General features: G+C 63.9%; 2 protein-coding genes across 2 annotated transcripts in view; both read left to right on the forward strand.

The window, feature by feature from the left end:
* Positions 1–808: 808 nt before the first annotated feature.
* On the forward strand, positions 809–51,179 carry LOC148592291 (DNA polymerase delta catalytic subunit-like; the record flags this gene model as incomplete). Its single annotated transcript, XM_088535259.1, is given in 27 exon segments — positions 809–941; positions 2,358–2,475; positions 4,373–4,513; positions 5,470–5,561; positions 5,563–5,599; positions 7,058–7,226; positions 10,914–10,983; positions 10,985–11,141; positions 15,559–15,725; positions 17,895–17,999; positions 21,052–21,192; positions 22,350–22,460; positions 23,352–23,543; positions 24,663–24,751; positions 24,832–24,948; positions 26,809–26,922; positions 30,315–30,462; positions 31,724–31,819; positions 33,301–33,438; positions 40,802–40,977; positions 43,837–43,989; positions 44,956–45,058; positions 46,182–46,314; positions 47,514–47,633; positions 48,529–48,581; positions 48,965–49,062; positions 51,062–51,179. Coding segments are annotated over 27 exon segments (3,268 nt in total), but the record flags the coding sequence as incomplete, so codon positions are not given.
* Positions 51,180–52,666: 1,487 nt separating this feature from the next.
* Positions 52,667–71,382, forward strand: part of PRMT1 (protein arginine methyltransferase 1) — an 18,876-nt gene continuing 160 nt past the window's right edge. The window contains exons 1-10 of the mRNA XM_088535257.1: positions 52,667–52,707; positions 54,136–54,189; positions 57,343–57,441; positions 59,526–59,681; positions 61,803–61,866; positions 63,501–63,643; positions 64,217–64,304; positions 65,704–65,819; positions 67,700–67,850; positions 69,319–69,440. Of these exons, the coding sequence (XP_088391383.1) occupies positions 52,678–52,707; positions 54,136–54,189; positions 57,343–57,441; positions 59,526–59,681; positions 61,803–61,866; positions 63,501–63,643; positions 64,217–64,304; positions 65,704–65,819; positions 67,700–67,850; positions 69,319–69,440 (1,023 nt within the window). The 5' untranslated portion in view covers positions 52,667–52,677. The remainder of the gene's footprint in view (positions 52,708–54,135; positions 54,190–57,342; positions 57,442–59,525; positions 59,682–61,802; positions 61,867–63,500; positions 63,644–64,216; positions 64,305–65,703; positions 65,820–67,699; positions 67,851–69,318; positions 69,441–71,382) is intronic.

Here is a 71,382-nt window from a genome sequence, read left to right on the forward strand (position 1 = left end):
CAGCCCCGGAAGCTCCGCCCCTCTCCCCGGCGGGCGGTTGGCGGGAGAGAAGCGCGCGGAGGAGACGGGTGAGGGGGGGGGAGCGGGAACGGGGGGGTCGGGGGGGGGTCGGGGGGGTCCTGAAATAACGGGGGGGTCCGGGGGGGCCTGAGGTAACGGGGGGGCCCATTTTAGGGGGGTCCCGGTTGTTTGGGGTCTCCGTGTGTCCCCCTCCCCCCAGGATGGAGGCTCCGGGGGGTCCCCGTTTTAGGGGGGTCCCTGTTCTGGGGGGGTCCCGGTTATTTGGGGGAGGTCCCTGATCTGGGGGGGGTCTCCGTTCCGGGGGGGTCCCGGTTCTTGAGGGGAGGTCCTGGTTCTTTGGGGGGTCCCGGTTCTTTGGGGGGGGTCTCCATTTTGTCCCCCCCCCCCCCCCCCAGGATGGAGGCTCCGGGGGGGTCCCTGTTCTGGGGGGTGGTCCCAGTTATTTGGGGGGGGGGGCGCAGTTATTTGGGGGGGGGGTCCCTGTTCTTTGGGGGGGTCTCCATTTTGTCCCCCCCCCCCAGGATGGAGGCTCCGGGGGGGGTCCCTGTTCCGAGGGGGGGTCCCGGTTATTCGGGGGGGTCTCCATGTTGCCCCCCCCCCCAGGATGGAGGCTCCGGGGGGGTCCCCGGTTCTTTGGGGGGGTCTCCATGTCCGTCCGTCCCCCCCAGGATGGAGGCTCCGGTGGGGGGTCTCTGTTCCGGGGGGGTCCCTGTTCTGGGGGGGGTCCCGGTTCTTCGTGGGGGGGTCCCGGTTATTCGGGGGGGTCTCCATGTTGCCCCCCCCCCAGGATGGAGGCCCCGCGGCGCCGGGGGGGTCCGGGGGGGCCGCCCGGCCCCTCCCCCTTCGAGGAGGAGCTGGCCCAGCTGGAGGAGCTGGAGGAGGAGCTGGGGGGGGGGACAGCCCCCCGCCCCCCGACCTCGGTGCGGGGGGGCAAGGGGGGGCAGGGGGGGCTATAGGGTGGGGGGGGCATGGGGCAGGAGGGGGGACATGGGGGGCTATAGGGTGGGGGGCTATAGGGTGGGGGGGTCATGGGGCGGGGGGGGCTTGGGGGGGCATGGGGGGCTATAGGGTGGGGGGGTCATGGGGCAGGAGGGGGGACATGGAGGGCTATAGGGTGGGGGGGTCATGGGGCGGGGGGGGCCATGGGGGGCTATAGGGTGGGGGGGTCATGGGGCGGGGGGGGCCATGGGGGGGTCATGGGGGGGCATGGGGGGCTATAGGGCGGGGGGGTCATGGGCAGGAGGGGGACATGGGGGGTCATGGGGCAGGAGGGGGGTCATGGGGGGGTCATGGGGCAGGAGGGGGGACATGGGGGGCTATAGGGTGGGGGGTCATGGGGCAGGAGGGGGGTCATGGGGGTCATGGGGGGCTATAGGGTGGGGGGCTATAGGGTGGGGGGGTCATGGGGCAGGAGGGGGGTCATGGGGGTCATGGGGCAAGACGGGGGTCATGGGGGGGTCATGGGGCAAGAGGGGGGTCATGGGGGCTATAGGGCGGGGGGTCATGGGGCAGGAGGGGGGTCATGGGGGGGCCATGGGGGGTCATGGGGCAGAAGGGGAGTTATGGGGGGGCTATAGGGTGGGGGGGTCATGGGGGGTCTTGGGGGGCTATAGGACGGGAGGTTCATTATGGGGGTCATTATGGGCAGGGGGTTATAGGGTGGGGACATGGGGGGGTCATGGGGCAGAAAGGAGGTTATGGGGGGCTATAGGGTGGGGGGGCCATGGGGCAGGAGGGGGGTCATGGGGGGGTCATGGGGCAGAAGGGGAGTTATGGGGGGTCATGGGCTGGGGGGGGGGTTGCTGGGGGGTCCCGGTTCGGGGGGTCCCGGTTTGGGGGGGTTGCTGGGGAGGGGTCATGGGGGTCCTGGGGGGGTCGCTGGGGGGGGGGGGTCATTGGGGTGTCCCCGTTTGGGGGGGTCTCTGGGGGGGGGTCCCAGTTCGGGAGGTCCCGGTTCGGGGGGGGTCGTTGGGGGGGGGTCCCGGTTCGAGGGGGTCATGGGGGGGGTCTCTGGGGGGTCCCGTTTTGGGGGGTTCCCGGTTCGGGGGGGTCGCTGGGGGGGTCATTGGGGTGTCCCTGTTTGGGGGGGTCGCTGGGGCGGTCCCGGTTCAGGGGGGGTCCCCGTTCAGGGGCGTCATGGGGGGGGTCTCTGGGGTGTCCCCGTTCGGGGGGGTCGCTGGGGGGGTCCCGGTTTGGGGGGTCCCCGTTCGGGGTGTCCCCGTTTCGGGGAGTCGCTGGGGGGTCCCGGTTGGGGGTGTCCCCGTTCGGGGGGGTCGCTGGGCCCGGCCGCTCCCCGGACGCCTGGGCCCCCCCCCCCCCCTCCCCCCCCCCCGCAGAGCCCCCCCCCCGCGGGGCTCCAGGTCAACCCCAAGTGGCGCCGCCCGGCGCCCCCCCCCCTGGACCCGGCCACGGAGCCGCTGCGGTTCCTGCAGCTGGAGCTGGATCACTACGAGGGTGCGGGAACGCCGGGAACGCCGGGAACAGCCGGAGACCCCCGGGGACACCCGGAACCCTAGAGACCCCCAGGGCCCCTGGGAACCTTTGGGAACCTCTGGGAACACCTGGGGAACACCAGGAACACCTGGGAAACTCCGGGAACACCTGGAACACCTGGAGACCCCTGGGAACACCTGGGACACCCCGGAACACCTGGGAACAATTGGAGACCCCCGGGAACACCTGGGAACACCTGGAGACCTCTGGGAACCCTGGGAAACCCCGGGAACACCTGGAGACCCCTGGGAACACCTGGGACACCCGGGAACACCTGGGAACAATTGGAGACCCCCGGGAACACCTGGGAACCCCTGGGAACCCCCGGAACCCCTAGAGACCCCCAGGGCCCCTGGGAACCTTTGGGAACCTCTGGGAACACCTGGGGAACACCAGGAACACCTGGGAACACCTGGAGACCCCCTGGGAACCCCTGGGAATACCTGGGAACCCTGGGAACACCTGGAGACCCCTGGGAACCCCTGGGAAAATCCGGGAACACCTGGGAACACCTGGAGACCCCCCGGGAACCCCCAGGAACACCTGGGAACCCTGGGAACACCTGGAGACCCCTGGGAACCCCTGGGAACCCTGGGAACCCCGGGAAACTCTGGAAGCCTCCGGGAACCCCGGGAACACCCGGAGCCCCTGGAGACCCCTGGAGACCCCCAGGGCCCCTGGGAACCTTTGGGAACCTCTGGGAACACCTGGAGACCCTTGGGAACATCTGAGAACCCCCGGAACCCCTGGAGACCCCTGGGGACCCCTTGGAACCCCTGGAGACCCCTCCGAAACCCCAGGAACCCCGGGAACACCTGGAGATCCCCGAGAACCCCCGGGAACCTCAAGGGAACCCCTGGGAACACCTGGAAAGCCCTGGAGACCCCTGAGCCCCTCAGGAGACCCCCGGGAACCTCTGGGAACAGCTGGGACACCCGGGAACCCCTGGAGACTCCCAGGAACCCCAGAGACCCCTCCAGGACCCCCCCGGAGCCCCCCAGGAAACCCCGGGACCCCAGAGACCCCCCCGGACACCCAGGACCCCAGGTCCCCTCTCCCGGTGTCCCCAGGGTCCCCCCGTGTCCCTCCACGGCCCCCATCTGGTGTCCCCAGGGTCCCTGGTGCACCGCCATGTCCCCAAGGTCCCCTGTCCCCATGGACCCAAGGTCCCCTGTCCCCAAGGTCCCCATGTCCCTGTGCTTGTGTCCCCCTGTCCCTGTGTTCATGTCCCCATGTCCCTGTGCTCATGTCCCCTGTCCCCAGGGTCCCCCCTGCCCGGCCGTGTCCCCATGTCCCCATGTCCCTGTGCTTGTGTCCCCCTGTCCCTGTGTTCATGTCCCCGTGTCCCTGTGCTCATGTCCCCGTGTCCCCTGTCCGCAGGGTCCCTGCTGCCCGGCTGTGTCCCCATGTCCCTGTGCTCATGTCCCCATGTCCTTGTGCTCATGTCCCCATGTCCCTGTGCTTGTGTCTCCCTGTCCCTGTGTTCATGTCCCCATGTCCCTGTCCCCGTGTCCCCATGTCCCCGTGCTCATGTCCCCATGTCCCCATGTCCCCGTGCTCTTGTCCCCTGTCCGCAGGGTCCCCTTTTCCGGCCATGTTCCCATGTCCTTGTGCTCATGTCCCCATGTCCCCATGTCCCCATGCTCATGTCCCCATGTCCCCGTGTCCCTGTGCTCATGTCCCCATGTCCCCTGTCCGCAGGGTCCCCGCTGCCCGGCCGTGTCCCCCTGTCCCTGTGTTCATGTCCCCATGTCCCCATGTCCCCATGTCCCCATGTCCCCATGTCCCCATGTCCCTGTCCCCGTGTCCCCATGTCCCCATGTCCCCGTGCTCATGTCCCCATGTCCCCTGTCCGCAGGGTCCCCGCTGCCCGGGATGCCGGGGGCCACCGAGGGCCCTGTCCCCATCATCCGCATGTTCGGTGTCACCGAGGGCGGTCACAGCGTCTGCTGCCACGTGCACGGCTTTGTCCCCTACTTCTACGTCCCCGCGCCCGAAGGTGAGGCCACCGTGTCCCCAATGTCCCTCTGTGTGTCCCCCTGTCCCCCCATGTCCTCCTGTCCCTTCTGTGGCCCCCCATGTCCTCCCATGTCCTCCCATGTCCCCCTGTGTCCCCATGTTCCCCTGTACCCCCATGTTCCCCTGTACCTCTTGTCCCCCCAATGTCCCCATGTCTCCCCTCATGTTCCAATGTCCCCCATGTCCCCAATATCCCCGTGTCCCCATGTCCCTGTCCCCAATATCCCCAAGTCCCCAGTGTCCCCCCGAAGTCCCCGGTGTCCCCATGTCCCCCATGTCCCCCATGTCCCCCATGTCCCCAATGTCCCCATGTCCCCGTCCCCATGTCCCCAGTGTCCCCCATGTCCCCCCGTGTCCCCTCACTGTCCCCATGTCCCCCATGTCCCCGTGTCCCCCCATGTCCCCAATGTCCCCTCACTGTCCCCATGTCCCCAATGTCCCCTCGCTGTCCCCAATGTCCCCTCGCTGTCCCCGTGTCCCCCCATGTCCCCCATGTCCCCTCACTGTCCCCATGTCCCCCATGTCCCCCATGTCCCCCATGTCCCCAATGTCCCCTCGTTGTCCCCATGTCCCCCATGTCCCCTCACTGTCCCCATGTCCCCCATGTCCCATGTCCCCAATGTCCCCTCACTGTCCCCATGTCCCCCATGTCCCCGTGTCCCCCCATGTCCCCCATGTCCCCTCACTGTCCCCATGTCCCCCATGTCCCCCATGTCCCCATGTCCCCTCACTGTCCCATTGTCCCCATTGTCCCCTCACTGTCCCCCATGTCCCCTCACTGTCTCCAATGTCCCCATGTCCCCATGTCCCCTCGCTGTCCCCATGTCCCCGTGTCCCCCCATGTCCCCTCACTGTCCCCATGTCCCCCATGTCCCCCATGTCCCCTCGCTGTCCCCGTGTCCCCCCATGTCCCCCCATTGTCCCCATTGTCCCCAGGTTTCGAGCCGTCCCAGCTGGCCGAGCTGCAGCGGGAGTTGGAGGCCGCTCTGCAGCGGGAGGCGCGGGGGGGGGGCGCGGGGGGGGCCCCCCCGCCTCGTCCTGGCCCTGGAGATGTGTCACAAGCAGAGTGAGTGTCACCGCGTCACCGCGTGTCACCGCGTCACTGCGTGTCACCGTGTCACCGTGTGGCACCGTGTCACCGCGCGTCACCGTGTGGCACCGTGTCACTGCGCGTCACCGTGTCACCACGCGTCACTGTGTCACCACGTCACCGCGTGTCACCACGTCACCGCACGTCACCGTGTGGCACCGTGTCACCGTGTGGCACCGTGTCACCATGCGTCACCGTGTCACCGCATCACCATGTGTCACCGTGTGTTACCGTGTGGCACCGCGACACCGTGTCACCGTGTGGTACCGCGTCACTGCATGTCACCGTGTGTCATCACGACACTGTGTGTCACCGCGTGGTACCATGTGTCACTGTGTGGTACTGCGTGGCACCGTGTGGCACTGTGTCACCGTGTGTCATCGCGTGGTACCGCGTGGTACCGCATCACCGCGTCACCATGTGGCACCGTGTGGTACCGTGTCACCGCGTGGTACCGTGTCACCGTGTCACTGCGTGTCCCTGTGTGTCACCGCGTCACCACGTGGCACCGTGTGGCACCGCGACACCGCGTCACCGTGTCACTGCGTGTCACCGTGTGGCACCGCGTCACCATGTGGCACCGTGTGGCACCGCGACACCGCGTCACCGCGTGTCACTGTGTCACTGCGTGTCACTGCGTGTAACCGTGTCACCGCGTCACCGCGCGTCACTGTGTGGCACCGCGTCACCGTGTGTCACTGTGTGGCACCGCGACACCGTGTCACCGCGTGGTACCACGTCACCGTGTGCCACCGTGTGTCATCGCGACACCGTGTGTCACCGCATGGTACCGCGTGGCACCGTGTGGCACTGTGTCACCGTGTGTCACCGCATGGTACCGTGTCACCGCGTCACTGCGTGTCCCTGTGTGTCACCGCGTCACCACCGTGTCACCGCGTGGCACCGCGTCACTGCATGTCCCTATGCATCCCCGCATACGCCCCCAGGCATGCTGGGCTCCCATGTCCCCTCATTGTCCCCATGTCCCCTCATTGTCCCCATGTCCCCATTGTCCCCATGTCCCCTCATTGTCCCCATTGTCTCCATTGTCCCCAGGCATGCTGGGCTCCCACGTCCCCTCATTGTCCCCATGTCCCCGCGGTGTCCCCTCATTGTCCCCATTGTCCCCAGGCATGCTGGGCTCCCAGGGCCCCTCATTGTCCCCGTGTCCCCTCATTGTCCCCATTGTCCCCATTGTCCCCAGGCATGCTGGGCTCCCATGTCCCCTCATTGTCCCCATGTCCCCTCACTGTCCCCATGTCCCCTCACTGTCCCCATTGTCCCCATTGTCTCCAGGCATGCTGGGCTCCCATGTCCCCATTGTCCCCATTGTCCCCTCATTGTCCCCTCATTGTCCCCATTGTCCCCATTGTCCCCTTACTGTCCCCATTGTCCCCATGTCCCCATTGTCCCCATTGTCCCCATTGTCCCCAGGCATGCTGGGCTACCAGGGCTCGTCGCTGTCCCCGTTCGTGCGGGTCCTCCTGGCCCTCCCCCGCCTCGTGGCCCCCGCGCGGCGGCTCCTGGAGCGGGGGCTGCGCTGGGGGGGGCTGGGGGTGCGACCGGCCCCCCCGTTCGAGGCCAACGTGGACTTCGAGATCAGGTGGGGACCCCCCCGGGAACACCCCCCCCGTGGGGACCCCCCGGGAAACACCCCCCCCCCGGGAACACCCCCCCAACGTGGGGACACCCCCGGAAACACCCCCCCCCCCGGGAAACAACCCCCCCCCGGGAACTGCCCCCCGAGAAACACCCCCCCGGAAACCTCCCCCCCCATGGGGAATCCCCCTGGGAAACACCCCCCCCCAACGTGGGGACCCCCCCCAGGAAACACCCCCCCCCGCATGGGGAACCCCCCTGGAAACACCCACCCCATGGGGACCCCCCCCCGGGAAACACCCCCCTCGTGGGGACCCCCCCCCCCCGGAAACACCCCCCCTAGGAAACACCCCCCCCGTGGGGACCCCCCGGGAAACACCCCCCCATGGGGACCCCTCCCCGGAAACACACCCCCCAACGTGGGGACCCCCCCCGGAAACACCCCCCCCCCCGGGAAACACCCCCCCCACCGTGGGGACCCCCCCCGGGAAACACCCCCCCAACGTGGGGACCCCCCCGGGAAACACCCCCCCCAACGTGGACCCTCCCCCCCGGGAAACACCCCCCCCCCCCAATGTGGGGACCCCCTGGGAAACACCCCCCCGTGGGGACCCCCCCCGGGAAACATCCCCCCCAACGTGGGGACCCCCCCCGGGAAACACCCCCCTCGTGGGGACCCCCCCCCGGGAAACACCCCCCCCAACGTGGGGACCCCCCTCCCCGGGAAACACCCCCCAACGTGGGGACCCCCCCGGGAGACTCCCCCCGAGAGACCCCCCCCCCCCCGTGGGGAAACCCCCCAGGGAATCCCCCCTCCGAGACCCCCTCCGGGAATCCCCCCTCCGGGAACCCCCTGCAGGGAAACCCCCTGTGGGGAACCCCCCGGGAAACCCCCCAGGGAATCCCCCTCCTCTGGGAACCCCCCCGGGAAACCCCCCCTGTGGGGAAACCCCCCTGGGAACCCCCTGGGGAGCCTCCCAGGGAGCCCCCCCCCAGGAACCCCCCCTTGAACCCCCCTGCAGGGAACCCCCCCCTCAGGGATCCCCCCCGGGGAACCCCCCCCCACCCCCGAGGAATCCCCCCTGGGGAAATCCCCTGGGGAACTCCCCCCCACCCAGGGAACCCCCCCCCGGGAATTCCCCCCCCTTCCAGGGACCCCTCCCCCAGGGAAATGCCCCCCTCCCCAGGGAAACTGACCCCCCCCGAGGGGACATAGACCCCCCCCCCATCCTGACCCCCGTGTCCCCCCCTCCATGTGTCCCCCCACATCCCCCCATGGCCCAACTAACCCCAACCAGGTCCCCCTTTACCCCCCCATGTCCCCCATATCCCCCCATGTCCCCATATCCCCCCATGTCCCCATATCCCCCCGTGTCCCCCGCGGTGACGCGTGTCCCCCTGTCCCCAGGTTCATGGTGGACGGGGACAACCCCCATGTCCCCCCATATCCCCCCATGTCCCCTGCGGTGACGCGTGTCCCCCTGTCCCCCTGTCCCCAGGTTCATGGTGGACGGGGACATCCCCAATGTCCCCCTTGTCCCCAATGTCCCCCATATCCCCCAAAGTCCCCCAATGTCCCCATGTCCCCCCATGTCCCTGTGTCCCCCGCGGTGACGCGTTTCCCCGTGTCCCCCTGTCCCCAGGTTCATGGTGGACGGGGACATCCCCCATGTCCCCCCATATACCCCCATGTCCCCCATATCCCCCCATGTCCCCATGTCCCCCACGGTGACGCGTGTCCCCCTGTCCCCAGGTTCATGGTGGACGGGGACATCCCCAATGTCCCCCTTGTCCCCAATGTCCCCCATATTCCCCCAAGTCCCCCAATGTCCCCATATCCCCCCGTGTCCCCATGTCCCCTGCGGTGACACATGTCCCCGTGTCCCCCTGTCCCCAGGTTCATGGTGGACGGGGACATCCCCAATGTCCCCCTTGTCCCCAATGTCCCCCGTATTCCCCAAAGTCCCCCAATGTCCCCATATCCCCCCGTGTCCCCATGTCCCCTGCGGTGACACGTGTCCCCGTGTCCCCCTGTCCCCAGGTTCATGGTGGACGGGGACATCCCCCATATCCCCCCATATCGCCCCATGTCCCCCGTGGTGACGCGTGTCCCCCTGTCCCCAGGTTCATGGTGGACGGGGACATCCCCCATGTCCCCCTTGTCCCCAATGTCCCCATATTCCCCCAAGTCCCCCAATGTCCCCATATCCCCCCGTGTCCCCATGTCCCCCGCGGTGACACATGTCCCCCTGTCCCCCTGTCCCCAAGTTCATGGTGGACAGGGACATCCCCCATGTCCCCATGTCCCCGCGGTGATGCGTGTCCCCGTGTCCCCCTGTCCCCAGGTTCATGGTGGACGGGGACATCCCCCATATCCTCCCATGTCCCCCATGTCCCCATATCCCCCCATATCCGCCCGTGTCCGCCGCGGTGATGCGTGTCCCCGTGTCCCCCTGTCCCCAGCTTCATGGTGGACGGGGACATCCCCAATGTCCCCCATATTCCCCAAAGTCCCCCAATGTCCCCATGTCCCCCCGTGTCCCCATGTCCCCCGTGGTGACGCGTGTCCCCGTGTCCCCCTGTCCCCAGGTTCATGGTGGACAGGGACATCCCCCATGTCCCCATGTCCCCCGCGGTGACACATGTCCCCGTGTCCCCAAGTTCATGGTGGACGGGGACATCCCCCATGTCCCCATGTCCCCCGTGGTGACGCGTGTCCCCCTGTCCCCAGCTTCATGGTGGACAGGGACATCCCCAATGTCCCCCTTGTCCCCAATGTCCCCCATATTCCCCAAAGTCCCCCAATGTCCCCATATCCCCCCGTGTCCCCATGTCCCCCGCGGTGACGCGTGTCCCCGTGTCCCCCTGTCCCAGCTTCATGGTGGACAGGGACATCCCCCCATGTCCCCATGTCCCCCGCGGTGACGCGTGTCCCCGTGTCCCCAGGTTCATGGTGGACGGGGACATCCCCCATGTCCCCTCATATCCCCCATGTCCCCATATCCCCCCATATCCCCCCATGTCCCCCATGTCCCCATATCCCCCCATATCCCCCCGTGTCCCCTGCGGTGACGCGTGTCCCCCTGTCCCCCTGTCCCCAGGTTCATGGTGGACGGGGACATCCCCCATGTCCCCCTTGTCCCCAATGTCCCCCATATTCCCCCAAGTCCCCCAATGTCCCCATGTCCCCCCATGTCCCTGTGTCCCCCGCGGTGACGCGTGTCCCTGTGTCCCCAGGTTCATGGTGGACGGGGACATCCCCCATGTCCCCCTTGTCCCCAATGTCCCCCATATTCCCCCAAGTCCCCCAATGTCCCCATATCCCCCGTGTCCCCATGTCCCCCATGTCCTCTCATGTCCCCATATCCCCCCGTGGTCCCCATGTCCACCGCGGTGACACATGTCCCCGTGTCCCCCTGTCCCCAGGTTCATGGTGGACGGGGACATCCCCCATGTCCCCCCATATCCCCCATGTCCCCCATGTCCTCTCATGTCCCCATATCCCCCCGTGTCCCCGTGTCCCCCGCGGTGACACATGTCCCCGTGTCCCCCTGTCCCCAGGTTCATGGTGGACGGGGACATCCCCCATATCCCCCCATATCCCCCCCATGTCCCCATATCCCCCCATGTCCCCATATCCCCCCATATCCCCCCGTGTCGCCCACGGTGACACATGTCCCCCTGTCCCCAGGTTCATGGTGGACGGGGACATCGTTGGCTGCAGTTGGGTGGAGCTGCCCCCCGGGCGGTACCGGCTGCGGGGGGGGGCAGGAACGGGGCCCCCCCCCCCTCACCCTGTGCCAGCTGGAGACGGACGTGGCCTGGGGGGGACTCAAGAGCCACCGACCCGAGGGGACCTGGCTGCGCCTGGCACCGCTGAGGGTGCTGAGCATGGACATCGAGTGTGCGGGGCGCAAAGGTGGGACATGGGGACATGGGGACACCTTGGGGACACCTTGGGGACATGGGACACCTTGGGGACATGGGGACACCTTGGGGACACCTTGGGGACACCTTGGGGACACCTTGGGGACCTGGCTGCGCCTGGCACCGCTGAGGGTGCTGAGCATGGACATCGAGTGTGCGGGGCGCAAAGGTGGGACATGGGGACACCTTGGGGACATGGGGACACCTTGGGGACATGGGGACACCTTGGGGACACCTTGGGGACACCTTGGGGACACCTTGGGGACCTGGCTGCGCCTGGCACCGCTGAGGGTGCTGAGCATGGACATCGAGTGTGCGGGGCGCAAAGGTGGGACATGGGGACACCTTGGGGACACCTTGGGGACACCTTGGGGACACCTTGGGGACACCTCGGGGACACCTTGGGGACACCTTGGGGACCTGGCTGCGCCTGGCACCGCTGCGGGTGCTGAGCATGGACATCGAGTGTGCGGGGCGCAAAGGTGGGACAGGGGACATGGGGACACCTTGGGGACACCTTGGGGACATGGGGACACCTTGGGGACATGGGGACACCTTGGGGACACCTTGGGGACATGGGGACACCTTGAGGACATGGGGACACCTTGGGGACCTGGCTGCGGCTGGCACCGCTGCGAGTGCTGAGCATGGACATCGAGTGTGCGGGGCGCAAAGGTGGGACATGGGGACATGGGGACACCTTGGGGACACCTTGGGGACCTGGGGACACCTTGGGGACACCTTGGGGACACCTTGGGGACACCTTGGGGACCTGGCTGCGCCTGGCACCGCTGAGGGTGCTGAGCATGGACATCGAGTGTGCGGGGCGCAAAGGTGGGACAGGGGACATGGGGACACCTTGGGGACACCTTGGGGACATGGGGACACCTTGGGGACCTGGCTGCGCCTGGCACCGCTGAGGGTGCTCAGCATGGACATCGAGTGTGCGGGGCGCAAAGGTGGGACATGGGGACACCTTGGGGACATGGGGACACCTTGGGGACACCTTGGGGACACCTTGGGGACACCTTGGGGACATGGGGACACCTTGGGGACATGGGGACACCTTGGGGACACCTTGGGGACCTGGCTGCGCCTGGCACCGCTGAGAGTGCTGAGCATGGACATCGAGTGTGCGGGGCGCAAAGGTGGGACATGGGGACACCTTGGGGACATGGGGACACCTTGGGGACACCTTGGGGACACCTTGGGGACCTGGCTGCGCCTGGCACCGCTGAGAGTGCTGAGCATGGACATCGAGTGTGCGGGGCGCAAAGGTGGGACCGGGGACACCTTGGGGACACCTTGGGGACACCTTGGGGACCTGGCTGCGCCTGGCACCGCTGCGAGTGCTGAGCATGGACATCGAGTGTGCGGGGCGCAAAGGTGGGACATGGGGACACCTTGGGGACACCTTGGGGACATGGGGACACCTTGGGGACATGGGGACACCTTGGGGACACCTTGGGGACACCTTGGGGACATGGGGACACCTTGGGGACCTGGCTGCGCCTGGCACCGCTGCGAGTGCTGAGCATGGACATCGAGTGTGCGGGGCGCAAAGGTGGGACATGGGGACATGGGGACACCTTGGGGACATGGGGACACCTTGGGGACACCTTGGGGACACCTTGGGGACATGGGGACACCTCGGGGACACCTTGGGGACATGGGGACACCTTGGGGACACCTTGGGGACACCTTGGGGACACCTTGGGGACCTGGCTGCGCCTGGCACCGCTGCGAGTGCTGAGCATGGACATCGAGTGTGCGGGGCGCAAAGGTGGGACCTGGGGACACCTTGGGGACACCTTGGGGACACCTTGGGGACACCTTGGGGACACCTTGGGGACACCATGGGGACACCTTGGGGACCTGGCTGCGCCTGGCACCGCTGCGAGTGCTGAGCATGGACATCGAGTGTGCGGGGCGCAAAGGTGGGACATGGGGACACCTTGGGGACACCTTGGGGACACCTTGGGGACACCTTGGGGACACCTTGGGGACATGGGGACACCTTGGGGACCTGGCTGCGCCTGGCACCGCTGCGAGTGCTGAGCATGGACATCGAGTGTGCGGGGCGCAAAGGTGGGACATGGGGACACCTTGGGGACACCTTGGGGACACCTTGGGGGCATGGGGACACCTTGGGGACACCTTGGGGACACCTTGGGGACCTGGCTGCGCCTGGCACCGCTGCGAGTGCTGAGCATGGACATCGAGTGTGCGGGGCGCAAAGGTGGGACATGGGGACATGGGGACACCTTGGGGACACCTTGGGGACCTGGGGACACCTTGGGGACACCTTGGGGACACCTTGGGGACACCTTGGGGACCTGGCTGCGCCTGGCACCGCTGAGGGTGCTGAGCATGGACATCGAGTGTGCGGGGCGCAAAGGTGGGACATGGGGACATGGGGACACCTTGGGGACACCTTGGGGACACCTTGGGGACACCTTGGGGACCTGGCCGCGCCTGGCACCGCTGAGGGTGCTGAGCATGGACATCGAGTGTGCGGGGCGCAAAGGTGGGACAGGGGACATGGGGACACCTTGGGGACACCTTGGGGACATGGGGACACCTTGGGGACCTGGCTGCGCCTGGCACCGCTGCGAGTGCTGAGCATGGACATCGAGTGTGCGGGGCGCAAAGGTGGGACATGGGGACATGGGGACACCTTGGGGACACCTTGGGGACACCTTGGGGACATGGGGACACCTTGGGGACCTGGCTGCGCCTGGCACCGCTGCGAGTGCTGAGCATGGACATCGAGTGTGCGGGGCGCAAAGGTGGGACAGGGGACATGGGGACACCTCGGGGACACCTTGGGGACATGGGGACACCTTGGGGACATGGGGACACCTTGGGGACACCTTGGGGACCTGGGGACACCTTGGGGACCTGGCTGCGCCTGGCACCGCTGCGAGTGCTGAGCATGGACATCGAGTGTGCGGGGCGCAAAGGTGGGACATGGGGACACCTTGGGGACACATTGGGGACACCTTGGGGACACCTTGGGGACACCTTGGGGACATGGGGACACCTTGGGGACACCTTGGGGACACCTTGGGGACCTGGCTGCGCCTGGCACCGCTGCGAGTGCTGAGCATGGACATCGAGTGTGCGGGGCGCAAAGGTGGGACATGGGGACACCTTGGGGACACCTTGGGGACACCTTGGGGACATGGGGACACCTTGGGGACCTGGCTGCGCCTGGCACCGCTGCGAGTGCTGAGCATGGACATCGAGTGTGCGGGGTGCAAAGGTGGGACTTGGGGACACCTCGGGGACACCTTGGGGACACCATGGGGACACCTTGGGGACACCTTGGGGACACCTTGGGGACACCTTGGGGACACCTTGGGGACCTGGCTGCGCCTGGCACCGCTGTGAGTGCTGAGCATGGACATCGAGTGTGCGGGGCGCAAAGGTGGGACATGGGGACATGGGGACACCTTGGGGACACCTTGGGGACCTGGGGACACCTTGGGGACACCTTGGGGACACCTTGGGGACACCTTGGGGACCTGGCTGCGCCTGGCACCGCTGAGGGTGCTGAGCATGGACATCGAGTGTGCGGGGCGCAAAGGTGGGACATGGGGACATGGGGACACCTTGGGGACACCTTGGGGACACCTTGGGGACACCTTGGGGACCTGGCTGCGCCTGGCACCGCTGCGAGTGCTGAGCATGGACATCGAGTGTGCGGGGCGCAAAGGTGGGACATGGGGACATGGGGACACCTTGGGGACATGGGGACACCTTGGGGACACCTTGGGATATTCCCGGAGGAAATATCCACAGGGATATTCCCGGAGCCGGATGTCGTGCTCCTGGAGCCGGGGGGGATGCGAGATCCCGGATCCAAGGGGGATGCAGGATCCATTCACTCCATGTTGTCCCATTCCACAGGGATCTTCCCGGAGCAGGACACCATGATCCCGGATCCAAGGGGGATGCAGGATCCATTCCCTCCATGTTGTCCCATTCCATAGGGATCTTCCCGGAGCAGGACACCATGATCCCGGATCCAAGGGGGATGCAGGATCCATTCACTCCACGTTGTCCCATTCCATAGGGATCTTCCCGGAGCAGGACACCATGATCCCGGATCCAAGGGGGATGCAGGATCCATTCACTCCACGTTGTCCCATTCCACAGGGATCTTCCCGGAGCAGGACACCATGATCCCGGATCCAAGGGGGCTGCAGGATCCATTCACTCCATGTTGTCCCGTTCCATAGGGATCTTCCCGGAGCAGGACACCATGATCCCGGATCCGAGGGGGATGCAGGATCCATTCACTCCATGTTGTCCCATTCCACAGGGATCTTCCCGGACCAGACGCCGTGATCCCGGATCCAAGGGGGATGCAGGATCCATTCACTCCATGTTGTCCCATTCCACAGGGATCTTCCCGGAGCCGGAGCACGACGCCGTGATCCAGGTGGCCGGGCTGGTCCAGCGCCAGGGCGAGCGGGAGCCGTTTGTGAGGGTGGTCCTGACCCTGGGGAGCTGCGCGCCCATCGTGGGGTCCCAGGTCCTGAGCTGGGACACGGAGCGGGAGCTGCTGCAGGTGACACTGGGGACATGGGGACATTGGGGACATTGGGGACATTGGGGACATTGGGGACATTGGGGACATTGTTCACCCTGGGGAGCTGCGCGCCCATCGTGGGGTCCCAGGTCCTGAGCTGGGACACGGAGCGGGAGCTGCTGCAGGTGACACTGGGGACACGGGGACATTGGGGACATTGGGGACATTGGGGACATGGGGACATTGGGGACATTGTTCACCCTGGGGAGCTGCGCGCCCATCGTGGGGTCCCAGGTCCTGAGCTGGGACACGGAGCGGGAGCTGCTGCAGGTGACACTGGGGACATTGGGGACATTGGGGACATTGGGGACATTGGGGACATTGTTCACCCTGGGGAGCTGCTGCAGGTGACACTGGGGACACGGAGGGGACATTGGGGACATTGGGGACATTGGGGACATTGTTCACCCTGGGGAGCTGCGCGCCCATCGTGGGGTCCCAGGTCCTGAGCTGGGACACGGAGCGGGAGCTGCTGCAGGTGACACTGGGGACATGGGGACATTGGGGACATTGGGGACATTGTTCACCCTGGGGAGCTGCTGCAGGTGACACTGGGGACATGGGGACATTGGGGACATTGGGGACATTGTTCACCCTGGGGAGCTGCGCGCCCATCGTGGGGTCCCAGGTCCTGAGCTGGGACACGGAGCGGGAGCTGCTGCAGGTGACACTGGGGACACGGGGACATTGGGGACATTGGGGACATTGGGGACATTGGGGACATTGGGGACATTGTTCACCCTGGGGAGCTGCGCGCCCATCGTGGGGTCCCAGGTCCTGAGCTGGGACACGGAGCGGGAGCTGCTGCAGGTGACACTGGGGACATGGGGACATGGGGACATTGGGGACATTGGGGACATTGGGGACATTGGGGACACGGGGACATTGGGGACATTGGGGACATTGGGGACATTGGGGACATTGTTCACCCTGGGGAGCTGCGCACCCATCGTGGGGTCCCAGGTCCTGAGCTGGGACACGGAGCGGGAGCTGCTGCAGGTGACACTGGGGACACTGGGGACATTGGGGACATTGGGGACATTGGGGACATTGGGGACATTGTTCACCCTGGGGAGCTGCGCGCCCATCGTGGGGTCCCAGGTCCTGAGCTGGGACACGGAGCGGGAGCTGCTGCAGGTGACACTGGGGACACTGGGGACATTGGGGACATGGGGACATTGGGGACATTGGGGACATTGTTCACCCTGGGGAGCTGCTGCAGGTGACATTGGGGACATTGGGGACATGGGGACATTGGGGACATTGTTCACCCTAGGGAGCTGCTGCAGGTGACACTGGGGACACGGGGACATGGGGACATTGGGGACATTGGGGACATTGGGGACATGGGGACATGGGGACATTGGGGACATTGTTCACCCAAGGGAGCTGCTGCAGGTGACACTGGGGACATTGGGGACATTGGGGACATTGGGGACATTGTTCACCCTGGGGAGCTGCTGCAGGTGACACTGGGGACACGGGGACATTGGGGACATTGGGGACATTGGGGACATTGTTCACCCTGGGGAGCTGCTGCAGGTGACACTGGGGACATTGGGGACATTGGGGACATTGGGGACATTGTTCACCCTAGGGAGCTGCTGCAGGTGACACTGGGGACATTGGGGACATTGGGGACATTGGGGACATTGTTCACCCTAGGGAGCTGCTGCAGGTGACACTGGGGACATTGGGGACATTGGGGACATTGGGGACATTGGGGACATTGGGGACATTGTTCACCCTGGGGAGCTGCGCGCCCATCGTGGGGTCCCAGGTCCTGAGCTGGGACACGGAGCGGGAGCTGCTGCAGGTGACACTGGGGACACTGGGGACACGGGGACATTGGGGACATTGTTCACCCTAGGGAGCTGCTGCAGGTGACACTGGGGACATTGGGGACATGGGGACATTGGGGACATTGAGTTGACACTGGGGACACTGAGGGGACATTGGGGACACTGAGGTGACACTGGGGACATTGGGGACATTGAGGGGACACTGAGGTGACACTGGGGACATTGAGGTGACACTGGGGACATTGGGGACATTGGGGACATTGAGGGGACACTGAGGTGACACTGGGGACACGGAGGGGACATTGGGGACATTGGGGACACGCCGCTCTCCCCGTTGTCCCCTCAGGCCTTCGCCGAGTTCGTGCGGGTCGTGGACCCCGACATCGTCACCGGCTACAACGTGCAGAACTTCGACCTGCCCTACCTGCTGCGGCGGGCGGAGGTGCTGAAGGTACCGACCCACTGCGCCCCATAGCGCCCCATGGCACCCCATAGCACCCCATAGCACCACAGCCACCCCATAGCACCCACACGTACCCCATAGCACCCCATAGCACCCAGATCTGCCCTACCTGCTGCGGCGGGCGGAGGTGCTGAAGGTGAGACCCATAGCGCCCCATAGCGCCCCATAGCGCCCCATAGCACCCACTGCGACCCACATGTACCCCATAGCACCCAGACCTGCCCTACCTGCTGCGGCGGGCCGAGGTGCTGAAGGTACCGACCCACTGCGCCCCATAGCGCCCCATAGCACCCCATAGCGCCCCATAGCACCCACTGCGACCCACATATACCCCATAGCACCCACACGTACCCCATAGCGCCCCATAGCACCCCATAGCACCCAGACCTGCCCTACCTGCTGCGGCGGGCGGAGGTGCTGAAGGTACCGACCCACTGCGCCCCATAGCGCCCCATAGCACCAATAGCGCCCCATAGCACCCCATAGCACCCACTGCGACCCATAGCGCCCCATAGCACCCACTGTGCCCCATAGCACCCACATGTACCCCATAGCACCCACACGTACCCCATAGCACCCAGACCTGCCCTACCTGCTGCGGCGGGCGGAGGTGCTGAAGGTACCGTCCCACTGCGACCCATAGCGCCCCATAGCGCCCCATAGCACCCCATAGCACCCCATGGCACCCCATAGCACCACAGCCACCCCATAGCACCCAGACCTGCCCCACCTGCTGCGGCGGGCGGAGGTGCTGAAGGTGAGACCCATAGCGCCCCATAGTGCCCCATAGCGCCCCATAGCGCCCCATGGCACCCCATAGCACCACAGCCACCCCATAGCACCCAGACCTGCCCTACCTGCTGCGGCGGGCGGAGGTGCTGAAGGTACCGACCCACTGCGACCCACTGCGACCCATAGCGCCCCATAGCACCCACTGCGACCCACATGTACCCCATAGCACCCACAGCCACCCCATAGCACCCACTGCACCCCATAGCACCCCATAGCACCCAGACCTGCCCTACCTGCTGCGGCGGGCGGAGGTGCTGAAGGTACCGACCCACTGCGACCCATAGCGCCCCATAGCACCCACTGCGACCCACATGTACCCCATAGCACCCATAGCACCCCATAGCACCCCATAGCACCCACTGCGATACATAGCACCCCATAGCGCCCCATAGCGCCCCATAGCGCCCACACGTACCCCATAGCGCCCCATAGCACCCAGGCCTGCCCCACCTGCCGCGGCGGGTCCCCATTGTCCCCATTGTCCCCGATGTCCCCGATGTCCCCATTGTCCCCATTGTCCCCTCGATGTCCCCAGGTCCCCGATGCCACCCTCCTGGGCCGCACGCGCGGGCGCCGCTCGCTGCTCCCATGTCCCCAATGTCCCCATTGTCCCCATTGTCCCCGATGTCCCCAATGTCCCCAATGTCCCCAATGTCCCCATTGTCCCCAATGTCCCCATTGTCCCCAGGTCCCCGATGCCACCCTCCTGGGCCGCACGCGCGGGCGCTGCTCGCTGCTCCCATGTCTCCGATGTCCCCGATGTCCCCATTGTCCCCATTGTCCCCCCATTGTCCCCAGGTCCCCGATGCCACCCTCCTGGGCCGCACGCGCGGGCGCCGCTCGCTGCTCCCATGTCCCCGATGTCCCCAATGTCCCCGATGTCCCCAATGTCCCCATGTCCCCAATGTCCCCGATGTCCCCATTATTCCCATTGTCCCCGTTGTCCCCATTGTCCCCGATGTCCCCATTGTCCCCAATGTCCCCATTGTCCCAGGTCCCCGATGCCACCCTCCTGGGCCGCACGCGCGGGCGCCGCTCGCTGCTCCCATGTCCCCAATGTCCCCATTATTCCTATTGTCCCCAATGTCCCCATTGTCCCAGGTCCCCGATGCCACCCTCCTGGGCCGCACGCATGGGCGCCACTCGCTGCTCCCATGTCCCCAATGTCCCCATTATTCCCATTGTCCCCAATGTCCCCATTGTCCCAGGTCCCCGATGCCACCCTCCTGGGCCGCACGCGCGGGCGCTGCTCGCTGCTCCCATGTCTCCGATGTCCCCGATGTCCCCATTGTCCCCATTGTCCCCCCATTGTCCCCAGGTCCCCGATGCCACCCTCCTGGGCCGCACGCGCGGGCGCCGCTCGCTGCTCCCATGTCCCCGATGTCCCCAATGTCCCCGATGTCCCCAATGTCCCCATGTCCCCAATGTCCCCGATGTCCCCATTATTCCCATTGTCCCCGTTGTCCCCATTGTCCCCGATGTCCCCATTGTCCCCAATGTCCCCATTGTCCCAGGTCCCCGATGCCACCCTCCTGGGCCGCACGCGCGGGCGCCGCTCGCTGCTCCCATGTCCCCAATGTCCCCATTATTCCTATTGTCCCCAATGTCCCCATTGTCCCAGGTCCCCGATGCCACCCTCCTGGGCCGCACGCATGGGCGCCACTCGCTGCTCCCATGTCCCCAATGTCCCCATTATTCCCATTGTCCCCAATGTCCCCATTGTCCCAGGTCCCCGATGCCACCCTCCTGGGCCGCACGCGCGGGCGCTGCTCGCTGCTCCCATGTCTCCGATGTCCCCGATGTCCCCATTGTCCCCATTGTCCCCCCATTGTCCCCAGGTCCCCGATGCCACCCTCCTGGGCCGCACGCGCGGGCGCCGCTCGCTGCTCCCATGTCCCCGATGTCCCCAATGTCCCCGATGTCCCCAATGTCCCCATGTCCCCAATGTCCCCGATGTCCCCATTATTCCCATTGTCCCCGTTGTCCCCATTGTCCCCGATGTCCCCATTGTCCCCAATGTCCCCATTGTCCCAGGTCCCCGATGCCACCCTCCTGGGCCGCACGCGCGGGCGCCGCTCGCTGCTCCCATGTCCCCAATGTCCCCATTATTCCTATTGTCCCCAATGTCCCCATTGTCCCAGGTCCCCGATGCCACCCTCCTGGGCCGCACGCATGGGCGCCACTCGCTGCTCCCATGTCCCCAATGTCCCCATTATTCCCATTGTCCCCAATGTCCCCATTGTCCCAGGTCCCCGATGCCACCCTCCTGGGCCGCACGCGCGGGCGCCGCTCGCTGCTCCGTGACGTCACCTTCCAGTCGCGGCAGCTGGGACGGCGCGAGAACAAGAGGGTGACGATGGAGGGACGCGTCCAGCTGGACCTGCTGCAGGTGACAATGGGACATGGGGACATGGGGACAGGGAGGGACGCGTCCAGCTGGACCTGCTGCAGGTGACAATGGGACATGGGGACACCGTGGGGACATGGGGACACGGGGACAGGGAGGGACGCGTCCAGCTGGACCTGCTGCAGGTGACAATGGGACATGGGGACACCGTGGGGACATGGGGACACCGCGGGGACATGGGGACACCCTGGGGACACGGGGAGGGGTCACCATGGAGGGACGCGTCCAGCTGGACCTGCTGCAGGTGGCACCATGGGGACATGGGGACACCGTGGGGACATGGGGACAGGGGGATGGGGAGGGACGCGTCCAGCTGGACCTGCTGCAGGTGACACCATGGGGGGACATGGGGACACCGTGGGGACATGGGGACACCATGGGGACATGGGGACACGGGGACGGGGAGGGGCACGTCCAGCTGGACCTGCTGCAGGTGACACCGCGGGGACACTGCGGGGACACCTTGGGGACATGGGGACACCGCGGGGACACGGGGAGGGGTCACCATGGAGGGACGCGTCCAGCTGGACCTGCTGCAGGTGACACCGCGGGGACACCATGGGGACATGGGGACACTGTGGGGACACTGTGGGGACACAGGGACAGGGAGGGACGCGTCCAGCTGGACCTGCTGCAGGTGACACCACAGGGACACCACGGGGACACCACGGGGACACCACGGGGACACCATGGGGACATGGGGACACGGGGAGGGGTCACCATGGAGGGGCGCGTCCAGCTGGACCTGCTGCAGGTGACACCGCGGGGACACCATGGGGACACAGGGACACCATGGGGACATGGAGACAGCATGTAGGGACATGGGGACATGGGGAGGGGTCACCATGGAGGGACGCATCCAGCTGGACCTGCTGCAGGTGACATGGGGACACCATAGGGACATGGGGACACCGTGGGGACACCGTGGGGACACGGGGACAGGGAGGGACGTGTCCAGCTGGACCTGCTGCAGGTGACAGGGGGGGACACGGGGCCATGGAGGCCACAAGGGGGCGTGTTGGCCCGGGGAGGTGACGCCGTCCCCGTGTCCCCCGTGTCCCCCATGTCCCCACGGTGTCCCCAACGTGTCCCCAACATGTCCCCAACATGTCCCCAACGTGTCCCCACGGTGTCCCCAGGTGCTGCTCCGGGAGCACAAGCTCCGCTCCTACAGCCTCAACGCCGTCAGCTTCCACTTCCTGCAGGAGCAGAAGGAGGACGTTCCGCACGGGATCATCACGGACCTGCAGGTGACATGTCCCCAAAGTGTCCCCAAAGTGTCCCCAATGTCCCCAATGTGTCCCCAATGCGTCCCCAATGCGTCCCCAACACATCCCCAACACGTCCCGCACGGGATCATCACGGACCTGCAGGTGACACGGGTGTCCCCAATGTCCCCAAAGTGTCCCCAATGCATCCCCATGTCCCCAACACATCCCCAACATGTTCCGCACGGGATCATCACGGACCTGCAGGTGACATGTCCCCAAAGTGTCCCCAATGTCCCCAATGTCCCCAATGTGTCCCCATGTCCCCAACACATCCCCAATACGTTCCGCACGGGATCATCACCGACCTGCAGGTGACACGGGTGTCCCCAATGTCCCCAATGTGTCCCCAATGCGTCCCCAACACATCCCCAACGCGTCCCGCACGGGATCATCACGGACCTGCAGGTGACATGTCTCCAATGTCCCCAATGTCCCCAATGTCCCCATGTCCCCATGTCCCCAGAATGGCACCGCGCAGACCCGACGCCGTCTCGCCGTGTACTGTCTCAAGGACGTGTCCCCAATGTCCCCAATGTCCCCATGTCCCCATGTCCCCAGAATGGCACCGCGCAGACCCGACGCCGTCTCGCCGTGTACTGTCTCAAGGACGTGTCCCCAATGTCCCCAATGTCCCCAATGTCCCCATGTCCCCATGTCCCCAGAATGGCACCGCGCAGACCCGACGCCGTCTCGCCGTGTACTGTCTCAAGGACGTGTCCCCAATGTCCCCAATGTCCCCAATGTCCCCATGTCCCCATGTCCCCAGAATGGCACCGCGCAGACCCGACGCCGTCTCGCCGTGTACTGTCTCAAGGACGTGTCCCCAATGTCCCCAATGTCCCCAATGTCCCCATGTCCCCATGTCCCCAGAATGGCACCGCGCAGACCCGACGCCGTCTCGCCGTGTACTGTCTCAAGGACGCCTTCCTGCCCCTGCGGCTCCTCGAGCGGCTCCTCTGCGTCGTGTCCCACGTGGAGATGGCCCGTGTCACCGGCGTCCCCTTGGGCTACCTGCTCACGCGGGGACAGCAGGTCAAGGTGGTGTCGCAGCTGCTGCGCCAGGTGAGGGGGACATGGGGACAATGTGGGGACATGGGGGGACATTGGGGACATGGGGACAGTGGGGGGACATGGGGGACCCGGGGGGACATTGGGGACACATTGGGGACGTGGGGACATGGGGACATAGGGGGACATTGGGGACATGGGGGGACATTGGGGACATGGGGGGACATTGGGGGGACATTGGGGACGTAGGGACATTGGGGACATGGGGACTGTGGGGACACAGGGACAGCATGGGGACATGGGGACACATTGGGGACATGGGGACAGCAGGTCAAGGTGGTGTCGCAGCTGCTGCGCCAGGTGAGCGGGACATGGGGACATTGGGGACACTGGGGACATTGGGGACATGGGGACAGTGGGGGGACATGGGGACACAGGGGGACATTGGGGACATGGGGGACACGGGGGGACATTGGGGACACATTGGGGACGTAGGGACATTGGGGACATGGGGACAGTGTGGGGACACAGGGACAACGTGGGGACATGGGGACACACTGGGGACATGGGGACAGCAGGTCAAGGTGGTGTCACAGCTGCTGCGCCAGGTGAGCGGGACACGGAGGGACACTGGGGACATGGGGACACGGGGAGAGTGTGGGGACATGGGGGGACATTGGGAACATGGGGACACATTGGGGCCATGGGGACACAGGGACTTGGGGACATGGGGATATGGGGCCATGGGGACACAAGGACATGGGGATATGGGGACATGGGGCCATGGGGACACAGGGCCATGGGGACCTGGGGCCATGGGGACACAGGGACATGGGGACACAGGGACATGGGGACACAGGGACTTGCGGACATGGGGATATGGGGCTATGGGGCCATGGGGACACAGGGACTTGGGTGTATGGGGCCATGGGGACAGAAGGACATGGGGATATGGGGACACGGGGCCATGGGGACACAGGGCCATGGGGACACAGGGATATGGGACACAGGGACATGGGGACACAGGGACATGGGGACACAAGGACACAGGGACTTGGGGACAAGGGGACACAGGGATTTGGTGACATGGGGATATGGGGCCATGGGGATATGGGGACAAGGGGACACGGGGCCATGTGTCCCTGGTGGCCGCTGTCACCGCGCTGTCCCCAGGCCATGAAGCGGGACCTGCTGATGCCGGTGGTGAAGGCGGAGGGCGGCGAGGACTACGAGGGTGCCACCGTCATCGAGCCGCTCAAGGGGTGACAATGGGGACACGGGGACGCGGGGGGTGACACGGTGCCACCCCCCCCGGGCCACAACGTCCCCCTGTCCCCAACAGCTTCTACGACACCCCCATCGCCACGCTGGACTTCTCCTCGCTGTACCCCAGCATCATGATGGCGCACAACCTGTGCTACACCACGCTGGTGTCACCCGGAGCGACAACGCGACTCGGGTGACAGGGGACATGGGGGGACATGGGGACACGGGGGGACACGGGGACACAACCTGTGCTACACCACGCTGGTGTCACCCGGAGCAACAGCGCGACTCGGGTGACAGGGGACACGGGGGGACATGGGGACACAACCTGTGCTACACCACGCTGGTGTCACCCGGAGCGACCGCGCGCCTCGGGTGACAGGGGACACGGGGGGACATGGGGGGACATGGGGACACGGGGACACAACCTGTGCTACACCACGCTGGTGTCACCCGGAGCAACAGCGCGACTCGGGTGACAGGGGACATGGGGGGACATGGGGACACGGGGACACAACCTGTGCTACACCACGCTGGTGTCACCCGGAGCAACAGCGCGACTCGGGTGACAGGGGACACGGGGGGACATGGGGACACGGGGACACAACCTGTGCTACACCACGCTGGTGTCACCCGGAGCGACCGCGCACCTCGGGTGACAGGGGACACGGGGGGACACGGGGACACAACCTGTGCTACACCACGCTGGTGTCACCCGGAGCGACCGCGCACCTCGGGTGACAGGGGACATGGGGGGACATGGGGACATGGGGACACAACCTGTGCTACACCACGCTGGTGTCACCCGGAGCGACAGCGCGACTCGGGTGACAGGGGACACGGGGGGACACGGGGGGACATGGGGACATGGGGACACAACCTGTGCTACAGCACGCTGGTGTCACCCGGAGCGACCGCGCGACTCGGGTGACAGGGGACACGGGGGACACGGGGACACGGGGACACAACCTGTGCTACACCACGCTGGTGTCACCTGGAGCAACAACGCGCCTCGGGTGACAGGGGACACGGGGGGACATGGGGACACGGGGACACAACCTGTGCTACACCACGCTGGTGTCACCCAGAGTGACAACGCGCCTCGGGTGACAGGGGACACAGGGGGACATGGGGACACGGGGACACAACCTGTGCTACACCACGCTGGTGTCACCCGGAGCGACCGCGCGCCTCGGGTGACAGGGGACACGGGGGGACATGGGGACACGGGGGGACACGGGGACACAACCTGTGCTACACCACGCTGGTGTCACCCGGAGCGACAACGCGCCTCGGGTGACAGGGGACACGGGGGGACACTGGGCACAATGGGGCCATGGGGGGACATTGGGGACACAGGGAGACACGAGGGGACATGAGGGATACAGGGGGACATTGGGGACACAGAGGGACATTGGGGGCGCTGGGGGGACATTGGGGACACGGGAACATTGGGGACACAGGGGAGCACTGGGGGGAAATTGGGACATTGGGGACACAGGGGGACATTGGGGACATGGGGACATTGAGGGCACTGGGGGGACACAAGGGGACATTGGGGACACTGGGGGACATTGGGGACATGAGGGGACATTGGGGACACTGGGGGGACATTGGGGACACAGAGGGGCATTGGTGACATGAGGGGACATGGGGGGACATTGGGGACATTGGGACATTGGGGACACAGAGGGGCATTGGGGACATGAGGGGACATGGGGGGACATTGGGGACACTGGGGGGACATTGGGGACACAGGGGCATTGGGGACATGAGGGGACATGGGGGGACATTGGGGACACTGGGGGGACATTGGGGACACAGAGGGGCATTGGGGACATGAGGGGACATGGGGGGACATTGGGGACATTGGGGGGACATTGGGGACATGAGGGGACATTGGGGACACGGGGGGGACATGAGGGGACATTGGGGACACCAGAGGACATTGGGGACACGGGGGGGACACTAGGGACACAGAGGGACATTGGGGGCGCTGGGGGGACACGGGGGGACCCCGGGGACACCCCGGGTGACGTCTGCCTGTCCCCAGGCTGGGTCCCGGTGACGTCACCCGCACGCCCACGGGTGACACGTTTGTCACCGCCGCCGTGCGCAGGGGGCTCCTGCCCGAGGTGCTGGAGGGGCTGCTGGCCGCGCGCGCCAGGTGGGGACGGGGACACCGGGGGGGCTGTGTCACCGGGGGGGGGCCAATGTCACCAGGGGGGTCCCAATGTCACCAGGGGGGTCCCTGTGTCACCAGGGGGGTGTCAGAGTCACCCATGGGGGTCCCTGTGTCACCGGGGGGGTCCCTGTGTCACCAGGGGGGTGTCAGAGTCACCCATGGGGTCCCAGTGTCACCATGGGGATCCCAATGTCACCATGAGGGTCCCAATGTCACCCACGGGGTCCCAGAGTCACCGCCTGTCCCCAGGGTCACCATGGGGGTCCCAATGTCACCAGGGGGGTCCCTGTGTCACCAGGGGGGTCCCAATGTCACCATGAGGGTCCCAATGTCACCAGGGGGGTCCCAGTGTCACCGGGGGTGTCAGAGTCACCCATGGGGGTCCCAGTGTCACCACGAGGGTCCCAGGGCCACCAGGGGGTTCCCAATGTCACCATGAGGGTCCCAGAGTCACCCATAGGGGCCCCAATGTCACCCATGGGGTCCCAGAGTCACCCATGGGGTCCCAATGTCACCATGGGGGTCCCTGTGTCACTGGGGGGGTCCCAATGTCACCAGGGGGGTCCCAATGTCACCGGCGGGGTCCCAGAGTCACCCATGGGGATCCCAATGTCACCATGGGGGTCCCAGTGTCACCCCAGGGGTCCCTGTGTCACCAGGGGGGTCCCAATGTCACCAGGGGGGTCCCTGTGTCACCAGGGGGGTGTCAGAGTCACCCATGGGGTCCCAATGTCACCATGGGGGTCCCTGTGTCACCAGGGGGGTCCCAATGTCACCCACGGGGTCCCAGAGTCACCCATGGGGATCCCAATGTCACCATGGGGGTCCCAGTGTCACCAGGGGGGTCCCTGTGTCACCAGGGGGGTCCCAATGTCACCGGGGGGGTCCCTGTGTCACCATGAGGGTCCCAGAGTCACCCATGGGGGCCCCAATGTCACCATGGGGGTCCCTGTGTCACCAGGGGGGTCCCAATGTCACCATCCATCCCCAATGTCACCAGGGGGGTCCCAATGTCACCATGGGGGTCCCTGTGTCACCAGGAGGGTCCCAATGTCACCCACGGGGTCCCAGAGTCACCCATGGGGATCCCAATGTCACCATGAGGGTCCCAATGTCACCATGGGGGTCCCTGTGTCACCCCGGGGGTCCCTGTGTCACCAGGGGGGTCCCAATGTCACCCACGGGGTCCCAGAGTCACCCATGGGGATCCCAATGTCACCATGGGGGTCCCAGTGTCACCACCTGTCCCCAAGATCACCATGGGGGTCCCAGTGTCACCACAGGGGTCCCAGGGCCACCGGGGGGTTCCCAATGTCACCATGAGGGTCCCAATGTCACCATGGGGGTCCCAGTGTCACCCCAGGGGTCCCTGTGTCACCAGGGGGTCCCAATGTCACCGGGGGGGTCCCTGTGTCACCATGAGGGTCCCAGAGTCACCCATAGGGGCCCCAATGTCACCCATGGGGTCCCAGAGTCACCCATGGGGTCCCAATGTCACCATGGGGGTCCCTGTGTCACCGGGGGGGTCCCAATGTCACCAGGGGGGTCCCAATGTCACCGGCGGGGTCCCAGAGTCACCCATGGGGATCCCAATGTCACCATGGGGGACCCAGTGTCACCCCGGGGGTCCCTGTGTCACCATGGGGGTCGCTGTGTCACCAGGGGGGTCCCAATGTCACCCACGGGGTCCCAGTGTCACCACAGGGGTCCCAGGACCACCGGGGGGTTCCAATGTCACCATGAGGGTCCCAATGTCACCAGGGGGGTCCCTGTGTCACCACCTGTCCCCAAGATCACCATGGGGGTCCCAGTGTCACCAGGGGAGTCCCAGTGTCACCACAGGGGTCCCAGTGTCACCAAGTGGGCCCAAATGTCCCCAGGGGGGTCCCCAGCATCACCGAGGGGTCCCCAGTGTCCCCAAGGGGTCCCCAAGGGTCCCCATGGGGCCGCTGCTGGGGGAGGGGGCACAGGGGGGCACGTGGGTCACCCCGGGGTCACTTGGGGTCGTTCTGCAGTCCCCAAGGTCACTGTAGTGTCACCCTGGTGTCCCTATGGTCCCCCACTCCCCTCCTTTTCCCTTGTGTCCCCCATGTCCCCGTGTCCCCCCATGTCCCCCCGTGTCCCCATGTCCCCATGTTCCTTGTATCCCTCTGTGTCCCCCCGTGTCCCCCCATGTCCCTGTGTCTTCCTGTGACCCCCATATCCCCCCGTTGTCCCCCCGTGTCCTTGTGTCCCCCCATGTCCCCCCATGTCCCCCCATGTCCCCCCATGTTCCCCCATGTCCCCGTCCCCCTGTGTCCCCCGTGTCCCCCCATGTCCCCATGTCCCCCCGTGTCCCCCATGTCCCTGTGTCCCTGTGTTCCCTATGTCCCCCATATCCCCCTGTGTCCCCTATGTCCCCCCATGTCCCCCCGTGTCCCTGCTGTCCCCATGTCCCCCCGTGTCCCCATGTCCCCATGTCCCCCCGTGTCCCCCATGTCCCTGTGTCCCCTGTGTCCCCTATGTCCCCCATATCCCCTTGTGTCCCCCTGTGTCCCCGCTGTCCTCATGTCCCCTGTGTCCCACCATGTCCCCGTGTCCCTGTGTCCCCTATGTCCCCCATGTCCCCGTGTCCCCCCATGTCCCCCGGTGTCCCCCCGATGTCCCTGTGTCCCCCATGTCCCCCCGTGTCCCCCATGTCCCTGTGTCCCCTATGTCCCCCATATCCTCCTGTGTCCCTATGTGCCCCATGTCCCCCTATGTCCCCCTGTGTCTCCCATGTCCCCCCGTGTCCCCCCATGTCCCCGTGTCCCCCCATGTCCCTGTGTCCTTGTGTCCCTGTGTCCCCTATGTCCCCCTGTGTCCCCCCGTGTCCCTGCTGTCCTTATGTCCCCCATGTTCCCCATGTCCCCGTGTCCCTCCGTGTCCCCTGTACCCCCCGTATCCCCCTGTGTCCCCATGTCCCCCCGTGTCCCCCCATGTCCCCCTGTGTCCCCCCGATGTCCCTGTGTCCCCCATGTCCCCCTGTGTCCCCCATGTCCCTGTGTCCCTGTGTCCCCCCATGTCCCCGTGTCCCTGTGTCCCCCATGTCCCCCCATATCCCCCTGTGTCCCCATGTCCCCCCGTGTCCCCCATGTCCCCCGTGTCCCCGTGTCCCCCATCCCCTTGTGTCCCCTCTGTGTACCCCCATGTCCCCCTGGTGTCCTTGTGACCCCCATGTGTCCCCATGTCCCCCCGTATCCCCCTGTGTCCCCATGTCCCCCTGTGTCCCCCCGTGTCCCCGTGTCCCCTGTACCCCCCGTATCCCCCTGTGTCCCCGTGTCCCCCCATGTCCCCCATGTCCCCCCGTGTCCCCCCATGTCCCCGTGTCCCCTCCTGTCCCCCTGTCCCCGCAGGACGCGGCAGGAGCTGGAGCGGGAGCCGGACCCGCTCGTGCGGCAGGTCCTGGACGGGCGGCAGCGGGCGCTGAAGGTCAGCGCGAACTCGGTGTACGGCTTCACCGGGGCGCAGGCGGGACGGCTGCCCTGCCTGCCCATCTCCCAGGTGAGACCCACACGTGTGGGGCAGCCCCACAGCGCCCCACAGCGCCCCACAGCGCCCCACAGCGCCCCATAGCGCCCCATAGCGCCCACTCTGTGTACGGCTTCACCGGGGCGCAGGCGGGACGGCTGCCCTGCCTGCCCATCTCCCAGGTGAGACCCACACGTGTGGGGCAGCCCCATAGCGCCCCACAGCGCCCCACAGCGCCCCACAGCGCCCCATAGCGCCCCCGCCCCACGGCGCCCACTCGGTGTACGGCTTCACCGGGGCGCCTGCCCTGCCTGCCCATCTCCCAGGTGAGACCCACACGTGTGGGGCAGCCCCATAGCACCCCATAGCGCCCCATAGCGCCCCATAGCGCCAACTCTGTGTACGGCTTCACCGGGGCGCAGGCGGGACGGCTGCCCTGCCTGCCCATCTCCCAGGTGAGACCCACACGTGTGGGGCAGCCCCACAGCGCCCCACAGCGCCCCACAGCGCCCCATAGCGCCCCACAGCGCCCCATAGCGCCCACTCTGTGTACGGCTTCACCGGGGCGCAGGCGGGACGGCTGCCCTGCCTGCCCATCTCCCAGGTGAGACCCACACGTGTGGGGCAGCCCCACAGCGCCCCATAGCGCCCCACAGCGCCCCACAGCGCCCCACAGCGCCCCATAGCGCCCACTCGGTGTACGGCTTCACCGGGGCGCAGGCGGGACGGCTGCCCTGCCTGCCCATCTCCCAGGTGAGACCCACACGTGTGGGGCAGCCCCACAGCGCCCCACAGCGCCCCACAGCGCCCCACAGCGCCCCATAGCGCCCCACAGCGCCCCAGAGCGCCCCATAGCGCCCCATAGCGCCCCATAGCGCCCCACAGCGCCCCATAGCGCCCGCTCGGTGTACGGCTTCACCGGGACGGCTGCCCGGCCTGCCGATCTCCCAGGTGAGACCCACACGTGTGGGGCAGCCCCACAGCGCCCCATAGCGCCCCACAGCGCCCCATAGCGCCCCATAGCGCCCACTCGGTGTACGGCTTCACCGGGACGGCTGCCCTGCCTGCCCATCTCCCAGGTGAGACCCACACGTGTGGGGCAGCCCCACAGCGCCCCACAGCGCCCCATAGCGCCCCACAGCGCCCCATAGCGCCCCATAGCGCCCCCCGCCCTGCGGCGCCCACTCGGTGTACGGCTTTCACGGTCCCCGTGTCTCCGTGTCCCCATGTCCCCGTGTTATTGTGTCCCCATGTCCCCCCGTGTCCCCATGTCCCCAATGTCCGATGTCCCCAGAGCGTCACCGGCTTCGGCCGCCAGATGATCGAGCGGACGCGGCAGCTCGTGGAGAGCAAGTTCTGCCTGAGCAACGGGTACCCCGGGGACGCCAAGGTGGGACATGGGGACATGGGGACACGGGGGACATGGGGACACGGGGGACACGGGGGACACGGGGGGGACAAGGAGGGGACACGGGGGACATGGGGACAGGGGGGGACAAGGAAGGGACATGGGGACAGGGGGGGACAAGGAGGGGACATGGGGGACACAGGGGGACATGGGGGACATGGGAGACAGAGGGGGACACGGTGGGACAGGGGGGACATGGGGATACGGGGACATGGGGACACAGGGGGCCATGGGGAGGAGGGGGACAGGGAGGACACGGAGGGACATGGGGACATTGGGGGACACAGGGGGACAGGGAGGGACATGGGGACGTGGGAGGACATGGGAGATAGAGGGGATACAGTGGGACAGGGAGGACATGGAGGGACATGGGGACATTGGGGAACACAGGGGGACAGGGAGGGACATGGGGACGTGGGAGGACAAAGGGGGGACATGGGATGGGGGGACATGGGGACACAGGGACATGGGGACATGGGGGACAGAGGGGACACGGTGGGACGGGGGGACATGGGGGCATGGGGACATGGGGACACAGGGGGACATGGGGAGGACAGGGACACGGAGGACATGGAGGGACATGGGGACATGAGGGGACAAAGGGGGGACAGGAGAACATGAGGGGACATGGGGGGTCCCCCAAGGGGACAGGGGGGACATGGGGGGACATAGGGGGTCCTGAAGGGGGGACAGGGGGGACATGTGGGGACAAGGGGGGTCCCCAAGGGGACACAGGGGACACGGGGGGACGGTCCCAGGGGCTCCCGGAGGTGACAGGGGCCCCCCCAGGGCTGGGCCCCCCGTGACCCCGTCACTGTCCCCTTGTCCCCCGTGACCCCTGTCACCGTCCCCTCTGTCCCCCCCGTGACCCCGTCACTGTCCCCTTGTCCCCCCGTGACCCCGTCACTGTCCCCTCTGTCCCCCGTGACCCCGTCGCTGTCCCCTTGTCCCCCGTGACCCCCGTCACTGTCCCCTTGTCCCCCGTGACCCCGTCGCTGTCCCCTCTGTCCCCCTGTGACCCCGGTGCTGTCCCCTTGTCCCCCGTGACCCCCGTCACTGTCCCTTTGTCCACCCGTGACCCCGTCGCTGTCCCCCCGTGACCCCGTCACTGTCCCCTCTGTCCCCCGTGACCCCATCACTGTCCCCTCTGTCCCCCCGTGACCCCGTCACTGTCCCCTTGTCCCCCCATGACCCCCGTCACTGTCCCCCCTGTCCCCCCGTGACCCCGTCACTGTCCCCCCATGACCCCGTTGCTGTCCCCTCTGTCCCTCGTGACCCCGTCACTGTCTCCTTGTCCCCTGTGACCCCGTCGCTGTCCCCCTGTGACCCCGTCACTGTCCCTTCTGTCCCCCGTGACCCCGTCGCTGTCCCCTTGTCCCCCATGACCCCGTCACCGTCCCCTCTGTCCCCCCGTGACCCCGTCACTGTCCCCCCGTGACCCCGTTGCTGTCCCTTGTCCCCAGGTGGTCTATGGGGACACGGACTCCGTCATGTGTCGCCTGGGGGTGGCCTCGGTGGCCGACGCGGTGGCCCTGGGACAGGAGGCGGCCGCCTGGGTCACCAGCCACTTCCCGCCGCCCATCAAGCTGGAGTTCGAGAAGGTGGGGGCGGCGCGGTGTCCCCAATGTCCCCAATGTCCCCAAGTGTCCCCAACGTGTCCCCAATGTGTCCCCGAGTGTCCCCAGATGTCCCCAGTGTGTCCACAATGTGTCCCCATTGTCCCCAGTGTGTCCCAAGTGTCCCCAACGTGTCCCCAAAGTGTTCCCAATGTGTCCACAATGTGTCCCCATGTCACCAACGTGTCCCCAATGTGTCCCCGAGTGTCCCCAATGTGTCCCCAACGTGTCCCAAGTGTCCCAAAGTGTTCCCAATGTGTCCCCAATGTGTCCCCGAGTGTCCCCAATGTCCCCAATGTGTCCCCGAGTGTCCCCAGATGTCCCCAGTGTGTCCACAATGTGTCCCAAGTGTCCCCAATGTGTCCCCAAGTGTCCCCAATGTGTCCCCAACATGTCCACAGTGTGTCCCCAAGTGTCCCCAATGTGTCCCCGAGTGTCCCCAGTGTGTCCACAATGTGTCCCAAGTGTCCCCATGTCCCCAATGTGTCCCCAAGTGTCCCCAACGTGTCCCCAATGTGTCCACAGTGTGTCCCCATGTCACCAACGTGTCCCCAAGTGTCCCCAATGTGTCCCCAACGTGTCCCAAGTGTCCCAAAGTGTTCCCAATGTGTCCACAATGTGTCCCCAAGTGTCCCCAATGTGTCCCCAATGTGTCCCCAGTGTGTCCCCATGTCACCAATGTGTCCCCAAGTGTTCCCAATGTGTCCCCAACGTGTCCCAAGTGTCCCAAAGTGTTCCCAATGTGTCCACAATGTGTCCCCAGTGTGTCCCCGAGTGTCCCCAATGTGTCCCCATGTCACCAACATGTCCCCAAGTGTCCTCAGTGTGTCCCCAATTTGTCCACAGTGTGTCCCCGAGTGTCACCAATGTGTCCCCATGTCACCAACGTGTCCCCAAGTGTCCCCAATGTGTCCCCAACATGTCCCAAGTGTCCCAAAGTGTTCCCAATGTGTCCACAATGTGTCCCCAGTGTGTCCCCGAGTGTCCCCAATGTGTCCCCAATGTGTCCACAGTGTGTCCCCATGTCACCAACGTGTCCCCAAGTGTCCCAAATGTGTCCCCAACGTGTCCCAAGTGTCCCAAAGTGTTCCCAATGTGTCCACAATGTGTCCCCGAGTGTCCTCAACGTGTCCCCAGTGTGTCCCCATCTCACCAATGTGTCCCCGAGTGTCCCCAACGTGTCCCCAATGTGTCCCCGAGTGTCCCCAATGTGTCCCCAACGTGTCCCAAAGTGTTCCCAATGTGTCCACAACGTGTCCCCGAGTGTCCCCAATGTGTCCCCAACGTGTCCCAAAGTGTTCTCAATGTGTCCACAATGTGTCCCCAGTGTGTCCCCGAGTGTCACCAATGTGTCCCAAGTGTCACCAATGTGTCCCCGAGTGTTCCCAATGTGTCCCAAATGTGTCCCCAACGTGTCCCTAACGTGTCCCAAGTGTCCCAAAGTGTTCCCAATGTCTCCCCATAGAACCAGTGTGTCCCCAAGTGTCCCCAGTGTGTCCCCATGTCCCCAATGTGTCCCCAATGTGTCCCCAACGTGTCCCAAGTGTCCCAAAGTGTTCCCAAAGTGTCCCCATGTCACCAATGTGTCCCCATAGGACCAGTGTGACCCCAAGTGTCCCCAATGTGTCCCCAATGTGACCCCAAGTGTCCCCATTGTCCCCAGGTGTATTGTCCCTATCTCCTCATCAATAAGAAGCGCTCCGCGGGGCTCCAGTCCCCATTGTCCCCAAGGTGTCACACTGTCCCCGTTGTCCCCATTAGGTCTATTACCCCTATTTATTAATTAATAAGAAGCGCTACGCGGGGCTCCGGTCCCCATTGTCCCCAAGGTGTCACACTGTCCCCGTTGTCCCCATTAGGTCTATTACCCCTATTTATTAATTAATAAGAAGCGCTACGCCGGGCTCCAGTCCCCATTGTCCCCAAGGTGTCACACTGTCCCCGTTGTCCCCATTAGGTCTATTACCCGTATTTATTAATTAATAGGAAGCGCTACGCGGGGCTCCGGTCCCCGTTGTCCCCAAGGTGTCACACTGTCCCCGTTGTCCCCATTAGGTCTATTACCCCTATTTATTAATTAATAAGAAGCGCTACGCGGGGCTCCAGTCCCCATTGTCCCCAAGGTGTCACACTGTCCCCGTTGTCCCCATTAGGTCTATTACCCCTATTTATTAATTAATAAGAAGCGCTACGCGGGGCTCCAGTCCCCATTGTCCCCAAGGTGTCACACTGTCCCCGTTGTCCCCATTAGGTCTATTACCCCTATTTATTAATTAATAAGAAGCGCTACGCGGGGCTCCAGTCCCCATTGTCCCCAAGGTGTCACACTGTCCCCGTTGTCCCCATTAGGTCTATTACCCCTATTTATTAATTAATAAGAAGCGCTACGCGGGGCTCCAGTCCCCGTTGTCCCCAAGGTGTCACACTGTCCCCGTTGTCCCCATTAGGTCTATTACCCCTATTTATTAATTAATAAGAAGCGCTACGCGGGGCTCCGGTCCCCGTTGTCCCCAAGGTGTCACACTGTCCCCGTTGTCCCCATTAGGTCTATTACCCCTATTTATTAATTAATAAGAAGCGCTACGCGGGGCTCCAGTCCCCATTGTCCCCAAGGTGTCACACTGTCCCCGTTGTCCCCATTAGGTCTATTACCCCTATTTATTAATTAATAAGAAGCGCTACGCGGGGCTCCAGTCCCCATTGTCCCCAAGGTGTCACACTGTCCCCGTTGTCCCCATTAGGTCTATTACCCCTATTTATTAATTAATAAGAAGCGCTACGCGGGGCTCCAGTCCCCGTTGTCCCCAAGGTGTCACACTGTCCCCGTTGTCCCCATTAGGTCTATTACCCCTATTTATTAATTAATAAGAAGCGCTACGCGGGGCTCCAGTCCCCGTTGTCCCCAAGGTGTCACGCTGTCCCCGTTGTCCCCATTAGGTCTATTACCCCTATTTATTAATTAATAAGAAGCGCTACGCGGGGCTCCGGTCCCCGTTGTCCCCAAGGTGTCACACTGTCCCCGTTGTCCCCATTAGGTCTATTACCCCTATTTATTAATTAATAAGAAGCGCTACGCGGGGCTCCAGTCCCCATTGTCCCCAAGGTGTCACACTGTCCCCGTTGTCCCCATTAGGTCTATTACCCCTATTTATTAATTAATAAGAAGCGCTACGCGGGGCTCCAGTCCCCGTTGTCCCCAAGGTGTCACACTGTCCCCGTTGTCCCCATTAGGTCTATTACCCCTATTTATTAATTAATAAGAAGCGCTACGCGGGGCTCCAGTCCCCGTTGTCCCCAAGGTGTCACACTGTCCCCATTGTCCCCATTAGGTCTATTACCCCTATTTATTAATTAATAAGAAGCGCTACGCGGGGCTCCAGTCCCCATTGTCCCCAAGGTGTCACACTGTCCCCGTTGTCCCCATTAGGTCTATTACCCCTATTTATTAATTAATAAGAAGCGCTACGCGGGGCTCCAGTCCCCGTTGTCCCCAAGGTGTCACACTGTCCCCGTTGTCCCCATTAGGTCTATTACCCCTATTTATTAATTAATAAGAAGCGCTACGCGGGGCTGTGTGTCCCCATTGTCCCCAAGGTGTCACACTGTCCCCGTTGTCCCCATTAGGTCTATTACCCCTATTTATTAATTAATAAGAAGCGCTACGCGGGGCTCCAGTCCCCGTTGTCCCCAAGGTGTCACACTGTCCCCGTTGTCCCCATTAGGTCTATTACCCCTATTTATTAATTAATAAGAAGCGCTACGCGGGGCTCCAGTCCCCATTGTCCCCAAGGTGTCACACTGTCCCCGTTGTCCCCATTAGGTCTATTACCCCTATTTATTAATTAATAAGAAGCGCTACGCGGGGCTCCAGTCCCCATTGTCCCCAAGGTGTCACGCTGTCCCCGTTGTCCCCATTAGGTCTATTACCCCTATTTATTAATTAATAAGAAGCGCTACGCGGGGCTGTGTGTCCCCATTGTCCCCAAGGTGTCACACTGTCCCCGTTGTCCCCATTAGGTCTATTACCCCTATTTATTAATTAATAAGAAGCGCTACGCGGGGCTCCAGTCCCCATTGTCCCCAAGGTGTCACGCTGTCCCCGTTGTCCCCATTAGGTCTATTACCCCTATTTATTAATTAATAAGAAGCGCTACGCGGGGCTCCAGTCCCCATTGTCCCCAAGGTGTCACACTGTCCCCATTGTCCCCATTAGGTCTATTACCCCTATTTATTAATTAATAAGAAGCGCTACGCGGGGCTGTGTGTCCCCATTGTCCCCAAGGTGTCACACTGTCCCCGTTGTCCCCATTAGGTCTATTACCCCTATTTATTAATTAATAAGAAGCGCTACGCGGGGCTCCAGTCCCCATTGTCCCCAAGGTGTCACACTGTCCCCGTTGTCCCCATTAGGTCTATTACCCCTATTTATTAATTAATAAGAAGCGCTACGCGGGGCTGCAGTCCCCATTGTCCCCAAGGTGTCACACTGTCCCCGTTGTCCCCATTAGGTCTATTACCCCTATTTATTAATTAATAAGAAGCGCTACGCGGGGCTCCGGTCCCCATTGTCCCCAAGGTGTCACACTGTCCCCGTTGTCCCCATTAGGTCTATTACCCCTATTTATTAATTAATAAGAAGCGCTACGCGGGGCTCCAGTCCCCATGTCCCCAAGGTGTCACACTGTCCCCGTTGTCCCCATTAGGTCTATTACCCCTATTTATTAATTAATAAGAAGCGCTACGCGGGGCTCCAGTCCCCATTGTCCCCAAGGTGTCACACTGTCCCCGTTGTCCCCATTAGGTCTATTACCCCTATTTATTAATTAATAAGAAGCGCTACGCGGGGCTCCAGTCCCCATGTCCCCAAGGTGTCACACTGTCCCCGTTGTCCCCATTAGGTCTATTACCCCTATTTATTAATTAATAAGAAGCGCTACGCGGGGCTCCAGTCCCCATTGTCCCCAAGGTGTCACACTGTCCCCGTTGTCCCCATTAGGTCTATTACCCCTATTTATTAATTAATAAGAAGCGCTACGCGGGGCTCCAGTCCCCATTGTCCCCAAGGTGTCACACTGTCCCCGTTGTCCCCATTAGGTCTATTACCCCTATTTATTAATTAATAAGAAGCGCTACGCGGGGCTCCAGTCCCCGTTGTCCCCAAGGTGTCACACTGTCCCCGTTGTCCCCATTAGGTCTATTACCCCTATTTATTAATTAATAAGAAGCGCTACGCGGGGCTCCAGTCCCCATTGTCCCCAAGGTGTCACACTGTCCCCGTTGTCCCCATTAGGTCTATTACCCCTATTTATTAATTAATAAGAAGCGCTACGCGGGGCTCCAGTCCCCATTGTCCCCAAGGTGTCACACTGTCCCCGTTGTCCCCATTAGGTCTATTACCCCTATTTATTAATTAATAAGAAGCGCTACGCGGGGCTCCAGTCCCCGTTGTCCCCAATGTGTCACACTGTCCCCGTTGTCCCCATTAGGTCTATTACCCCTATTTATTAATTAATAAGAAGCGCTACGCGGGGCTCCGGTCCCCATTGTCCCCAAGGTGTCACACTGTCCCCGTTGTCCCCATTAGGTCTATTACCCCTATTTATTAATTAATAAGAAGCGCTACGCGGGGCTCCGGTCCCCATTGTCCCCAAGGTGTCACACTGTCCCCGTTGTCCCCATTAGGTCTATTACCCCTATTTATTAATTAATAAGAAGCGCTACGCGGGGCTCCGGTCCCCATTGTCCCCAAGGTGTCACACTGTCCCCGTTGTCCCCATTAGGTCTATTACCCCTATTTATTAATTAATAAGAAGCGCTACGCGGGGCTCCAGTCCCCATTGTCCCCAAGGTGTCACACTGTCCCCGTTGTCCCCATTAGGTCTATTACCCCTATTTATTAATTAATAAGAAGCGCTACGCGGGGCTCCGGTCCCCATTGTCCCCAAGGTGTCACACTGTCCCCGTTGTCCCCATTAGGTCTATTACCCCTATTTATTAATTAATAAGAAGCGCTACGCGGGGCTCCGGTCCCCATTGTCCCCAAGGTGTCACACTGTCCCCGTTGTCCCCATTAGGTCTATTACCCCTATTTATTAATTAATAAGAAGCGCTACGCGGGGCTCCGGTCCCCATTGTCCCCAAGGTGTCACACTGTCCCCGTTGTCCCCATTAGGTCTATTACCCCTATTTATTAATTAATAAGAAGCGCTACGCGGGGCTCCAGTCCCCATTGTCCCCAAGGTGTCACACTGTCCCCGTTGTCCCCATTAGGTCTATTACCCCTATTTATTAATTAATAAGAAGCGCTACGCGGGGCTCCAGTCCCCATTGTCCCCAAGGTGTCACACTGTCCCCGTTGTCCCCATTAGGTCTATTACCCCTATTTATTAATTAATAAGAAGCGCTACGCGGGGCTCCGGTCCCCATTGTCCCCAAGGTGTCACACTGTCCCCGTTGTCCCCATTAGGTCTATTACCCCTATTTATTAATTAATAAGAAGCGCTACGCGGGGCTCCAGTCCCCATTGTCCCCAAGGTGTCACACTGTCCCCGTTGTCCCCATTAGGTCTATTACCCCTATTTATTAATTAATAAGAAGCGCTACGCGGGGCTCCAGTCCCCATTGTCCCCAAGGTGTCACACTGTCCCCGTTGTCCCCATTAGGTCTATTACCCCTATTTATTAATTAATAAGAAGCGCTACGCGGGGCTCCGGTCCCCATTGTCCCCAAGGTGTCACACTGTCCCCGTTGTCCCCATTAGGTCTATTACCCCTATTTATTAATTAATAAGAAGCGCTACGCGGGGCTCCGGTCCCCATTGTCCCCAAGGTGTCACACTGTCCCCGTTGTCCCCATTAGGTCTATTACCCCTATTTATTAATTAATAAGAAGCGCTACGCGGGGCTCCGGTCCCCATTGTCCCCAAGGTGTCACACTGTCCCCGTTGTCCCCATTAGGTCTATTACCCCTATTTATTAATTAATAAGAAGCGCTACGCGGGGCTCCAGTCCCCATTGTCCCCAAGGTGTCACACTGTCCCCGTTGTCCCCATTAGGTCTATTACCCCTATTTATTAATTAATAAGAAGCGCTACGCGGGGCTCCAGTCCCCATTGTCCCCAAGGTGTCACACTGTCCCCGTTGTCCCCATTAGGTCTATTACCCCTATTTATTAATTAATAAGAAGCGCTACGCGGGGCTCCGGTCCCCATTGTCCCCAAGGTGTCACACTGTCCCCGTTGTCCCCATTAGGTCTATTACCCCTATTTATTAATTAATAAGAAGCGCTACGCGGGGCTCCAGTCCCCATTGTCCCCAAGGTGTCACACTGTCCCCGTTGTCCCCATTAGGTCTATTACCCCTATTTATTAATTAATAAGAAGCGCTACGCCGGGCTCCAATTCGGCGCCTCCCCCGGCGCCCCCCCCCGCCTGGACTGCAAAGGCCTCGAGTCCGTGCGCAGGGACAACTGCCCCCTGGTGGCCACGGTGCTGGGCAGCTGCCTGCGGCGCCTGCTGGTGCAGCGGTGAGAGGGGACAGGGACAGGGGACAAGGGACAAGGGACAGGGGGACAAGGGGACAAGGGACAGGGGACAGGGGGACAAGGGACAAGGGATACGGGGACAGGGGACAAGGGACAAGGGGACAAGGGACAGGGGACAAGGGACAGGAGGACAGGGGACAAGGGGACAAGGGACAAGGGGACATGGGACAGGGGACAGGGGACAAGGGGACAAGGGTACAAGGGACAAGGGACAGGGGACATGGGACAGGGGACAGGGGACAAGAGGAGAAGGGACAAAAGAGGACAAGGGACAAGGGGACATGGGACAGGGGACAAGGGGACAGGGGATAAAGGGACAAGGGACAAGGGGACAGGGGACAAGGGACAAGGGGACAAGGGGACAAGGGACAAGGGACAGGGGACAAGGGACAAGGGACAAGGGGACAAGGGACAGGGGACAAGGGGACAGGGGGACAAGGGACAGGGGACAGGGACAGAGGACAAGGGACAAGGGGACAGGGGACAAGGGACAGGGGACAAGGGACAAGGGACAAGGGACAAGGGACAGGGGGACAGGGGACAAGGGACAGGGGACAGGGACAAGGGGACAAGGGACACGGGACAAGGGACAGGGGACAAGGGACAGGGGACGGGGGACCGGGGATATGGGACAGGGGACAGGGGACAGGGGACAAGGGGACAAGGGACAAGGGACAAGGGACAGGGGACAAGGGGACAGGGGACAGGGGACAGGGGACAAGGGACAAGGGACAGGGGACAAGGGGACAGGGGACAAGGGACAAGGGGACAAGGGACAGGGGACAAGGGACAGGGGACAAGGGGCAAGGGACAGGGGGACAAGGGACAGGGGACAAGGGACAAGGGACAGGGGGACAAGGGGACAAGGGACAAGGGACAGGGGACAAGGGGACAGGGGACAAGGGGACAAGGGACAGGGGGACAAGGGACAAGGGGACAAGGGGACAACTGCCCCCTGGTGGCCACGGTGCTGGGCAGCTGCCTGCGGCGCCTGCTGGTGCAGCGGTGAGAGGGGACAGGGGACAAGGGACAAGGGACAGGGGACAAGGGACAAGGGGACAAGGGGAAAGGGGACAAGGGACAGGGGACAGGGACAAGGGACAGGGGACAGGGGGACAAGGGACAGGGGACAGGGACAAGGGACAAGGGACAAGGGGACAAGGGGACAAGGGACAAGGGACAGGGGACAAGGGACAAGGGACAAGGGGACAAGGGACAGGGGACAAGGGGACAGGGGACAGGGGGACAAGGGACAGGGGACAGGGACAGGGGACAAGGGACAAGGGGACAGGGGACAAGGGACAGGGGGACAGGGGACAAGGGGACAGGGGACAAGGGACAAGGGACAGGGGACAGGGGACAAGGGGACAAGGGGACAAGGGGACAAGGGACAGGGGACAAGGGACAGGGGGACAGGGGACAGGGGACAGGGGATAAGGGACAGGGGACAAGGGACAGGGGGACAAGGGACAAGGGACAGGGGACAAGGGGACAAGGGACAAGGGACAAGGGACAGGGGACAAGGGACAGGGGACAAGGGGACAAGGGACAAGGGACAAGGGGACAGGGGACAAGGGGACAGGGGACAAGGGACAAGGGACAAGGGACAGGGGACAGGGACAAGGGACAGGGGGACAGGGACAAGGGACAAGGGGACAGGGGACAAGGGGACAGGGGACAAGGGACAAGGGACAAGGGACAAGGGACAGGGGACAGGGACAAGGGACAGGGGGACAAGGGACAGGGGACAAGGGGACAAGGGACAAGGGACAAGGGGACAGGGGACAAGGGGACAGGGGACAAGGGACAGGGACAAGGGAGAAGGGGACAGGGGACAAGGGACAAGGGGACAGGGGGACAGGGGACAAGGGACAAGGGACAGGGGACAGGGGACAAGGGGACAAGGGACAGGGGACAAGGGACAAGGGGACAGGGGACAAGGGACATGAGGACAAGGGACAAGGGACATGGGGACAAGGGGACAGGGGACAAGGGACAAGGGACAAGGGACAGGGGACAAGGGGACAAGGGACAAGGGGGGATCCAGGGGGACGGGGGGCCCAGGCGTCCGGGGGGATCCGGAGGGATGGGGGGGGTCCAGGAGCCCAGGACCCCATGGGCGTCGTCGTGCCGGTGTCACTGTGTCACTGTCACCGTGTCACTGTGTCACTGTCACCCGTCCCGCAGGGACCCCGCGGGCACCGTCGCGCGGGTGTCACTGTCACTGTCATTGTCACCCGTCCCCATGGCACAGGGACCCCGCGGGCGCCGTGGCGCGGGTGTCATTGTCATTGTCACCCGTCGCACAGGGACCCCGCGGGCGCCGTTGCGCGGGTGTCATTGTCACTGTCACTGTCACCCGTCCCCATGGCACAGGGACCCCGTGGGCGCCGTGGCGCGGGTGTCATTGTCACTGTCACTGTCACCCGTCCCCATGGCACAGGGACCCTGTGGGCGCCGTCGCGCGGGTGTCATTGTCACTGTCATTGTCACCTGTCCCCATGGCACAGGGACCCCGCGGGTGCCGTGGCGCGGGTGTCATTGTCACTGTCATTGTCACCCGTCCCCATGGCACAGGGACCCCGCGGGCGCCGTGGCGCAGGTGTCACTGTCATTGTCACTGTCACTGTCACCCGTCCCCATGGCAGGGACCCCGCGGGCGCCGTCACGCGGGTGTCATTGTCACTGTCATTGTCACCCGTCCCCATGGCACAGGGACCCCGCGGGCGCCATGGCGCGGGTGTCATTGTCACTGTCACTGTCACCCGTCCCCATGGCAGGGACCCCGCGGGCGCCGTGGCGCGGGTGTCATTGTCACTGTCACCTGTCCCCATGGCACAGGGACCCCGCGGGCGCCGTCGCCTACGCCCAGGACGTCATCTCGGACCTGCTCTGTAACCGCATCGACATCTCCCAGCTGGTCATCACCAAGGAGCTGACCCGGGCGGCCACGGCCTACGCGGGCCACCAGGCGCACGTGGAGCTGGCCGAGAGGTGACAGTGACACTGGGGACACACGGGGACAGCCCCATGGGGACACCCGGGATGGGGACAGCCCCATGGGGACACCTGGGATGGGGACACCCGGGATGGGGACACCTGGGGACAGCCCCATGGGGACACCTGGGGATACCCCAAATGGGGACACCCCCATGGGGACACCCGGGCGGCCACGGCCTACGCGGGCCACCAGGCCCACGTGGAGCTGGCCGAGAGGTGACAACGGGGGACAGCCCCATGGGGACACCTGGGGACACCCGGGATGGGGACACCTGGGATGGGGACGGCCCCGTGGGGACACCCGGGATGGGGACAGCCCCATGGGGACACCTGGGGGGACCCGGGATGGGGACACCCCCATGGGGACACCCGGGCAGCCACGGCCTACGCGGGCCACCAGGCCCACGTGGAGCTGGCCGAGAGGTGACAGTGACACCGGGATGGGGACAGCCCCGTGGGGACACCTGGGATGGGGACAGCCCCATGGGGACACCTGGGGACACCTGGGGACACCTGGGATGGGGACACCCAGAATGGGGACAGCCCATGGGGACAGCCCGTGCAGACACCCCCGGGATGGGGACAGGCCATGGGGACACCCCCAGGACAGGGACAGCCCCGGGATGGGGACATCCCCAGGACTGGGACAGCCCATGGGGACACCCCCCATGGGGACACCACGTGGGGACACCCTGGGGGACACCCCCGGGTTGGGGACACCCCCATGGGGACACCCCTGGGTTGGGGACACCCTGTGGGGACACGGCGTGGGGACACCCCCGGGGGGACACCCCAAAGGGGACACCTCCAGGATGGGGACAGCCCGTAGGGACACCCTGTGGGGAGACCCCTGGGATGGGGACACCCTGTGGGGACACCCCGGGGACACCCCCATGGGGACACCCCTGGGTTGGGGACACCCCCTGGGACAAACCTGTCCCCCCCCGTGTCCCCCCCCAGGATGCGTCGCCGGGACCCTGGCAGCGCCCCCAGCCTGGGGGACCGAGTGCCCTATGTCATTGTCACCGGAACCAAGGGGGCGGCCGCCTACACCAAGTCGGAGGTGACACGGGGGGACGGGGACAGGAGGGGACGCGGGGGGACATGGGGGGACATGGGGACAGGAGGGGACAGGGGGACAGGAGGGGACATGGAGGGACACAGGGGGACAGGAGGGGACAGGAGGGGACATGGTGACACATGGGGACACACGGGGGGACAGGAGGGGACACAAGGGGACACGGGGGGACAGGGACAGGGGGGATATGGGGACACACGGGGGGGCACAGGGACAGGAGGGGCCCTGGGGACACACGGGGGGACAGGAGGCGACACAAGGGGACATGGGGGGACATGGGGACACAGGGACAGGGGGGACATGGAGGGACATGGGAACAGGAGATGACACAGGGGGACACGGGGGGACATGGGGACAGGAGGGGACAGAGGGGGACCTGGCGGTGTCCCCAGTGTCCCCAATGTCCCCGATGTCCCCAATGTCCCCGATGTCCCCGTGTCCCCAGGACCCCCTGGTGGCCCTGGAGCACAACCTCCCCCTGGACACCCAGTACTACCTGTGGGGACAGGAGGGACACGGGGGGGCCGGCAGTGTCCCCGATGTCCCCGATGTCCCCAATGTCCCCAATGTCCCCGATGTCCCCATGTCCCCGATGTCCCCGATGTCCCCAATGTCCCCGATGTCCCCAGGACCCCCTGGTGGCCCTGGAGCACAACCTCCCCCTGGACACCCAGTACTACCTGTGGGGACAGGAGGGACACGGGGGGGCCGGCAGTGTCCCCGATGTCCCCCATGTCCCCAATGTCCCCGATGTCCCCAATGTCCCCATGTCCCCAGGACCCCCTGGTGGCCCTGGAGCACAACCTCCCCCTGGACACCCAGTACTACCTGTGGGGACAGGAGGGACACGGGGGGGCCGGCAGTGTCCCCGATGTCCCCAATGTCCCCAATGTCCCCGATGTCCCCAATGTCCCCATGTCCCCAGGACCCCCTGGTGGCCCTGGAGCACAACCTCCCCCTGGACACCCAGTACTACCTGTGGGGACAGGAGGGACACGGGGGGGCCGGCAGTGTCCCCATTGTCCCCGATGTCCCCAATGTCCCCCATGTCCCCGATGTCCCCATGTCCCCGATGTCCCCAATGTCCCCGATGTCCCCGTGTCCCCAGGACCCCCTGGTGGCCCTGGAGCACAACCTCCCCCTGGACACCCAGTACTACCTGCAGCAGCAGTTGGCCCGGCCGCTGCTCCGGATCTTCGAGCCCATCCTGGGCGAGGGGCGCGCGGAGAGCGTCCTGCTGCGTGAGTGACACTGCGGGGACATGGGGACACCTTGGGGACATGGGGACACCCCCTGGGGACACCCCTGGGACCCCCATTGAGAGCGTCCTGCTGCGTGAGTGACACGGGGACAATGTGGGGACAATGTGGGGACACCTTGGGGACATGGGGACACCTTGGGGACAATGTGGGGACACCCCCGGGACCCCCCAACCCCCCCCATTGAGAGCGTCCTGCTGCGTGAGTGACACGGGGACACCTTGGGGACAATGTGGGGACACCTTGGGGACAATGTGGGGACATGGGGACACCTTGGGGACAATGTGGGGACACCCCCGGGACCCCCCAACCCCCGCCATTGAGAGCGTCCTGCTGCGTGAGTGACACCTTGGGGACAATGTGGGGACACCCCCAACCCCCCCCTATTGAGAGCGTCCTGCTGCGTGAGTGACACTGCGGGGACAATGTGGGGACAATGTGGGGACACCCCAACCCCCCCCCCATTGAGAGCGTCCTGCTGCGTGAGTGACACGGGGACACCTTGGGGACAATGTGGGGACACCTTGGGGACATGGGGACACCCCCTGGGGACACCCCCGACCCCCCCCATTGAGAGCGTCCTGCTGCGTGAGTGACATGGGGACACCTTGGGGACAATGTGGGGACAATGTGGGGACACCCCTGGGACCCCCATTGAGAGCGTCCTGCTGCGTGAGTGACATGGGGACACCTTGGGGACAATGTGGGGACACCCCCTGGGGAATGGGGACACCTTGGGGACATGGGGACACCTTGGGGACAATGTGGGGACACCCCTGGGACCCCCATTGAGAGCGTCCTGCTGCGTGAGTGACACCTTGGGGACAATGTGGGGACACCCCCTGGGGACACCCCCAACCCCCCCCATTGAGAGCGTCCTGCTGCGTGAGTGACACGGGGGGGCCTTGGGGACACCTTGGGGACACCTTGGGGACATGGGGACAATGTGGGGACATGGAGACACCCCCTGGTGACACCCCCCAGTGCAGACACCCCCCCTCCCGGGATCCCCTCTGGGCCGTTTTGGGGCCGTTTTGGGCCGTTTTTGGGGCGGTTTTGGGCCGTTTTTGGGGCGGTTTCTCGTGGTTTGGGGCGGCGGGCGGCCCCGCGGTGACGATGACGGTGACCCCGTGGTGACAATGATGGTGACACCGGTGACGGTGACAATGGCGTGTCCCCAGGGGGGGAGCACACCCGCTGCAAGACGCTGCTGACGGCCCGCGGGGGGGGGGGGCTCCTGCCCTTCGCCACCCGGCGCCGCTGCTGCGTGGGGTGCAGGGCCGGCCTGGGCCCCCATGGAGGTGGGGACAACGGGGACAACGGGGACAATGGGGACAACGGGGGGACAACGGGGACAATGGGGACAACGGGGATGTGGGGGGACACGGGGACAATGGGGGGACACGGGGACAATGGGGACATGGGGACAATGGGGGGACATGGGGACAATGGGGGGACATGGGGACATGGGGACAACAGGGGGATGTGGGGGGACACGGGGGACATGGGGACAATGGGGACGTGGGGACATGGGGACATTGGGGACATGGGGACAATGGGGGGACATGGGGACAACGGGGGGACAATGGGGACATGGGGGACAACGGGGGGACATGGGGACAATGGGGACATGGGGGGACATGGGGACAATGGGGACATGGGGACAACGGGGGGGACACGGGGGGACAACGGGGACATGGGGGGACATGGGGACAACGGGGACAACGGGACGTGGGGGGACACGGGGACAATGGGGACAACGGGGGGACACGGGGACATGGGGACAATGGGGGGACATGGGGACATGGGCACAACGGGGGGACACGGGGGGACATGGGGATATTGGGGACAACGGGGACAATGGGGGGACATGGGGACAATGGGGACATGGGGACAACGGGGGGACACGGGGACAACGGGGGGACACAGGGGGACACGGGGACAATGGGGACAACAGGGACATGGGGACAGCGGGGGGACGTGGGGACAATGGGGACATGGGGACAATGGGGGGGACACAGGGGGACATGGGGACAACGGGGACATGGGGGGACATGGAGATAACAGGGGGACACGGGGATAATGGGGGTCATGGGGATAATGGGGACAATGGGGGGACACAGGGACAATGGGGGGACATGGGGAGGGGGTCAGTGGAAAAGGGGGGGGGTAACGACCCCCCCCCCCCCCCTCCAGGCGCCGTCTGCGACTTCTGCCGGCCCCGAGAGTCGGAGCTTTATCAGAAGGAGGTGGGGGCGGGGCCTGCGGGGGCGGGGCCTGCGGGGGGGCGGGGCATGTGGGAGGGGCCTGGGAAGGCATTGTCTGCGGGGGGCGGGGCCTGCGGGGGCGGGGCCTGCAGGGGGGGAGCCCCCCCAGACAACTGCCCCCCCACCCCCACCCCCGGACGCCTGGGCCCTCCGGACGCCGGGGCCCCTTTCCCGGACTCCTGGGCCCCTTCCCGGACGCCTGGGCCCTCCCGGACGCCTGGGCCCTTCCCGGACGCCTGGGCCCTTCCCGGACTCCCAGCCCTTTCCCGGACGCCTGGGCCCTCCCGGACTCCTGGGCCCTTTCCCGGACTCCTGAGCCCCTCCCGGACGCCTGGGCCCTCCCGGACGCCTGGGCCCTCCCGCAGATCTGGCAGCTGGCGGCGCTGGAGGAGAAGTTCTCCCGTCTGTGGAGCCAGTGCCAGCGGTGCCAGGGCTCCCTGCACGAGGACGTGCTGTGCACCAGGTGGGACCGGCCCCCGGTGTCACCCCCCGGTGTCACCCCCTGGTGTCACCTCCCCTGGTGTCACCTCCCCCCATGTCACCCATCCCCGGTGTCACCCCCCGGTGTCACCCCCTGGTGTCACCCATCCCCTGGTGTCACCTCCCCCATGTCACCCATCCCCCGTGTCACCTCCCCGGTGTCACCTTCCCGGTGTCACCTCCCTGGTGTCACCTCTCCTGGTGTCACCCATCCCCCGGTGTCACCCCTCGGTGTCACCTCCCTGGTGTCACCTCCCCGGTGTCACCCATCCCCTGGTGTCACCCCCTGGTGTCACCTCCCCTGGTGTCACCCATCCCTGGTGTCATCTTCCCCGGTGTCACCTCCCCGGTGTCACCTCCCTAGTGTCACCCATCCCGGTGTCACCTCCCGGTGTCACCTCCCTGATGCACCTCCTCCGGTGTCACCCCCCTGGTGTCACCTCCCCTGGTGTCACCCGTCCCTGGTGTCACCCGTCCCTGGTGTCACCCATCCCCGGTGTCACTTCCCTGGTGTCACCCATCCCTGGTGTCACCTCCCTGGTGTCACCTCCCCCCAGTGTCACCTCCCTGGTGTCACCTCCCCGGTGTCACCCGTCCCCGGTGTCACCCGTCCCCGCCGCCCCCACGAGAAGCCACTTTAGGACCCCACAAATCTGTCACCGGCCCCACGGTGGCTCCTGCGTCTCAATGTCCCCAGTGTCCTCAATGTCCCCAGTGTCCCCTCCCTGGTGTCCCCACAGCCCGGCCAGTGTCCCCCGATGCTGTTCCCGGTGTCCCCATTGTCCCCGATGTCCCTGTCCCCCACAACGCTGTCCCCAGTGTCCTGATGTCCCCATCATCCCCCGATGTCCCTGATGTCCCCGTATTTCAAATGTCCCCCTTGGCCCTCAACACCATCCCAATGTCCTTCATGTCCCCAATGTCCCCCTTGACCCAAACACCATCCTCGATGTCCCCAATGTCCCTCTGAACCTCCAGTGCCCCCTCAATGTCCCCATTGACCCTTAACACTGTCCCAGTGTCCCCAATGTCCCCCTTGACTCCTGACACCACCCTCGATGTCCCCAATGTCCCCAAGGTCTCCGACGCCGTCCCCAATGTCCCCGATGTCCCCCATGTCCCGACTGTCCCTGATGTCCCCAATGTCCCCGACGTCCCCGATGTCCCCGATGTCCCCCATGTCCCCACTGTCCCCGATGTCCCTGCTGTCCCCGATGTCCCTGACGTCCCTGCTGTCCCCAATGTCCCCAATGTCCCCGATGTCCCTGATGTCCCCGATGTCCCCGATGTCCCCGATGTCCCTGACGTCCCCGACGTCCCCAATGTCCCCGACGTCCCCAATGTCCCCAATGTCCCTGATGTCCCCAATGTCCCCGATGTCCCCAATGTCCCTGATGTCCCCAATGTCCCTGACGTCCCCGATGTCCCTGATGTCCCCGATGTCCCCAATGTCCCCGATGTCCCTGATGTCCCCGATGTCCCCGATGTCCCCGATGTCCCTGACGTCCCCGACGTCCCCAATGTCCCCGACGTCCCCAATGTCCCCAATGTCCCTGATGTCCCCAATGTCCCCGATGTCCCCAATGTCCCTGATGTCCCCAATGTCCCTGACGTCCCCGATGTCCCCGATGTCCCCGATGTCCCCAATGTCCCCGATGTCCCTGATGTCCCCCATGTCCCCACTGTCCCTGATGTCCCCCATGTCCCCGATGTCCCCCATGTCCCCACTGTCCCCACTGTCCCTGATGTCCCTGATGTCCCCGATGTCCCCAGTGTCCCCAATGTCCCCAATGTCCCTGATGTCCCCAATGTCCCCGACGTCCCCAATGTCCCTGACGTCCCCGATGTCCCCGATGTCCCTGACGTCCCCGCTGTCCCTGATGTCCCCAATGTCCCCGATGTCCCCAATGTCCCCAATGTCTCTGACGTCCCCGATGTCCCTGATGTCCCCGATGTCCCCAATGTCCCCAATGTCCCCGCAGCCGCGACTGCCCCATCTTCTACATGCGCAAGAAGGTGCAGAAGGACCTGGACGCCCAGGAGCAGCTGGTGGCCCGGTTCGGTCCCCCGAGCTGGTGACGCGGCCCGGACGCCGGGGCCCTTCCCGGACGCCTGGGCCCTTCCCGGACGCCGGGGCCCTTCCCGGACGCCGGGGCCCTTTCCCGGACGCCTGGGCCCCTTCCCGGACGCCTGGGCCCTTCCTGGACGCCTGGGCCCTTCCCGGACGCCTGGGCCCCTTCCCGGCCCCTCCCCCGGCCCGGGTGGCCATCGGGGCGTTTTTTGGTGTTTTTCTACAACGAATAAAATGCTTATTTTTACACCCAGCCGTTGGGTCTCCCAATGGCCAACTCCTGTCCCAATGGTGTCCCCACGGTGTCCCCATGGTCCCCATGGTGTCCCCATGGCCAACCCCTGTCCCCATGCTGTCCCCATTGGGTCCCCATGGTGTCCCCACAGTGTCCCCATGCTGTCCCAATGGTCAACCCCTCTCTCCATGGTGTCCCTATGGTATCCCAATGGCCAACCCCTGTCCCCATGATGTCCCCACGGTGTCCCCATGGTCTCTCAATGGCCAACCCCTGTCCCAATGGTGTCCCCATTGGGTCCCCATGGTGTCCCCACGGTGTCCCCATGGTGTCCCCATGGTCTCTCAATGGCCAACCCCTGTCCCCATGGTGTCCCCACGGTGTCCCCATGGTGTCCCCATGGTGTCCCAATGGCCAACCCTTGTCCCCATGGTGTCCCCACAGTGTCCCCATGGTCTCTCAATGGCCAACCCCTGTCCCCATGGTGTCTCCATGGTGTCCCCATGGTCTCCCAATGGTCAACCTCTGTCCCCATGGTGTCCCCATGGTCTCTCAATGGCCAACCCCTGTCCCCATGGTGTCTCCATGGTCCCCACGGTGTCCCCATGGTGTCCCCATGGTATCCCAATGGCCAACCCCTGTCCCCACGGTGTCCCCACGGTGTCCCCATGGTGTCCCCACGGTGTCCCCATGGTCCGCCCATGTCTCCCTCATGTCCCCATGGTCTTCCCATGAGCCCTATGGGGTGCCCCATAGGTGGCCCCATAGGTGGCCCTGGTGGCCCCATTGGGTGCCCCCCGCTGGACTGACCCCCCCGCACACACGGGGGGGACACTTGGGCCCTCTATATTTAATGCCCCCCCCCAAGGGGGAGGAGGCTGGAAAAACGCGGGAATTCCCGGGAAAAAGGGGCAAAAAAGCCAAAAATGGAGAAATCCGGGGCCGAGGGGAGGGGGGCCCCTCTAGGAGCCGCGGGCGTGGTGGGCGTGGCCTGGGCGGTGCGTGGGCGTGGCCACCGCTGATGGGCGCCGCCGCCGCCCAATGAGCGCGGGAGTGGGCGGGGCCTCCCCTTGAGTGACGTAGAACCGCCCCCTCCCCGCGCGCCGGGCCCCGCCCCCCTCGCTGCGCGCGCCGGGGCCCGCGGGGGGGAGGGGCGCGGGCGGGCGGCAGCCAATGGGCGCGCGCGGCCGGGGGCGGCGGCCCAATGGGCGCGCGGCGGGGGAGGCGCCGGCCCCGCCCCCGCTATAAAAGGGGCGGGGTCTCGGGCGCTCGCGCTCGGCGGCGCTCGCAAGATGGCGGAGGCGGCGAACTGCATCATGGAGGTGGGGGGGCACGTGGGGCGGGGGGGTATCTATGGGGCAGGGGGGGGCCCTATGGGGCGGGGGGGCCCTATGGGGCAGGGGGGGGGGTCAATGGGGCCGGGGGGGGGTCAATGGGGCCGGGGGGGGGGGCGGTTAACGGCCCCGGGGGGGTAACGGCCCCTTTAAGGGGCGCTCGTTGCGGGGGGGGGGGGGGGGGTCCGTAACGAGGGGGTGTTTTTACCCCTCCCCCCCCCGGGATTTGGAGCCTTGGGGGGTTTTGCCCCCCCCCCCGGGGGGTTATTTGTGCCCGGGGGGGGTATTTAGCCCCCCCCGGGGGGTGTTTAGCCCCTTAAAGGGGTAATTACCCCCTCGGGGGTTATTTCGCCCCGCGGGGGTATTTAAGCCCAAGGGGGGGGTATTTAGGCCCCCTGGGGGGTATCTAGATCCTAGGGGGGTATTTAAGCCCTAGGGGGGTATTTAGGCCTCCTGGGGGGGTATTTGGGCCCTAGGGGGGTATTTAGGCCCCGGGGGGGGTATTTAGGCCCCGGGGGGGGGGTCGCCCCCACGTGGTGTCGCCGGGGCCACGTGGGGGGTCCCGCCCCCCCCCCTTGGCCCCTCCCCCCGCCACGCGGCTCCCGCCGCCCCCCGGGACAAAGGGGGGGGGAGGGGGGGGGGGCTCGGACGCCTGGGCCCCCCCCTTGGCCCCCCCCCCCCCCGCGCGCCCTGTCGCGATAGCGGCCGCTCCTGTCGCGATCGGCGGCCGCGGGCCCTTTAAGAGCCCGCGCGGGGCGGGGGGGGGGCGGCCTGTCGCGATAGTCGGGGGGGGCGGGGGGGTATCGCGATAGGCGGGAGCCGCCTGTGGTCGCCATGGGGGGGGGTCTGGTCGCCGTTTGGGGGGGGCTTGTCGCGATACGGGGGGGTCTTGTCGCGACACGGGGGGGGTCTTGTCGCGACACGAGGGGGGGGGGGCGGTTCCTGTCGCGATAGGGGGGGCCGCCTGCTCCAGTGGCTGCTGTGGGGGGGGGTTCGTAGCCCCCCCCCCCAACCTCTTTAGACCCCCCCATAGGGGAGGGGGGGCGGCTCCTTGTGCCCCCCCCCCATGGGGGTTTTGCCCCCCCCCAGCTCCATTATAGACCCCCCTCTTCTGCCCCCCCCAAAACTCTGCCCCCCCCATGGGGGTCGTAGCCCCCCCATGAGGGTCTCATGCCCCCCCCATAGGGGTCCCCCCCCCGCTCCATTAACCCCCCATAGGAGTTTCTTGCCCCCCCCATAGGGGCTCTGTGCCCCCCCTGCTGCATTAACCCCCCCCATAGGGGTCTCTTGCCCCCCCCATAGGGGGTCCCCCCCCCATAGGGGTTCCTGCCCCCTAGGGGGTCTCAAGCCCCGCCCCCGGTGGCCCCGCCCCCCGGTGGCCCCGCCCCCTGACGTGTCTCCCTGTCTCTTTTTTAGACCTTTGTAGCCTCCCTGGCTGACGGGATGAGGCTCCGCCCGCCGCCGCCAAATGTAAATATCCTATACGGGCCATATAACGTATAGAGACCCCGATAACCTATAGAGCCCTCTAATGATGTATAGAGACCCCCTGATAATGTAGAGACCCGCCAAATGTAAATATCCTATACGGGCCATATAACGTATAGAGACCCCCTGATAACGTATAGAGACCCCGATAACCTATAGAGACCCCTGATAACGTATAGAGACCCGCCAAATGTAAATATCCTATACGGGCCGAATAACGTATAGAGACCCCCCCGATAACGTATAGAGACCCCTGATAACGTGTAGAGACCCGCCAAATGTAAATATCCTATACGGGCCATATAACGTATAGAGACCCCGATAGCCTATAGAGACCCCCGATAACGTATAGAGACCCCCCGATAACCTATAGAGACCCCGATAACCTATAGAGAGCCCCGATAACGTATAGAGACCCGCCAAATGTAAATATCCTATACGGGCCATATAACGTATAGAGACCCCCCCGATAACGTATAGAGAGCCCGATAACCTATAGAGACCCCCGATAATGTATAGAGACCCGCCAAATGTAAATATCCTATACGGGCCATATAACGTATAGAGACCCCCCAATAACCTATAGAGCCCTCTAATGATGTATAGAGACCCCTGATAACGTATAGAGACCCGCCAAATGTAAATATCCTATACGGGCCATATAACATATAGAGACCCCCCGATAACCTATAGAGCCCTCTAATGATGTATAGAGACCCCTGATAACGTATAGAGACCCGCCAAATGTAAATATCCTATACGGGCCATATAACGTATAGAGACCCCCCGATAACCTATAGAGCCCTCTAATGATGTATAGAGACCCCCTGATAATGTAGAGACCCGCCAAATGTAAATATCCTATACGGGCCCATAACGTATAGAGACCCCCCGATAACGTATAGAGACCCGTCAAATGTAAATATCCTATACGGGCCATATAACGTATAGAGACCCCCCTGATAACGTATAGAGACCCCGATAGCCTATAGAGATCCCTGATAACGTGTAGAGACCCCCCCGATAACGTAGAGACCCGCCAAATGTAAATATCCTATACGGGCCCATAACGTATAGAGACCCCGATAACGTATAGAGAGCCCTGATAACGTATAGAGACTCCCCTGATAACATATAGAGACCCGCCAAATGTAAACATCCTATACGGGCCATATAACGTATAGAGACCCCCCTGATAACGTGTAGAGACCCCGATAACCTATAGAGACCTCCCCGATAACGTAGAGACCCACCAAATGTAAATATCCTATACGGGCCATATAACGTATAGAGACCCCCTGATAACGTATAGAGACCCCTGATAACCTATAGAGACCCGCCAAATGTAAATATCCTATATGGGCCCATAACGTATAGAGACCCCGATAACCTATAGAGACCCCCCTGATAACGTGTAGAGACCCCGATAGCCTATAGAGACCCCCGATAACGTATAGAGACCCGCCAAATGTAAATATCCTATACAGGCCATATAACGTATAGAGACCCCCCTGATAACGTATAGAGACCCCTGATAACCTATAGAGACCTCCCCGATAACGTAGAGACCCGTCAAATGTAAATATCCTATACGGGCCCATAACGTATAGAGACCCCCGATAACGTATAGAGACCCCGATAACCTATAGAGACCCCCCGATAACGTATAGAGACCCCGATAATGTATAGAGACCCCTGATAACCTATAGAGACCCGCCAAATGTAAATATCCTATATGGGCCATATAACGTATAGAGACCCCGATAGCCTATAGAGCCCTCGAATGATGTAGAGAGACCCCCTGATAACGTAGAGAGACCCCCATAACGTATAGAGACCCCCCGATAACATATAGAGACCCCGATAGCCTATAGAGCCCCCTAATGATGTAGAGAGACCCCCCCGATAACGTATAGAGACCCCGATAACCTATAGAGCCCTCCAATGATGTATAGAGACCCCCTGATAACGTAGAGACCCGCCAAATGTAAATATCCTATATGGTCCCATAACGTATAGAGACCCCGATAGCCTATAGAGACCTCCGATAACGTATAGACCCCCCTGATAACGTGTAGAGACCCCCCCGATAACGTAGAGACCCGCCAAACGTAAATATCCTATACGGGCCAATAATGTATAGAGACCCTGATAACCTATAGAGCCCTCTAATGATGTATAGAGACCGCCCGATAATGTACAGACTCGCCAGATGTAAATATCCTATACGGCCTGAGAACGTATAGAGACCCCTGATAACCTAGAGACCCGCCAAATGTAAATATCCTATATGGCCTGAGAATGTATAGAGACCCCCCGATAACGTATAGGCCCCCCGATAACATATAGTGCCCTCCAATGATGTAGAGACCCCCCAATAACGTATAGGCCCCCCCAGTAACGTATAGAGCCCTCCAATGACGTGTAGAGACCCCCCAATAACATATAACCCCCCCACAATGTACAGACCCCCCCCATGACATATAGACCCCCCACAACGTATAGACCCCCCCCCGCACATACAGCCCCCCCATCTCCCCCATGGCAGCAGAGCAGGCGGCCCCTCCCCCCCCCATTCCTGTGTTTTTCCCGTTCGTTTTCCCGGGAATCCCGCACAGCTCTGACGTTCCCGTTTTCCCGTGTTCCCGTTCTTTTTCCCAGGATTCCCCCCGGCTCTGACGTTCCCGTTCTTTTCCCGGGAATCCCGCGCGGCTCTGACATTCCCGTTTTCCCGGGATTCCCCCCCCCGGCTCTGATGTTCCGGTTTTCCCGGGATTCCCACACGGCTCTGACATTCCCACATTCCCGTTCTCTTTCCTGGGATTCCCCCCGGCTCTGACATTCCCACATTCCCGTTCTCTTTCCCGGGAATCCCGTGTGGCTCTGATGTTCCCGCGTTCCCGTTCTCTTTCCCGGGATTCCTGGCTCTGACGTTCCGGTTTTCCCGGGATTCCCGCCGGCTCTGACGTTCCCATTCCCGTTCTCTTTCCCGGGATTCCCGGCTCTGACATTCCTGCGTTCCCATTCTCTTTCCCGGGATTCCCGGCTCTGACATTCCCGCATTCCCGTTCTCTTTCCCGGGATTCCCGGCTCTGACATTCCCGCATTCCCGTTCTTTTCCCGGGAACGCCGCAGGTGTCGTGCCCGCCTGAGGGCAGCTCCAAGCCGTCGGCCGAGGAGATGACGTCCAAGGATTACTACTTCGACTCGTACGCGCACTTCGGGATCCACGAGGTGGGCGACGGATGCGCCGGGATGCGCTGGGATACACCAGGAACGGATACACCGGGAGACACCGGGAACGGGCGGGGGGACACCGGGAGACACCAGGAAAATGGGCAGGGAGACACCGGGATACACCGGGAGACACCGGGATACACAGGGAATGGGCAGGGAGACACCGGGAGACACCGGGATACACCGGGAACAGGCGGGGAGACACCGGGAGACACCGGGAACGGGCGGGGAGACACCGGGATACACCGGGATACACCGGGAACGGAGACACCGGGAGACACCGGGAATGGGCAGGGAGACACCGGGATACACCGGAAGACACCTGGATACACCAGGAATGGGCAGGGAGACACCGGGAACAGCGGGGAGACACTGGGAACGGGCAGGGAGACACCGGGATACGCTGGGATACACCGGGAACGGGCGGGGAGACACCAGATACACCAGGAGACACCGGGAACGGAGACACCGGGAGACACTGGGAATGGGTGGGGGGACACCAGGATACACCGGGAACAGGTGGGGAGACACTGGATACACCAGGAGACACCGGATATGCTGGGAGACACCGGGAATGGCGGGGAGACACCGGGAATGGCGGGGAGACACCAGGAATGTGCGGGGAGACACCAGGAATGTGCGGGGGGACACTGGGAAACACCGGGAACGGGTGGGGAGGCACCGGGAGACACCGGGAACGGGCAGAGACACCCCTGAGAATGAGCAGAGATACCCTGGGAATGTGCAGAGACACCGGGAATGTGCGGAGATACCCCCGGGAATGTAGGGAGACACCTGGAATGTAGGGAGACACCCTGGGAATGTAGGGAGACACCCCAGGAACATATAGAAACAACCAGGATGTCTGGAGACACCCCAGGAATGTAGGGAGACAGCCGGGAATGTATGGAGACAGCCGGGAATTTAGGGAGACACCCGGGAATGTGCGGAGACACCTGGGATGTATGGAGACCCCCCAGAACGTATAGAGACCCAGGGGGACTCAGGGGGCCCGTAGCAGTTTAGGGGGGCCCATAGCAGCTTGGGGGGCTCTTTGGGGTCCCCCTGACTCCCTGTCCCCCCCTGACCCCCCAGGAGATGCTGAAGGATGAGGTGGCACCCGGGGGTGTCACTGGGGGACTCGGGGTTCCCGTAGCACCTTGGGGGGGGCCCATAGCAGCTTGGGGGGTCCCACATCAATCTGGGGGGTCCCTTTGGGGTCCCCCTGACCCCCTGTCCCCTCCTGTCCCCCCAGGAGATGCTGAAGGACGAGGTGGCACCTGGGGGTGTCACTGGGTGACCCAGGGGGACTTTGGGGGTCCCATAGCAGCTTGGGGGGCCCATAGCAGCTTGGGGGGCCCATAGCGATGTGGGGGGTGCATAGCAGCTTGGGGGTCTCTTTGGGGTCCCCCCTGACCCCCTGTCCCCCCAGGAGATGCTGAAGGACGAGGTGGCACCCGGGGGTGTCACTGGGGGACATGGGGGTCCCATAGCAGATTGGGGGTCCCTTTGGGGTCCCCCTGACGCTGTGTCCCCCCAGGAGATGCTGAAGGACGAGGTGGCACCTGGGGGTGTCACTGGGTGACCCAGGGGGACTTGGGGGTCCCATAGCAGCTTGGGGGGCCCATAGGGATGTGGGGGGGCCCATAGGGACCCTTTGGGGTCCCCCTGACGCTGTCGTCCCCCCCAGGAGATGCTGAAGGACGAGGTGGCACCCGGGGGTGTCACAGGGGGACATGGGGGTCCCGTAGCAGCTTGGGGGGCCCATAGGGATGTGGGGGGGCTCTTTGGGGTCCCCCTGACGCTGTCGTCCCCCCCAGGAGATGCTGAAGGACGAGGTGGCACCTGGGGGTATCTCAGGAGGACTTGGGGGTCCCATAGCACCTTGGGGGGCCCATAGGGATGTGGGGGGGCTCTTTGGGGTCCCCCTGACGCTGTCGTCCCCCCCAGGAGATGCTGAAGGACGAGGTGGCACCTGGGGGTGTCACTGGGGGACTTGGGGGGCCCATAGGGATGTGGGGGGGCCCATAGGGATGTGGGGGGTCCCTTTGGGGTCCCCCTGACGCTGTTGTCCCCCCCAGGAGATGCTGAAGGACGAGGTGCGCACATTGACCTACCGCAACTCCATGTTCCACAACCGGCACCTGTTCAAGGACAAGGTGGTCCTGGACGTGGGCAGCGGCACCGGCATCCTGTGCATGTTCGCGGCCAAGGCGGGCGCGCGCCGCGTCATCGGGGTGAGCGAAACGCCAAAAACACCCCCAAAAACGAAGAAAGCACCCCCAAAAACCCCAGAAAACACCCCAAAATACCCCAGAAACACCCCCAAATACCCCAGAAACACCCCAAAACACCCCCGGGACACCGGCATCCTGTGCATGTTCGCGGCCAAGGCGGGGCGCGCGCCGCGTCATCGGGGTGAGCGAAACGCCGAAAACACCCCCAAAAACGAAGAAAGCACCCCCCAAAACCCCAGAAAACACCCCAAAATACCCCAGAAACACCCCAAAATACCCCAAAATACCCCCAGAACACCCCCGGGACACCCCAAAACACCCCCGGGACACCGGCATCCTGTGCATGTTCGCGGCCAAGGCGGGCGCGCGCCGCGTCATCGGGGTGAGCGAAACGCCGAAAACACCCCAAAAACGCAGAAAACACCCCAAAATACCCCAGAAAACACCCCAAAACACCCCAGAAAACACCCCAAAATACCCCAGAAACACCCCAAAACACCCCCGGGACACCGGCATCCTGTGCATGTTCGCGGCCAAGGCGGGCGCGCGCCGCGTCATCGGGGTGAGCTGGACCCCAAAACACCCCAAAAACGCAGAAAACACCCCCAAAAACCCCAGAAAACACCCCAAAAAACCCCAGAAACACCCCAAAATACCCCAGAAACACCCCGAAACACCCCCGGGACACCGGCATCCTGTGCATGTTCGCGGCCAAGGCGGGTGCGCGCCGCGTCATCGGGGTGAGCTGGACCCTAAAACACCCCAAAAACGAAGAAAACACCCCCCAAAACCCCAGAAAACACCCCAAAATACCCCAAAAACACCCCAAAACACCCCCAAACACCCCCGGGACACCAGCATCCTGCGCATGTTCACGGCCAAGGCGGGCGCGTGCCGCATCATCGGGGTGAGCTGGACCCCAAAACACCCCAAAAACGAAGAAAGCACCCCCCAAAACCCCAGAAAACACCCCAAAATACCCCAAAAACACCCCAAAACACCCCCAAACACCCCCGGGACACCGGCATCCTGTGCATGTTCGCGGCCAAGGCGGGCGCGCGCCGCGTCATCGGGGTGAGCGAAACACCGAAAACACCCCAAAAAACGCAGAAAACACCCCAAAATACCCCAGAAACACCCCAAAATACCCCCAGAACACCCCAAAATACCCCAAAAACACCCCAAAACACCCCTGGGACACCAGCATCCTGTGCATGTTCACGGCCAAGGCGGGCGCGCGCCGCGTCATCGGGGTGAGCGAAACGCCGAAAACACCCCAAAAAACGCAGAAAACACCCCCAAAATACCCCAGAAACACCCCGAAACACCCCAAAATACCCCCGGGACACCCCAAAACACCCCCGGGACACCGGCATCCTGTGCATGTTCGCGGCCAAGGCGGGCGCGCGCCGCGTCATCGGGGAGAGCTGGACCCCAAAACACCCCAAAAACGCAGAAAGCACCCCCAAAAACCCCAGAAACACCCCAAAATACCCCAGAAACACCCCAAAACACCCCAGAACACCCCAAAACACCCCCGGGACACCGGCATCCTGTGCATGTTCGCGGCCAAGGCGGGCGCGCGCCGCGTCATCGGGGTGAGATGGACCCCCAAACACCCCAAAAACGCAGAAAACACCCCCAAAAACCCCAGAAAACACCCCAAAACACCCCCGGGACACCCCGGAGCCCCCTGGAATGCCCTGGGACCCCCGGAACACTGTGAAACACCCCAAAACACCACGAAACCTCCCGGAGTCCGCTGAAACACCCCAAAGCACCCCGGAACACCCCAAAACCCCCTGAAACACCCCGAAACACCCCAAAAGCCCCGCGAAGTGCTGCGAAACGCCCCAAAACCCTCCCAAAACCCCGAGAAACACCGCGAAACCCCCCGAAACACCAGGAAACCCCCCATAACCCCCTGAAACACTGCAAAACCCCCTGGAACACCCCAAAAGCCCCGAAACACCCCAAAACCCCCTGAAACACCCCAAAAGCCCCCGAAACATCCTGAAACCCCCTGAAATACACCCAAAAGCCCCCCCGAACCCCCCCGGAACACCCCAAGCCCCCGGAGCGGTTCGGGGGCCGCCTGTTCCACCGCCTGTTCCGGTGCAGATCGAGTGTTCCAGCATCTCCGACTACGCCGTGAAGATCGTCAAGGCCAACAAGCTGGACCACGGTGCGAGCGCGCGGTGTCCCAAATGGCACGGGTGTCCCCAAGGGTCCCCCGATGTCACCTGGGTGTCACGGGTGTCCCCAATGTCACAGGTGTCCCCAGTGTCACGGGTGTCCCCAAGGGTCCCCCAGTGTCACCTGGGTCCCCCAGTGTCCCCTGAGTGTCCCCAATGTCACGGGTGTCCCCAAGGGTCCCCCAATGTCACCTGGGTGCCCCAGTGTCCCCCCAAGCGCCCCCAGTGTCACGGGTGTCCCCAAGGGTCCCCCGATGTCACCTGGGTGTCACGGGTGTCCCCAATGTCACAGGTGTCCCCAGGGTCCCCCAGTGTCACCTGGGTCCCCGAGGGTCCCCCCAAGCGCCCCCAATGTCACGGGTGTCCCCGAGTGTCCCCCAATGTCACGGGTGTCCCCAAGGGTCCCCCGGTGTCACCTGGGTCCCCCAGTGTCCCCCAAGCATCCCCAATGTCACGGGTGTCCCCAAGGGTCCCCTGGTGTCACCTGTGTCCCCCAGTGTCCCCCAAGTGTCCCCTCAAGCGCCCCCAATGTCACGGATGTCCCCAAGCGCCCCCAATGGCACGGATGTCCCCGAGGGTCCCCCGGTGTCACCTGTGTCCCCGAGGGTCCCCCCAAGTGCCCCCAATGTCACGGGTGTCCCCAAGGGTCCCCCGAGTGTCCCCAATGTCACAGGTGTCCCCGAGTGTCCCCCAATGTCACGGGTGTCCCCAAGGGTCCCCCGAGTGTCACCTGGGTCCCCGAGGATCCCTCCAACAACCCCCATTTGCCCCGTTCCCCCCCTGCCCCTCTAACTACCCCCTGAGGACCCCTAAGTGCCCTCCCACCACCCCCATTTGCCCCGTGTCCCCCCAGGACCCCTAAGTGTCCCCATTTGCCCTGTCCTCTCCCCATTTGCCCCGTCCCCCCCCGTCCCCTCCCCATTTGCCCCATCCCCCCATCCCCTCCCCATTTGCCCCGGGCGCCCCCCGTTTGCCCCGGGCGCCCCCCCATTTGCCCCGGGTGCCCCCATTTGCCCCATCCCTCCCCATTTGCCCCCCCCGCCCCCCGTTTGCCCTGGGCGCCCCCCCATTTCCCCCATCCCCCCCCATTTGCCCCGCCCCCCCATTTGCCCCATCCCCCCCTGTTTGCCCCGGGTGCCCCCCCATTTGCCCCGTCCCCCTCCATTTGCCCCCCCCGCCCCCCGTTTGCCCCGGGTGCCCTCCCTATTTGCCACGGGCGCCCCCCATTTGCCCCGTTTGCCCCCCGTTTGCCCCATCCCCTCCCCATTTGCCCCGTCCCCCCCCATTTGCCCCATTTGCCCCCCCGTTTGCCCCGGGCGTCCCCCATTTGCCCCATCCCCCCCCATTTGCCCCATTTGCCCCCCCCGTTTGCCCCAGGCGCCCCCCATTTGCCCCGTCCCCTCCCCATTTGCCCCGTGTCCCCCCCCATTTGCCCCCCCCGTTTGCCCCGGGCGCCCCCCCCATTTGCCCCGTCCCCTCCCCATTTGCCCCGTGTCCCCCCCCATTTGCCCCCCCGTTTGCCCGGGCGCCCCCCCATTTGCCCCGTCCCCCCCCCGTTTGCCCCGTCCCCCCCCCCATTTGCCCCATTTGCCCCGGGCGCCCCCCCATTTGCCCCGTCCCGCAGTGGTGTCCATCATCAAGGGGAAGGTGGAGGAGGTGGAGCTGCCGGTGGACAAGGTGGACATCATCATCAGCGAGTGGATGGGCTACTGCCTGTTCTACGAGTCCATGCTCAACACGGTCATCTACGCGCGCGACAAGTGGCTGGTGAGGAGACCCCGAAAACGGCCTCGGGGACCCCGGAAACGGCCTCGGGGACCCCAAAAACCCACCCGGGGACACCAAAAACGGCCCCAGGGACCCCAGAAACCCCCAGACCCGTCTTGGGGCCTCCTCAAGTCAACGGGTTCCTGCTCAACACGGTCATCTACGCGCGCGACAAGTGGCTGGTGAGGGGAGCCCCAAAACGGCCTGGGGAGCCCGAAAATGGCCTCGGGGACCCCAAAAACCTACTCAGGGACCCCAAAAATGACCTCAGGGACCCCGAAAATGGCCTCAGGGACCCCAGAAACGGCCTTGGGGACCCCAAAAACCCACCTGGGGACCCCGTAAAGGCCCTTGGGGACCCCAAAAAGCCACTCAGGGTCCCTGAAAATGACCTCGGGGACCTCAAAAACCCCACCCAGGGACCCCCAAAACAGCCTTGAGGACCCCGAAAACGGCCTCAGGGACCCCGAAAATGACCTTGGGGACCCCAAAAATGGCCTCGGGGCCCCCCAAAACCACCCCCTCCGGCCTCCCCATTGGAGGTGGCCCCGGTGACGTCCCCTGTCCCCCCAGACCCCCGACGGCCTCATCTTCCCCGACCGGGCCACCCTCTACGTGACGGCCATCGAGGACCGGCAGTACAAGGACTACAAGATCCACTGTGGGTGGCCCGGGGACACGCGGGGACATCGTGGGGACAGCGCGGGAGGCCTTGGGGGCATCTCGGGGGGGCTCGGGGGTGGCCCGGGGAGCTGGGTGGCATCTTGGGGGGGCCTTAGGAGGGGTTGGTGGCATCTCCATGGGGTCTGGTGGCATCTCAGGGGGGTTTGGTGGCATCTCAGAGGTCTCAGGGACTTGGGGACATCTCGGGAGGGGTTGGTGGCATCTCAGAGGGGGTTGGTGGCATCTCAGTAGGATCTGGTGGCATCTCAGAGGTCTCAGGGGCTTGGGGACATCTCAGAGGGGTTTGGTGGCACCTTGGTGGGGCCTGGTGGCACCTTGGACAGGTCTCAGGGGCTTGGGGACATCTCGGGAGGGGTTGGTGGCATCTCAAAGGGGTTTGGTGGCATCTTGGGGGTGTCTTAGGAGAGTGTGGTGGCATCTCAGGGGGGTTTGGTGGCATCTTGGTGGGGTCTGGTGGCATCTCAGGTCTCAGGGACTTGGGGACATCTCGAGAGGCCTTGGTGACATCTCAAAGGGGTTTGGTGGCATCTTGGTGGGGTCTGGTGGCACCTTGGACAGGTCTCAGGGGCTTGGGGACATCCCGGGAGGGGTTGGTGGCATCTCAGAGGGGTTTGGTGGCATCTTGGGGGGGATCTGGTGGCATCTTGGGGGTTTGGTGGCATCTCAGGGGAGTTTGGTGGCATCTCAGGGGGATCTGGTAGCATCTTGGTGGGATCTGGTGGCATCGTGGGCATTTGGTGGCATCTTGGTGGGATTTGATGGCATCCTGGTGGGATCTGGTGGCATCTCAGGAGGTTTGGTGGCATCTCGGGGGGGATCTGGTAGCATCTTGGTGGGATCTGGTGGCATCTCAGGAGGTTTGGTGGCATCTTGGGCATTTGGTGGCATCTCAGTGGGATTCGGTGGCATCTCAGGAGGTTTGGTGGCATCTCAGGGGACTTTGGTGGCATCTCAATGGGATCTGGTGGCATCTCAGGGGTTTGGTGGCATCTTGGGCATTTGGTGGCATCTCAGTGGGATTCGGTGGCATCTCAGGAGGTTTGGTGGCATCTCGGGACTTCGGTGGCATCTCGGGGGGAATCTGGTAGCATCTCGGTGGGATCTGGTGCCATCTCGGGGGTTTGGTGGCATCTTGGGGGCATTTGGTGGCATCTGAGGGGAGTTTGGTGGCATCTCGGTGGGAGTTGATGGCATCTCAGTGGGATCCGGTGGCATCTCAGGAGGTTTGGTGGCATCTCAGGAGGTTTGGTGGCATCTTGGGGGGGGATCTGGTGGCATCTTGGTGGGATCTGGTGGCACCTCAGGAGGTTTGGTGGCATCTCGGGGGGTTGGTGACATCCCCGCGTGTCCCCACGTGTCCCCACGTGTCCCCGCAGGGTGGGAGAACGTCTACGGCTTCGACATGTCCTGCATCAAGGACGTGGCCATCAAGGAGCCCCTGGTGGACGTGGTGGACCCCAAGCAGCTGGTGACCAACGCGTGTCTCATCAAGGTGGGTGGCACCGGGGACGGCCCCAAACGGGGACATCGGGGAGGGTCCCCTTGGGTCCCCTTGGCCAGCCCGGGGGTCGGGCGAGGGGACCGCGAGGGCTTGGGGACATCTCGAGGGCTTGGGGACATCTTGAGGGCTTGGGGACATCTTGGGGGCTTGGGGACATCTCAGAGGGGCCGGGGGGTGACCCAGGGGGGTCTCATGAGGGTTGGTGGCATCTCAGGAGGGTTTGGGGACATCTTGGGGGGGTTGGTGGCATCTTGGTGGGGTTGGTGACATCTTGGGGTTGGTGGCATCTCAGGAGGGTTTGGGGACATCTTGGTGAGGTTAGTGACATCTTGGGTTGGTGGCATCTTGGTGGGGTTGGTGACATCTTGGTGGGGTTGGTGGCATCTCAGGAGGGTTGGGGACATCTTGGTGGGGTTGGTGACATCTTGGTGGGGTTGGTGGCATCTCAGGAGGGTTTGGGGACATCTTGGTGGGGTTGGTGGCATCTTGGTGGGGTTGGTGACATCTTGGTGGGGTTGGTGGCATCTCAGGAGGGTTTGGGGACATCGGGGGCTCTGGAGGTGGCCGTGACCCTGCTGTGCCTTGGGGGAGCGGGTCTGTGTCCCCGTGTGTCCCCCGTTGTCCCATTGTTCCTGTGTGTCCCCGTGTGTCCCCATGTCCCCCGGTGTGTCCCCGCGCTGTCCCCGTGTCCTGTGGCTGACACTGTCCCCATGTCCCCATGCTGTCCCCATGTCACCATGTCCCCACGCTGTCCCCGTGTCCTTGTGCTGTCCCTGTGTCCCCATGTCCCTGTGTCCCCTCGCTGTCCCCTCGGTGTCCCTGTGTGTCCCCACGTTGTCCAGTGTCCCCGTGCTGTCCCCATGTCCCTGTATCCCCAGCTGTCCCCATGTCCCCACGCCATGTCCCGTCCCCGTGTCCCCACGCTGTCCTCGTGTCCTTGTGCTTTCCCTGTGTCCCCATGTCCCCACACTGTCCCTGTGTCCCCACGCTGTCCCATGTCCCTGTGTCTCTGTGTCCCTTGGCTGTCCCCGTGTCCCCTGGCCGTCCCTGTGTCCCCTCTCTGTCCCCATGTCCCCATGCTGTCCCCATGTCCCTGTGCCATCCCCATGGTGACGCGTGTGTCCCCCGTGTCCCCATGCTGTCCCCGCAGTGACGCGGCCGTCCCCGTGTCCTCATGTCCCCATGTCCCCGTGTCCTCATGTCCCCGTGTCCCCGTGCTGTCCCTGTGTCCCCGTGTCCCCGTGGTGACGTGGCCGTCCCCGTGTCCCCATGTCCCCATGTCCTCATGTCCCCGTGTCCCCGTGTCCCGGTGTCCCCATGCTGTCCCCATGCTGTCCCCGTGTCCCCATGCTGTCCCCATGTCCCCATGTCCCCGTGTCCCCATGTCCCCATGTCCCTGTGTCCCCGTGCTGTTCCCATGTCCTCATGTCCCTGTGTCCCCGTGTCCCCATGCTGTCCCCGTGTCCCCATGCTGTCCCCGTGCTGTCCCCGTGCTGTCCCCGTGTCCTCATGTCCCCGTGTCCTCATGTCCCCATGTCCCCGTGCTGTCCCCGTGTCCTCACGTCCCCGTGTCCCGGTGTCCCCATGCTGTCCCTGTGTCCCCGTGCTGTCCCCGTGTCCCCATGCTGTCCCCGTGCTGTCCCCATGTCCCCGTGTCCTCACGTCCCCATGTCCCTGTGCTGTCCCCATGTCCCCGCGCCGTCCCCGTGTCCTCACGTCCCCGTGTCCCCATGCTGTCCCCGTGTCCCCGTGTCCTCACGTCCCCATGTCCCCGTGCTGTCCCCGTGTCCCCATGCTGTCCCCATGTCCCCATGTCCCCGTGTCCCCATGTCCCCATGTCCCCGCGTCCTCACGTCCCCGTGTCCCCGCAGGAGGTGGACATCTACTCGGTCAAGGTGGAGGAGCTGACGTTCACGGCGCCGTTCTGCCTGCAGGTCAAGAGGAACGACTACGTCCACGCGCTGGTGGCGTATTTCAACATCGAGTTCACGCGGTGCCACAAGCGCACGGGCTTCTCCACCGGTGAGGGGAGGAGCCTGGAGGGGGCGGGGCCTCAGCGAGGGGGAGGAGCCTCGGCGAGGGGGAGGAGCCTCGAGGGGGTGGGACTGGGGCGGGTCCTACTTCAACATCGAGTTCACGCGGTGCCACAAGCGCACGGGCTTCTCCACCGGTGAGGGGAGGAGCCTGGAGGGGGCGGGGCCTCAGCGAGGGGGAGGAGCCTCGGCGAGGGGGAGGAGCCTCGAGGGGGTGGGACTGGGGCGGGTCCTACTTCAACATCGAGTTCACGCGGTGCCACAAGCGCACGGGCTTCTCCACCGGTGAGGGGAGGAGCCTGGAGGGGGCGGGGCCTCAGCGAGGGGGAGGAGCCTCGGCGAGGGGGAGGAGCCTCGAGGGGGTGGGACTGGGGCGGGTCCTACTTCAACATCGAGTTCACGCGGTGCCACAAGCGCACCGGCTTCTCCACCGGTGAGGGGCGGAGCCTGGAGGGGGAGGAGCCTGGAGGGGGAGGAGCCTCAGCGAGGGGGAGGAGCCTGGAGGGGGTGGGAATGGGGCGGGTCTACTTCAACATCATGTTCACGCGGTGCCACAAGCGCACCGGCTTCTCCACCGGTGAGGGGAGGAGCCTGGAGGGGGCGGAGCCTAAAGGGGGAGGAGCCTAAAGGGGACGGGGACTCGAGGGGGAGGAGCCTCGAGGGGGTGGGACTGGGGCGGGTCCTACTTCAACATCGACTTCACGCGGTGCCACAAGCGCACCGGCTTCTCCACCGGTGAGGGGCGGAGCCTAAAGGGGGCGGGGCATCGAGGGGGAGGAGCCTCGAGGGGGCGGGACTGGGGCGGGTCCTATTTCAACATCGAGTTCACGCGGTGCCACAAGCGCACCGGCTTCTCCACCGGTGAGAGGGGGAGGAGCCTAAAGGGGAGGAGCCTCGGCGAGGGGGCGGGGCCTCTGCTGTGGGTGAAGTCTCAGAGATGTGGGCGGAGCCTGTTCTGGGGGCCCCTCCCCACCGGTGGGGCCGCCCCTGTTGCTCATGTCCCCTTGTCCCCCCATCCTCATGTTCCTGTGTCCCCATGTCCCCTCATCCCCATGTCCCCAATGTCCCCGTGTCCCCATATCCCCCATGTCCCCATGTCCCTGTGTCCCCCCATCCCCTGTCCCCATGTCCCTGTGCCCTGTGTCCCCGATGTCCCCATGTCCTGTGTCCCCATGTCCCTGTGTCCCCATGTCCCTGTGTCCCCCCATCCCGTGTCCCTGTGTCCCTGTGTCCCGTGTCCCCATGTCCTGTGTCCCCATGTCCCTGTGTCCCCCCATCCTCATGTTCCTGTGTCCCCATGTCCCCCCATCCCTGTGTCCCCATGTCCCCTGTGTCCCCATATCCCCCATGTCCCCATGTCCCTGTGTCCCCCCATCCTCTGTCCCCATGTCCCTGTGTCCCGTGTCCCCCCGTCCCCGTGTCCCCAATGTCCCCCTGTCCCCTGTCCCCACGCGCAGGCCCCGAGTCCCCATACACACACTGGAAGCAGACTGTGTTCTACATGGAGGACTATCTGACCGTGAAGACGGGCGAGGAGGTGTTTGGAACCATCACCATGAAACCCAACGCCAAGAACAACGTGAGGGGACACGGGGACACGGGGACATGGGGACATGGAGGTGTTTGGAACCATCACCATGAAACCCAACGCCAAGAACAACGTGAGGGGACACGGGGACATGGGGACATGGGGACATGGGGACATGGAGGTGTTTGGAACCATCACCATGAAACCCAACGCCAAGAACAACGTGAGGGGACACGGGGACATGGGGACATGGGGACATGGGGACATGGAGGTGTTTGGAACCATCACCATGAAACCCAACGCCAAGAACAACGTGAGGGGACACGGGGACATGGGGACATGGGGACATGGAGGTGTTTGGAACCATCACCATGAAACCCAACGCCAAGAACAACGTGAGGGGACACGGGGACATGGGGACATGGGGACATGGGGACATGGAGGTGTTTGGAACCATCACCATGAAACCCAACGCCAAGAACAACGTGAGGGGACACGGGGACATGGGGACATGGGGACATGGGGACATGGAGGTGTTTGGAACCATCACCATGAAACCCAACGCCAAGAACAACGTGAGGGGACACGGGGACATGGGGACATGGGGACATGGGGACATGGAGGTGTTTGGAACCATCACCATGAAACCCAACGCCAAGAACAACGTGAGGGGACACGGGGACATGGGGACACGGGGACATGGGGACATGGAGGTGTTTGGAACCATCACCATGAAACCCAACGCCAAGAACAACGTGAGGGGACATGGGGACATGGGGACATGGGGACATGGGGACATGGAGGTGTTTGGAACCATCACCATGAAACCCAACGCCAAGAACAACGTGAGGGGACACGGGGACACGGGGACATGGGGACATGGGGACATGGAGGTGTTTGGAACCATCACCATGAAACCCAACGCCAAGAACAACGTGAGGGGACATGGGGACATGGGGACATGGGGACATGGAGGTGTTTGGAACCATCACCATGAAACCCAACGCCAAGAACAACGTGAGGGGACATGGGGACATGGGGACATGGGGACATGGAGGTGTTTGGAACCATCACCATGAAACCCAACGCCAAGAACAACGTGAGGGGACACGGGGACACGGGGACATGGGGACATGGAGGTGTTTGGAACCATCACCATGAAACCCAACGCCAAGAACAACGTGAGGGGACATGGGGACATGGGGACATGGGGACATGGAGGTGTTTGGAACCATCACCATGAAACCCAACGCCAAGAACAACGTGAGGGGACACGGGGACACGGGGACATGGGGACATGGAGGTGTTTGGAACCATCACCATGAAACCCAACGCCAAGAACAACGTGAGGGGACACGGGGACATGGGGACACGGGGACATGGAGGTGTTTGGAACCATCACCATGAAACCCAACGCCAAGAACAACGTGAGGGACATGGGGACATGGGGACATGGAGGTGTTTGGAACCATCACCATGAAACCCAACGCCAAGAACAACGTGAGGGGACACGGGGACATGGGGACATGGGGACATGGGGACATGGAGGTGTTTGGAACCATCACCATGAAACCCAACGCCAAGAACAACGTGAGGGACATGGGGACATGGGGACATGAGGTGTTTGGAACCATCACCATGAAACCCAACGCCAAGAACAACGTGAGGGGACATGGAGGGGACATGGGGACATGGAGGTGTTTGGAACCATCACCATGAAACCCAACGCCAAGAACAACGTGAGGGACATGGGGACATGGGGACATGGAGGTGTTTGGAACCATCACCATGAAACCCAACGCCAAGAACAACGTGAGGGGACATGGAGGGGACATGGGGACATGGAGGTGTTTGGAACCATCACCATGAAACCCAACGCCAAGAACAACGTGAGGGGACATGGGGACATGGGGACATGGAGGGGACATGGGGGATGCTGGGGACACGGGACTTTAGGGACACGGGACGTTGGGGACATGGGACGGGGGGACCT

Source organism: Tinamus guttatus, unplaced genomic scaffold (assembly GCF_059628265.1).
Source record: "Tinamus guttatus ecotype Peru unplaced genomic scaffold, ASM5962826v1 Tinamus_guttatus_pri_ptg000626l, whole genome shotgun sequence".
NCBI lineage: Eukaryota > Metazoa > Chordata > Aves > Tinamiformes > Tinamidae > Tinamus > Tinamus guttatus.